General features: G+C 39.5%; 2 protein-coding genes across 2 annotated transcripts in view; both read right to left on the bottom strand.

Moving 5' to 3' along the window:
* The window catches only part of TKT (transketolase), a 22,129-nt gene extending 1,168 nt beyond the window's left edge, over positions 1–20,961 (bottom strand). Inside the window, exons 1-13 of the mRNA XM_057380396.1 lie at positions 20,724–20,961; positions 15,883–16,000; positions 14,433–14,546; positions 13,682–13,779; positions 11,787–11,978; positions 10,854–10,972; positions 9,795–9,988; positions 9,107–9,271; positions 8,349–8,505; positions 3,839–3,969; positions 2,701–2,784; positions 2,430–2,523; positions 734–856 (exon numbers count right to left, since the gene is read on the bottom strand). Of these exons, the coding sequence (XP_057236379.1) occupies positions 734–856; positions 2,430–2,523; positions 2,701–2,784; positions 3,839–3,969; positions 8,349–8,505; positions 9,107–9,271; positions 9,795–9,988; positions 10,854–10,972; positions 11,787–11,978; positions 13,682–13,779; positions 14,433–14,546; positions 15,883–16,000; positions 20,724–20,830 (1,696 nt within the window). The 5' untranslated portion in view covers positions 20,831–20,961. The remainder of the gene's footprint in view (positions 1–733; positions 857–2,429; positions 2,524–2,700; positions 2,785–3,838; positions 3,970–8,348; positions 8,506–9,106; positions 9,272–9,794; positions 9,989–10,853; positions 10,973–11,786; positions 11,979–13,681; positions 13,780–14,432; positions 14,547–15,882; positions 16,001–20,723) is intronic.
* A 12,283-nt stretch (positions 20,962–33,244) lies between these two features.
* DCP1A (decapping mRNA 1A) lies at positions 33,245–60,152 on the bottom strand. The gene is made up of 10 exons (XM_057380400.1): positions 59,978–60,152; positions 58,950–58,990; positions 57,002–57,129; positions 49,749–49,815; positions 46,225–46,363; positions 42,692–42,811; positions 38,604–39,359; positions 37,865–37,930; positions 36,388–36,606; positions 33,245–34,929 (listed from the first exon to the last, which is right to left on the bottom strand). Exons 1-10 carry the CDS (start codon positions 60,110–60,112, stop codon positions 34,849–34,851), a joined length of 1,752 nt encoding a protein of 583 aa, XP_057236383.1. The 5' UTR covers positions 60,113–60,152; the 3' UTR covers positions 33,245–34,848.
* Positions 60,153–72,089: the final 11,937 nt, after the last annotated feature.

Below are 72,089 nucleotides of genomic sequence, written 5' to 3'. Positions count from 1 at the left end.
GTTAAGACTCTGCCATCTTGCAAGCCTGCAGTAAAATACTTGTCCAGAGTTGGATGCTAAGCTAGAAAATGAGGTTCAGTRGTCTATCACCATCCATAGTCTGGAGCAAAAGTATGGAGCATCTAGCACTTASGGTAGAAGTAGCTCACTTCAGGTACCTGGCAAGAGTGATGCTCACCTTAAATTAGGATAATATTCTCATAACTATATCTACTAATTTCTGTTAGAAGGTATCTATGATAGTGGAGAAGAAGAATTGAAGAATTTATCCCAGATCAACTGTGGAAACTGCCAAAGCTGTCTSATTTCAAACAATCTGGAGCCAAGCTTTTGGACACATGGAATACTTAAAAAACCTACACAGCAATGGTCTCTTGCAGTTTCACACCTGCAGAGCAGCGGCTGTACAGCCATTCAGGGAACAGTGTGCTGAACTCCTGCAGTGCAATAGGAATCTACAATTTCACTGAGCACAAATGAATCCAGACTTCACTTGAACCGAGCACATAAAGGGCACACAAGGCCAAATTAATTAGAAAGGCAGCCCTGATTAACCCATTACATTTTAGGAAACTTTCAATTGTCAGTGTCACCTTATAATCCTAACAGCAACAAAAAAGGCTGAAATCTGTCTTGCTTTAATAGAATGACATCATCATATCCCATATTCCTCTGTCAGGTCAGAAGTTGGGAGCTTCCAGCCCTGAGAGCTGTGACCTCAGACCCCACTCACCTTCATGGTAGTGGTCCTCAACAGTGATGATTCTCCCCTTGGTTGCTCTTGCACTTTCAAGTATTGTCTTCTTATCCAGGGGCTTAATGGTGAAGGGATCAATCACACGGATGTAGATTTTTTCTGCATAAATAAATGAAATTATTTGCAACAATGAATTGCAAYATGCAAGAGAACATGCATGCAATGTGCCAGTGGTACAGGCAATGGCTGTGATCTTCTGGACCTTTATGAAAACTGCCCACACGAACTCTCAGGTACCTGTACCTGCAGCTTATCTACCACAGAAACCAGCCAACCCTAATTTTTATATATATTCTTTCTCTGTGCATTTTGTGGAATAGTGGTTTTCATTCATTCACAGATATGATGGAAGGTGTGCGACTCAAGGTTACCAGGAGCACCCATCAGTAAAACACTCATCTAACTGGCTTTCCCCAGGTAAGAGCAGTCACAAAAAATCCTCCTAATTCAGACTGTCAATTGCAATTTTTTCTCCAGACCTTTATTTTACCTCTAACTTTATTGCCAAGTACTATTTCCACCTGATTCTTTGGTCTGTAGGCATTTTGAATTCTTTCTTCACTGCAAGCTGCCACCTCTCAGGTGTGCCTGTCTGAACTGCTCAGCACTACAGGGGCACCCTTAAGGTTGGCTGCCACCAAACCCAGAATGTGCCCAGCCTTCATAAGGCAGGCCCAGATGGCTCATCAAAGCTGCACACAAATGGCAATTGTTCATAAAGAATAGCAATTATGTGAGGTTGTCTCTGATCCTGGCTGGYTGAACACTGGGCAACTCCTACACAAGAAGAGGCCCTATTGTCAGTTTTGTGACTGAAGGCTCTTTAGTGGCCAATATATTTTGGGTATTAGACAATGCCTCTGCACTATGGGATTATCTCTCCAGAGGTGATTACTCACACTTCAAGATCAGCAGAGCATTGTAAAGCATGGTAAATGCAGGAAAATAATTATGGTTCTGAAAATACAACTTTCAAAATATTCTAAGCCTGGTGACTCAAGGTCATGACAAAGTATCAGTCCACCCAGATACTGCACACAAAGCTCCCCATAAGCCACAGGCAGCATTACTGTATTATCTCCTGCTGTTTGTAATCTCTTCCTGGGCACAGGCCCCTGACTCACAGATGGATTTTTGATGGTTTCTTTCTCTTATTTCATTGAAGGATTATTGCTGTGAGATGTCACTGGCTTGAGCACTCCCACAGAGCTGTGCTAGTTCAGAGCTGGTGCATACAAAGGAGCCCAGGTGAGCAGTGAGCCTGACCCAGGGCCAGGTGCCCACGGGCACACAGGTTGTGGTTTGGGACCTGGSCCCAGCCTGTTTGCAGCAATTGTGCTGTACCAGGCCCGCCCAGACCACTCCTGCTTCTCACACAGTGTCCCCAAGCCTCTGCCCACAGGGCACTATCACAGATTAGCAATTCTAAGGAGACCTTGATCTGATCCATTTGGCAATTTTTGTGGCTACTAATGCTGCTAAGCCAACTAAAAGCTCCTCCATTAGGCAAGGCTGGCAGCTACATGCTGTATTTTACTGTATCAGCTAACAGGTGACTGACTAACTGTCTGAACAGTATAATTAATGTTTACCAGTACAAAGGGTGAGCAGTTAGGCTGACTGATATTGATTTTTTTTCTATGTTAAATGACAAAAAGGAAAAAAGCCCCACCTTTTCTCAGCTGCTCTGCTGCAGCCAGAGCTTCATGCAGAGTGACTCCTGCTCCAATCACAGTCACTTGGTCATCCTTACTCTTCAAAATCACCTGCAAGAAAACATATCCATGTATTCCTAACACTAAACCTTACTTATTTTTTTACATTTCTAGAGATCTTAATGAAAAGATAAATCATTGGCATTGCAATGCTTTAGAGGGAGAAGGGCTTTCACAAAAGGAACACTGAGTATTTTTTCTGATTGTATTTATTTGTGCAGCATTTACCTTTGCCTGTCCAATATGGAAGTCCTCATTGTTGTTGTAAATGACAGGGTTCTCAGGACGACTGGTTCTGATGAAACAAATGCCCTGTTTCCGAAGTAAACAAGTTAAAAGTTAGGGAAATAGTAATGTGTTTACATTCTAGTTGATAAACTCTATGAAAAAAATACAGCAAAATTACTCTTTCTATTTGTCTGGTGACCACCCTTCTATGTTAYCTCTGGTTCTTATAAGTAAACTCTCTCTGCCTCACCAATTCCCTTTAGTCCTTTGTGGTAGCTGGTTTCTTCAAACAGAACAAAACACCTCACCTCCTCTTGAAGCACACTAATAACCTAAAATTCCCTTTCTGATAGCAGGATATTTATTTCTCTTTTGTTACCTTGTGGAAATGGAGACTCCTACTTGAGTTAATTAGACTCTTAGAACATKACCATATGTGTGCAAATTTTACTGCCATAAATTTTAAATTAAAGAAGAAATGCTGGAAAAGTGCTGAAAGCAAGGAAACGTGCTTTCCATCAGGTAATGTTCTGATGCCTTTCCAAATGAAGTAGCAAAACTTAAATCTCTTCTTCACACTGCCTTCCCCATCTCCCATCTTTTTTCCACAAACCACTCATCACACTTGTTACACACCAAATTTCCTCACTCCCTCACTGAAAACTGTAGCAGCAAGATTGAAAATTTTCAGGTAATTTGGTCCCTTCTCAAAAAAACCTTCTATGGCAGCCAACGGAAGTATTGATCAAGGAGACAATCAAAATCCTCAATATAAATGTATCTTTCCATGTCCAACTTCAATTTTGGCCCTAGAGATATTGTACTAGGAGAACACTTTTAGGTTTGCTAAAGACCTAAGGGAGTTACTTACTCTGGGTCAATATGRATTCAAACTGCACTTGCTGTGTAATCATTTACATCTCCCCAAATCTGGCCCACAGCATTCCAGGCTGTTCATTCTGCACTAGCCTGGGCAGAATGCCTGCAACCTTTCCTTGCAATGAAAACATCCCACTGCCACACTGGAGCCTTGGGAAGAATTTATGTGGGTAGACACATGTAAGAAACATGCCAGAAGCAAAAAGAGTAGTACAAAGGACACTATTATTCTTTGGTTTAGAAATATTGTGATGCAAACCTTGGTGTTGGCAGCTATTTCCACTGCTTTTTCAGTGGCTACAGCATCACTGGGRTAAAACACAGTGGAGTTGGGAATAGCCCGAAACATGCACAGATCCTCCAGTCCCATCTGAGATGGCCCATCCTCACCTGAAAGAATTAAAGCAGGGTTACAAAAGAGCAAGTGCACGTTTTTGACAATCACTCAATTGAGCAGCGAGGTCTACATAAACCAGGCAAAAAAGAGAAAAGTATAAAATCAGACACACACACGACATGCAAATCTACCTGCTTGAGAAAAGAATCATCTTCTCCTTAAACTTGGAACCATCTAAACAGTAAATAAGGATAGAAAGAGACTAAAAAGAAAGAGAACTGGGATTAAAAAGAAAAATAGGAAAAGTATAACAATAAAACAACACAAAAGGAATACAACCAAACAGGAAGGGTACAGATACAGAAAGGGACACAAGATATCTGAGCATCTTTAGATTTACATGTACTGAGGCAAAATTCATACTTGTCAGCAAGTGTTCGCCCAGATTTAAACTGCTGGAAATGTGAAAGGAGAATTACATGTGTCCCATCAGGAATGGAGACTGCATTGATTCACTACTCTCAAATTCTTCAGCTCATTTCAAGATTAAATGAAGGGTATGTATGTGTTTCTTTATACCAAAAAATATCTTTTAGGGAGCAATAGRGCATCTGTGTTGTTAATTTAACAACTCAAGTACCTCATGGCATAAACTGCAGATCTATGAAGAAGAATCGTTAGGCAGGACATGTGCTGGATGCCATGATTTTCCATGGTTAAAGAAACAACCACCACAACATCCCCCGCCCCCAGTGATTTTATGTAACGGAGCTTTGGGAATGGCACTGATCCAAACCAACCATGCACAGAGTTCTGAATCCACTCATGTCACAGCCTGCAGCAGCAGGGCAAAGAGCTTCCCACATGCACCCGCTACCTGTTATTCAAGAAGGACGAGTTCACGAGGGAGGAGGAGAATGTTTTCCTAAGAGCAGCACAAAATTCTGAAGAACTTTAAACATSGTAAAGAGATCAATCATTGAACTCTGCCACTGCACATTACTAATAAAGTAAGCACTGACCAGGAAGAGAGAATATCTTGGCTTTCAGTCATGATATGATAAAACCTCTCAACATCATGGTTTCTAAATATGTGCACTCTGAATGAGAGGGATCCCAGTGGGCATTTTCCTTTCCAAAAATGCACCCACACAATGAAGACACAGAAAAAAGTGAAAATATGAAGAGTAAAATTATCAGGTGATAATTTTAATAGCCTGAATCTGAATCTTATCCAAGATGGGGAGTTACTTATGCTTGTCCTGCTTTTGCTATGGTGGTGCCAATACCACCAGCCCTTCAAAGCCCTTCAATTCAATTCAATTCAATTCAAAGTAACTTACAGACTAGAACCAAGTTGATTTTGGCCCCTAGTCTTTATTAAAATCCCAATTTATATGATTTTGGAGTACCACAGATCAAATGAGAGTACAATTATCAATTATACCATATTTATAGCTTAATAAAAGAAGTGCTTAATATGAACAGTAGCAGATGTCCAGGATATAAAACAGACTAAACAATTGACACTTCTATTTTTGACACATGTACACTATGATTTCTTGTCCTATATGTTCCATTTGAAAAATATAGATTTTTCCATTATTCTCTTATGACCTTGAAACTTATTTAATGTTTCGGTCCGTCAGTAAYTATTGGTCTAGGACTGAACTTAGTACAAGTTCAGAAGGTCATTGTGATAGGTATTTCTCATAAATTTAATAGGTCCAAATTTCATTGCAGCAGAAGCCCAGGTCTACCTAGAACTGCATACATAAAACCAATCTTCACCACAGATTGAGATTGGATTCTGAATTCCATGTAGATTTGGAATTCCATGCAAGCCCAAAGTTCTGATAGGAATTATGCTTCATTCATACCCTTCAATTTAAAATTGAATTTTTAAACTGCTAAAGGATTTCTCTGAATAACTTYCTTTATAACTCTTTATATAAGTTGCAAAATTTTGGGTTGAAATTCTTTTTTGAAAATCAAGTTGAGACTTGGATGAGATTTGTACCTCAAACAACTTTATATATCCAAGTCTGCACTTCACAGTCACAGCTCCCAGCAGAACACTTCAGGTGCTGAAAATTGAAACTTGGAACTGTAGTTCTAGGAGACAATTTGAGTAACCCAGAGGAGTTTTATCTTCTTAAATAAGCAAAGACCAAACCKAGTTGGCTTTTGCACTAATATGCTGCTTGCTAAAAGTCTGAAGGTGGAAAGATTGATTTTAGTAAGAGAAGAGGCTTGTAATAGAATCCCTCCCTTAATTACAAAAGCCATAATCTGACACACTCTACTTACAAACTCTGCTCCAGAATACTCTGTGCTGCAGCAAGTTTGAGGTTTGGGATGTGACTTTGCATGTTTATGCAGCATCTTTAAATTTTTACCAATATTACAGATAAAATTAACATTAAAAAAAAAAAAATCTTCTCCAAGCCTTACTGCCAGCCAAAACTATTACATCATCTGAAAAACTGATGTATGCAGAAAGCCTTAATTTACTACCCCTGCCAGCTCTCGCTCTCTTTTGCTTTCCCTAGAAATACCTACTAGTTTTTCAAGCATGAATGTCTACTTGCATTTTCCTTCTTCATATGCAAGTCTGTTCCTGTTTTCATGGGTCATGTCTATGCATTTCAGATAGAAAATAAAATTCTCTTCCTCCTTCAAACCAAAGTCAACTTCAATATGATCTGACGTGTTCCAAACATTTCCAGTGGGAAGCCAAGAGCAGGGAAGGCTCTGCTGGTGAGGGCTCTCAGCCAGTTGCTTGAGATGTGCTGGCTCTGCTGYCTCARTCTCCACTGGCAAACCCTYTTCCCACACCTCTTGGGTGRATGAACTGCAGGACAGGGACTGGGGAGCAAAGTTCCTTCTGCTGTAAGATGTCCTGGGTTTGGTTGGGATAGCTCATTTACTTCTTAGCTGGTACAGTGGTGTGTTTTGGATTTAGGATGAGAATATTGTTGATAACAGACAATGTTTTGGTTGTTGCTGTGTGGTGTTATCCTAAGCCAAGGACTTCACAGTGTCCTCATGCTCTGGAAGTGATGAGACAGACAAAAATCTGGGAGGGACCATGGCCCAGACAGATGACCCAAGCTGGCCACAGGCATATTCCAGACCACAGAATGCCATGCTCAGCATATGAACTGCGGGGAGTTAGCTAGAAGGGCATGACCACAACTCAGGGACAGGCTGGACATTGGTCAGAGGGTGATGAGRATTTGTATTGTGCTTATTTGTCTTGGGGTTTGTTTTTATAATTACAATTAGTAGTAGTATGTTTTACTTAGTTTTATTTATTATACTGCTCTTAACTCACAATTTTTTTTTCTGATTCTCCTCCCAATTCCACTGCAGGGACAAGGGGTGTGAGCAGGTGGGTGGTACAGCAGGGATTAAACCACAACAGATCAGATTTGTGACCTCCTGAGAAACCTCAGCATACAAGAGTCTATGGGAGCTGATGAGATGCATCCCAGAGTCCTGAGGGAACTGGCTGATGTAGCTGCAGAGACATTTTCCATGAAAGGTCATGGCAGTACCAAGTCCCTGGTGACTGGAAAAAGGGAAACACTCCACCCAGTTTTAAAAAGGGGAAAAGAGAGTCTCCTGGGAGCTACCAGCTACCTGTGCCTGGAAAATCCTGGAACAGATCCTCCTAGRAGCTGTACTAAGGCACATGGAKGACAGGGAGGTAATCCAAGACAGCCAAGGGTAARTYCTGGACTTTGAGCCATCTGGTYTMGTGGGAGATACTGGAATAAGATGAACCTTAAGGTCCCTTCCAACCCAAACYTTTCTATAATTCAATTTTCTGAATTATAACAGCTTCACAGTTCCTGTTTCATCYGTTCTTAAGAGGTTTTGGATTTTTTAATCACCGTATCAACAATTTCAGTAGTAAAAAATATTGAGATAAGTTGAAGTAGTTATTTCAATTGTGTGGTCTCCAAAGTGGTTTTTAGATGGATGGACAGGAGCATCTGTGCAAGAACAGTATCATTAGTTGCTCACTTTAGAGACTGGGAAACAAAGGCACAGTAAGCATATGATTATTCTCTCCACAGAAGACATCAACTGCAAAATGAAACAGAACCTAAATTCCTCAGTTTCAGTCCAGTCCMTTTATATCAGTCTTTACTTGTGTAATGGAAAAGCTTGTAGGGAAAAGCCCTATTCTCATCAGGCCAAAGAGGAAAAAAATGCAGATGACAGCTTGGAATTTTTGTAWTTCTTTCTAAATACGATGTGTCTCACAAAAGTGGATTTGCAAATACGACTTCCTCCTGTCAATGCTGCCACTGTTACACCACCCCAGCTACAGTACAGCTTGCCTGCACAGTGCAGAATGTGTTTGACTGTGGGACACTCATCACTAAGGGGGTKCTGCTAAGGGAGCCGTGGGTGCCCTTACCGATGGAAACGCCGCAGTGAGAGCCGCAGAGGTTGATGTTGCTGTCGGAGATGGCAGCCATGCGGATCTGGTCGAACGCCCGCGTGAAGAAGGTAGCAAAGGTGCTGGCAAAAGCAACGGTTCTGTCACGAGTGGCACAACCAACTGCAACGCTCACCTGAAAGGGGGAGATTGGACAAGAAAGTGAATTCCTCATTTATTAGTTGTTCCCAGGATATCATCTGTGGGACTTCTCACCCCAAAAATTTAGCAAGATACTCTGAATGCAGATTAAAACTCTGTTCAGTCCTGCTTCTAATTGCTGGCATTTCCAAAAAGGAAAGAAGGCACTTCACTCCTCCCAGTGTCTATCTTGCCTCTTCTCTGCTCCTTGCTTCAACTGCCAGCAGTTACTCTTGGTTCTTACCAGCAACTTCTTTTCTTTATGTGCATCAAGCAGCCATTCACAGATTTTTAACTTATCCCCCTCTTTCTTCTCCTGGATCAAAGGCTAACGTTCTCAGTCCAATGGATATGGTCTTGCTATCTCCAGCAGATAAAAATCATTACTAAGAAGGAATGGATTTACCTGAACTATTTGGATTGGTATTTACTAAAGGGGTCCTTCTTTAGCAAGATGGAATTAGAACAAAGTTCCTAAATTGGTTATTGCTGCAATTACCTCATACATTTATTTGAAAAGCAGGTATTAGACCCCCCCACTCTAAGGGGACCGCACGGTTATACCAATCTTTCAATAAATCCACGAGAGCAGTTACCATGTTCTGCTCAGCAATGTAGCACTCAATGTAGCGACTGGGATGTTCCTTCTTGAAGAGCTCAGAGAAGGTGGAGTTCTTTGTGTCACCATCCAGAGCAATCACTCGATCRTTAGCATGGCCCAGTTTTGCAAGTGCAACCCCATAAGCTTTGCGGGTGGCCCACTGCAAAAAGGAGAACACAGCAGGGCTGCTGTAACTTACTGCTTCTAGAGGCTTTCTTTCTTATTATTTTATTGTTTTCAAATGATAGCAGTATCAAAAGTACATATGAAAACAGTGACACACAGAAGAGTAAACAAACCCACAATGAAGCATTCAATACATCTATGCTGAAATTGGCAACTCCCCACCAATCTAGCTAGGAAAATGTTTAAAACCTTGCTTTCCAATCATCAAAATTCACTGAACCTCAAGGAATTTCTTCCATTTCAAATGCACATAAAGTAGTTTAGAAAATTGATAATGATCATGAAATGAAGAAGAGTGATTTGARTTGTCATATTTTAATACACCCTTTCGACCCAGCGAGTTAATTGTCTGTGTCAAACCACAGAAATAGGTGTCTGTCTACCGAGAAGAGGTGGGTAGTTGAAATTGTGGCAAGGGATAACACAAAACCTCCTACCATTCAGTTAAACAATCTCACACTTAGAAATATCTGACAAACTGAAAAAGAAGAGAATACCTTTTCTCCCACTTTGTAAGTTGGTGGGGATGGCATCTTAATGTTTCTAATRTTTACTATAGGTGCATCTTCTTCTGGAAGGGCCGGAGAAAGCTTTTTCTTATTTTGGATTCTGTCATCTATTTCCTGAATGACTTGTTCAGCCATATTTTTTGGAAGGGGCTTTCCATGCCAGCTTTCCTTATCTTCAACACCTGTGTATTTAAAATCACATTACAAGTAAGGAAAGTCTAAGAACAATTTAGGTCTTTAGCTGCATATTTTACCCAGATAAAAACAGGGCGGAGTATGACAGTCTAGTATTGTCTTCCAACGAAGAAATCCTTAAACAATTACAATATTATTCAACTGTACKAAGAAGACATATTTAAACAAAAAAGAGGAATGATCAAATTACATATATTCCAAATTTATGACAAAATCCCTTCTACTGAAATTGTTTGTAAATTGGCAACTAACAGACATGGTCTCTGTGTATGGCAGGAAATAACCAGTAAATCAGTGTGAACATTTCCCATGAAATTTCAACAAGCTCAGTTAAGTTTGAAACAACAGTTAACCAAGGTGTCCAATTCAAACAAGACCTAACGTTTTACAGCTTTATTTTAATAGCTTCTGATGACTCTTATCTGTGCACCTGGCACTTACAGCCAAATCACCTCTCTGGCTGATACGCTGCTTTTCCCTMAGTCACTGCAAATAATGAACTTTGCTTGCTTACTCAGTGAAAAGGAATGAAGATATTCACTGCTGTTATTAATATTTATCTGRTCAGAAAGGCAAGCTGACAGAGTGCTGCTAAAAGCTGTAGCTAAAGGGAATCATGGCAACCCATGACACAGAGTGCATTTCCTCCATCCCGTGGATACAACACTCCACAGCTGGCACACATCTCACTTGACAGGACCAAACCAATTTTCTCAGCAATAATGTTGGTGACAGGTATAGAGGTTGAAAGATTTTCTGCATGCTGTTGCTCAGATGTGTTGGTACATTTATTGTAGCACTATGTACATACCATATACACATGTGTATGCAAARCAGTAATTGTTTTATTACCTGATATGCCTTTGCCTTTAAAGGTCTTTGCAATGATGGCTGTTGGCTGATGTTTGGCCTGGCCAAAGGCTTTGCAAAGCTCCTCCACACTGTGTCCATCCACRATGATGGCATGCCAGCTAAGAACACAAACAGATCAACTGTTTCTAAAGGGTTTTAGCATGTGACACTCTCTGGTAGTCAGCAATAACAATAACAAATACTAACTTCATTCCAGTGCARTGTCTTTTTAGGAGACCCAAAGTGTGCCAGAAACACGAACTAGCATTGATTTGAAACCATAAAAAATAGCACAGCTGCTTTTTTATAATGCAAAATGAGTCTCACAGGGATCAACAGCTATGAGCAAAATTCACAGTCCACAGAAAGCTGAGTTATCCTACATTTCTTCAGACATAAATGGCCATTTTTAATCACAAGAGCAAATCAAATATCTAGAAATAAGATGAAAACTGACAATAGAAGTTGATTAAAATAAAAAACCACTCTGGCATAATTTGGCTTCTATTGTATCTGACAATTTTTTAGCATGGATTTTGCATCTGCACAGAAATATGAAACTAAATGAAAGTCAATACACAAAGAATTCTCTTACAAGTAATGCTTTCCATGCTGTTTTTTTCTGATCTACTTGCTATGATAGGACATGTGGTCACAGTTRTAGAATCTGAATTTAATGTGATAAAAACAGTTTTAAGACCTGTAACAGATTTGAGTAAGCAGTCCTTATTTTTCCTCAAAAACAACAAATTCCACCACTTTCAAAATATTCCTGCTGCAGCCATAAAGTCATAATATCATGCATTATGAAAGACCATCTTCCTTGGTGATGAAACCCTTTAGAGCTGAAAGCTCATTTGAACAATTCTGAGAAGCAAATAAAACATAYATTTTCAAATGAGAGATTATCCTGAACTTCTCCCACTCACATACCCAAAGGCCTCACAGCGTTTCTGGTAGATTTCAACGTGATGCTGCAGAGGAGCAGGGTCACTTTGTCCAAGACGATTAATATCAAATATAGCAACAAGATTATCAAGCTTGTAAAAGCCAGCAAAGGCCATTGCCTCCCAAACAGAGCCTTCAGATAACTCTCCATCTCCAAGCAGACAGTACACTCGATAGCTAGAAGAAATTAAAAAAGAAAATAAATTAGGTTTGATGTGTAAGCACTATTAAATCAAAACTCCTCTAATAATTCATAGTAAGAATTCAYTTCATTTTTCTGTCCCCAACTTAATTCCCATTGTTCAATGCATTCACCTCAGATAAAGTTACGTAACCTTAGACAAATAAAATTTAAATAGTTCTGAGCCGTTACACATTAGAAAAATAAAATGAAAAATCCTGCCCTCCTTTCCAAACTTTTGTCTCAAAAAAATCAAGTCTTAAGCCTCCCATTGCAAGGCTTGACTGAACAGGCCCATTGAACACTGTCACTGTGACTCAGCAAGATCCTGAACAATGCAGGGATGGTTACCTCTGCTTCCTCCTTCCTCCCATATACRTTCTGGAAGGACAACCAACAGGTATTAATTTCAGGAAGCTCTAAATTGTGAATGAGCTAAAGCATGGACTAAAGCATGCTGCACAACAAATTCAGAGTTCAGGAAAAAGATAACCAACGTGATATGACTTTGTAGATTATTTCTCCAGCCATCYTTTATTTAGGTTAAACTCAGCAGAAGTACTGCCTCATCTCTACCAAATTCAGCCACAGCATTTGTCTTCTATTRCCACTTTCTTTTTCTGGATGACAAAACTTTGTAAATGTTATTACCCACTAAAATGAAAAAAAGAATAGTAAATTGGCCTTCAAATATATAATTTTAAAACAAAACACTCAAGAGGCTGTGATTTTGTTTTTACTAAACATTAAGCTATAACAGATTATGATCTGATTCCTACCTGCCTTTAGCTAAATCTGAACTCCTTGCACTGAAGCTGCTCCCCAGTGCTGCACGCAAGACCACCTTTTCCTTTTGTCATGTAAGCACTGGTTAGATTTTTCCACACGTAGCATCTGCTAAACTCAATTAAAATCAGCAAGTCATCTTTCACAGAAATGATTTCAAGCTAGTGAAGTGTAGGACACATTAACTGGGCAGCCTATGCTCAAATGTACTAGAACTGTCAAATAAAATATATCAGCTACATCAGGCTATTTTCCTCCTCATACAGATTTGCCTTTAGACATCTTCTTTTCTTGTGCACAAAACAAATGGCAGGAGCAGTCATTTTTGTCTCTGTGGAGTCAAGTGCCTTTCTGATAACATTTTGGAGCCCTACTTTATGATTCAATTATGTTATTAGTGACCAAAACAGTTCCTTATCCAACATTCTCCATTATTTGTCATCTGACTTTGAACAGACATCTCCAGCTTGCACCTTCCTTCTAAAGGGACTCATCCAGTCTCAAAATGGATATCAATTACTCTCTGGAAGTTAGAGGCTCCTCCAACAACTCACTGTCTTCTCTGTTCAGGAACATCAGCTTGCAATGCTGTCAGGTTACAAAAGAAACAYACATAAGCACTAATTCTTGCTAATCTTTAAACCCTTGGTAGTTTCACTGACAATAGCTTTGTAATTATCTATAATTTAAAACCAGAATTGAAAATTAGATTTGGGAATGGAGAACAGAATAAAGGAGAATGAATCATCTATCTATGTATCTATCTATCTATGTATCTATCTATGTATCTATGTATCTATCTATCTATCTATCTATCTATCTATCTATCTATCTATCTATCTATCTATCTATCTATCTAATGTATTTTAACAAAGCTTTCCCATTGAATCATGAAATATAAAGATGGAATTACCTGGCTCTGTCAAAGAATTTGCCAGTGTAAGCCATTCCACAAGCAGCACCAAGACCCTGCCCAAGGGATCCAGTAGCCACATCAGTGAATGCTTGTCTCTGAGAATAAAAAAAAAAGACAACAATTATTTTACAGTTAAGAAACAAAGAAGTGATTTCCAGTGCTAGAAGTTGGTTCAACATACATCAAAATGCAGCTTCTCAGCCATAACAATGTGCAAGTCCCTCTAAATCTTGCCTTGAAGCCCTGAYTTTCCTGCAATGCAGGTACCTTCATGATGATTGTCACAAGCTAACTGGGCTTTTTGAGAGGGAATCAAATTTTTCTGCCATGCTTCAGATGGCAACAGTTAAGAATTGATGATTTTGTATAAAAAAGAATCAATTGAAACAACTGGCTGAGAATGGAAAGACCAATGAGATGACCAAACTGAATGTAAATTCTTGAAAGACTTCACAGCTGCTTAAAGGACAAGTGAAGCCTGGATRGAACTTTACATAAACCTTTTTTTAAAATGGAAAACATTGGCGTGCATGACTGTAGGGGAACTTTACTACAACAATAAAGGTCATTTTTAAATGCTCATTCAAACAGTCCAAATTCAAGCTGTGAAGCCATAAATGCCATCATCCTTCGTAGAAGTCTTTGTCTTTCCTGTACTGTACAGCTGGCAACCAAAACTGCTGTGAAATACATGTGCTTGTTGTTCCACAGAAAACATAATTTTGTATCAAAGATTATGAGAACTCACTGGCACTGGGTGTCCTTCTAGGACAGAATCAATTTTCCTCAAGTTCAGTAATTCTGCTTCCTGTAGAAAGCCAGCCTCTGCCCAAACAGAATATAAAATTGGTGCTGCGTGACCCTAGAGAGAAACAGAAATTTTAAACAAAGCTCAAGTTTCACAGTTCCCAAGTATCAAGACAAAACTCTACAAAGCTGACAAACCCTGAAATCAGGTTCTTGTGCCCACTAGGAAGGCACAGACTTATAAAACAGTTTTACAATGCAYACATTCACACTGATGCTTGTTTCCCAGTTCCCCACATCCCTGCTTAGAGCACCCCAGTAGAATGAGCAAGTGTTATCCCATTAGAACTTCATTCATATGTACTCAGAGTAGGATGCAGTAAGTAACTGGGGGCAGTTTTAAGCTTTGTACACTCCGACTTTTGTGGAGYAGTCATCTTCCACTCCTGGACTCCTCAGGAGTCAAAAGAACATGCAGAGGTTTGAAGCCATTTAGCAACTCTGGACAGAAATCCTGATTAATTAGAGAACTAAAGCAAACATGAGGAAGTGACTGTCAGTGCATCACCACATTGGCATCAACTGCTTACTTCTCACTYAGTTCCTTCTTTCAGGATGGCCACCAGAAATGGTAACATCCAGCACAGGGACATACACCATGGGCTACACAGCACTATTGTGAGCCACTACTTGAGGAATTCTGACTCAAAGATGAAATCTGCTTCACTGGAGCACTTCATCTGCCATGTTTTACATTGTTATGTTTTCTGAAGGCCCCTCACCTGCCTTAATGTCATATGAACAAAATCTCCCTGTAATTTGCAAAGGCATCATGTGAAAGGGAATAGAAACACTTAATAGCCAGCACAGATGGGGGTTTAAGTATTTTCTGACCCCCAGTGGCTTCAGAAGTAGCACTGACTTTAATATCATACTGGCACCATAGGAATACAAACTACAAACTACTCACTAACCTGCCCTGTTTCATGTAATGCTCCCTGAGAAGCTGGCAGGAATTAGTGCCCACTGTGACGTAGCTGCAGGCAGAACAGCAGGGCTGCATTTAACAAGAGAGCACAAAAGCCAGCTGCGACTGCCTCGTTAGAAAACAAGGTTTGGTTATGCCAAAATAAAAGGACCTTATTGTATCCTGATACATTTTATAGACAATGTAATAATATTTCTTATTTAATATTAGAACAACATAGTGAAGTTAAGACTTAACAAGACACATTATACAGACTCTTTAAAACTATTTTTAAGTTATGCTACAAGTTAATATAGCCAGCCTGTGTCTTTCTGAAGCAGACAAATTCCAGGCTCTCAAATATTTCCATCAGACTTCTGTGCAGATGCAACTGTATGTGAGCACAAGTCAATTTAATCTACAGACAGGCAGCTCTTTGCTAGCAGACTGCAACAGGACAGCAAAACAGTTATTATTTATTTACCTTTGAAAGAACAAACCGGTCGTTGCTGGCATTTCTGGGGTCTTGCACTTTGTACCTCATGGTATGGAAAAACAGCACAGACATAATCTCTGCTGCACTGCAACATGATGTAGGGTGGCTACAAGTCAAGAAGACCCAAGATTACCATTTGTGTTATTGTTTGCCCAAAACTGTATCTTTAAAATATCACTTTACCAGACCCCAACTCCTCAGCATTAAAATACATGAATCTGAAATGTTTGATAATCCACCCCTCTGCCATTACCCCAATGCCAATCAGTTTGTACTCTGAGACAAAGGGAGCCTCTGATCTAGTTGAAGTAGATGTACAGTGCAGACCCTGCTGACAGCTCAAGGACTTATCTTTTAGAGCTCTCYCTTCTTCTCCATGCCAAGGACCACCACCCAAAGGGGTGACTGAAGTACAGCTGTGTCAGCCTGGGCCTGAAATCAGACTGATTTATCTGGTGGCAGAAATTCACACCAATGCAGAGGAAACAAGGGCAGCGTTCCACAGGACTGGAGCCACTCACTGAGTGGAGGAATTAAAAGCATGGCATCAGGACTTTAAAAGCATGTTCAGGCTCTGATGCACATGCAGGGATCAGTAATGCAAGATTGACTTTTTCAGAAAGTTCTGGAACATTTTTAATTGTGTAGCTTAGGAACCATTTCATTGTACCACATTAGAGCAGACAGAAAAATAAAATGCCTAAAGAGGRCATTAAATAATGCAATTCTTATTGTCATCTTCTACTGAAACTGGATATGGAAATTTACTGTCTCCAGTAAACACCCAGACACACATTATAAAATACTAAATTGCTTAATCTTTGGCCAARAGAGGAACCAACATTTTCTACATTTACATCTTTATGAGTTTAAAATATTGTATGAGTTGGTTTATCAGATATTTTTAAGTATCTGGATGGTCTTTCCCATTGAAATATCTGGGATAATATCTGGAACATTCTTCACAGCAGCATGAATTCGTACTTCAACTATAACTTTCCTYAGGAATACACAGGCCCATTTCAGAGACAATTGTGCCATAAGGTACCAACAAATGAATATAAAGTGATGTGAAGAGGGTAYTTGCAAGTAGCAAATATGGAGTTATTTCACGACAAGGTATGAAGTSCAAGAGAAGGGCACAGAATTATTTATCTACATTACTGTAATTTAAATAATGATCACTGTAGTTCTTATGCACCCGCAAGGGGTGGCTCTACTTGACCACTTGGGCGTACCAGCCTTGGCCTTTCACTTGTCATGAAGCTTAAAAGGGGTGAGGAGGCTCTTTAAAAACCTTTATTGAGTGTAGAAAATAACGTTTTTCGCATTTTACTGGTATAAACAGCATCATTCTTGACATTGCTAGCCATTGCTATTGAACTAAAGTCGATGATGAAGAGTAAGAAGGTTGAAAATGTGTTTTCATGTCACTTCCTCTTCTACCAGCATTTATTTTTCATCTTAAGCAGGATATTCTTAAAATATTTGATCCTACTTGTAWAACAGGACAAACTGACTATGAAAGTGTCACTTTTGTTTCCCACATGTACATTTACCATGCATGTTAGGATTAGACAACACTTTCACTAGAACTTCAACCAGAATATTTCCTTTTGATAGTAATAAACCTTCCCTCCCAACATCCCCAACGTAACTGTAATAAGAGAATAAAAACATGCAAAACACTTGCAAAATACAAATTATGGTTAGTGTCCATCCCTTAGTAAGWACTCACACACAGGGAACCAAGAGAATTAGCTTTAAACCATGGTTCAAACATATTAGTAAATATTTATATATTTGAGTTAATCAATAAGCCTTACATGCTTGTTTAAAGCTTTCATTCCTTTAATTTTATTAACTTTATACTTAACCATACTKCTATGAACTCCTGGTCTTGATTAAAAAAGTTTTAAACCACCTAAAATGGTAGCATGTGGAAATAAAAAAAGTAGAAAAATTTAATAAATTTCCTGAAAATCRGAAAAAAAATCTTGTTAAAACTACAGGTTAATTAAATGAATTTCTACTATAATAAATTACAAAAAAGCCTTAACTTTACAATACAGTTCTTCAGCAGGAAACTAAACCAAAGTATGCTAAAGCACCAAAATCCTGCATCCACAGAGTAGGGGTAAAATGATTACTCCAAGTAATCCAAGTAGTTTTGTGGGAGTTTTTAATTACTCTGCATCAATTTACACTAGTTCCATCTACATATGGCCACACATTTCGAGTAGAAAGGATAATGGCAGAAAGCTAAAATGGAACACTGAGTCAAAACCAAAAATATTGAATAAAAAATAAWCTGCAACAAGTGACCACACCACCTGTTACGAAATTTAACTGCATCTGAAGAAACTCTTGCAACTTCCACTTTTAACAATGTATCCATCCCACTCTAGGAAGCCAAAGCACTGTTTCAAAACTGCATAAATTTATTAGCTACAGAAGAAACTCAACCCATGTCAATGTAAATGCCTGCACTGCTTATCTGAAAGAAAAAAACTCTTCCATGCCCCAAAGCAAGTATGTTCAATCTTCAAAATTAACTTCATCAAAATTTTTGCCCACGTAAGTCATTTTGAACATGAAATTTTTTTTCAGTTCATTGAATTTTTCCACTCCAGCTGGTGAAGTACTCAAAGTGATGTGTTTGAGCAACTTCAGGATCAAACTGACTTAACTCTTGTCCAGGCAAAGGCTGTACTTTAACAAAAGGTGGAACAAGTAAAGACAGCAAGAACTGGTGTGTCATATCCACCACAGCACCATTTGTGTTGCAATATATGGCACAGTTCACAGAAATTACTTCCTTGAAAGTAATTGTGCCCACTAGGGCAGGTCCTGTTTTCTCTGAAGTGYTTTTACTGCATGGATTTTCTTTAATTTTTACTCCTTTTGCAAACATATATTTCCTTAAAGTCAAAGCGAGCATGACAATTCACTTTTTWAATTAACTGTAAGCTTCTATTTCAACTTAACTTGCATTCAAACACCTTTTCCCATCCTCAGTGCACACCCACAATTTAAACAAAGTACACTGTCTCAGGTTTTGGAAAACTAGAAATGTACGTGCTTTGCCTAATTCCACAACAAACTGAATGTCTTTTGGGCACATTACCACACCATCATCTTGGCAACTAAATCTTATTATGAAAATATATTACTTGTCAACAGAATCTTCCCTCAAGTGCCCATCTTTCATAATCTGCTCGTTATCAGGTTGTGTAATAATTTCAGACTACACAACTCTAGTGGCAGAATAAACCAGAGGGATTAATGAAATGCCTTTGTGCAAGAASGACTCGGTATTGTAGCACACATGAACCAGGGAATAAAAATATTGAGTAAACTTTACTGTCTCTTCATTAGTATGGTGACTGAATGAGTTTTCCTGTTGAATTTCATGGACCACAGAAAATAAACAGAGGCTGTAGTATKCTCCTTATTCATTCTTTAACAGCACATCAGACAAAACAGAAAAATTATTTTATCTGTCAATAAGACAATTGATACCATACCTCCCTGTGGCCTGCTTAAAATACATACTGGAAGCTTAACACAGAAGCCCAAGCTCTACAAAGCACACTTTCAATTTACACTTTCACACAGACTTGTGTAGTACTGTACGTTGTAACTCTGAAACAAATCCTGAACTAAAAGAGCAATTGTTGGGTACTCCACACTCTCCCCAGCCTGGACCCGACAAGACAGGGATTTGTAAAAAAACCACTACTCTGACTTGCTGAAAGGTTTCCCGCATCCAACACCCCATTTCACAGGAAGAACCACAGCARCACTTTCATTTGCTGTCTGCAAACGGAACGAGTAAAGTTCAGCCTCGAGAGCCATGTGAGGCAGCTCATGCCAGGCACAGGGTGGGGACTGTAAGGCAATTCAAAGAAGCTTTATAARATATTACACACCACCCTTTTTCACACAAACCTCAACATCCAAGGGATTCCTTCTGATTTTTTTTTTTCTTTTTTTTTTCAAAGACGTCCAAAGGGGGAAATTGCAACAAGATGGGATATATGTTTAAAAAGGACCAGCACTTTATATGGAAGCATTCATATGTTATCCATGCAGAAAAAATGGCTTTAATTTTACACGACTAAAAGCGGATTGTTTGCAGAGATTTTTTTTTTTTTTTCCATAGGTAAAGCACGATCAAAGAAAGGATAACYCTGGAATCTGCACACATCAGAGCCCACACTAAATCCTGTCCAGAGGCCTGAATAAACTGCCCATTGGAGACCGCGGGCATTGCACAGATAATCCCATTTGGGCTCACTTGAAATTCTGTGCAGAATTAGTTCCAACTGACGGGCACGCAATGAAAAAGAAGCCGCTTGCGCCTCGGGCACAAATTCTTTGGTTTCCAGTCCTGCACCAACTTAGCATTCCCGGCCTCTTTCCCRGTCACAACACCCGGCGGCACCGGCTACCGACGTGGCCCGGCTCGGGCGGGCTCTGCCCTGGAGCCCCCGGCCGCCATTTCCACATGTGCCTCCTCCGCATCCATCAGCCCTGGGGGTGCCGGGGCTTCGCTCGGATCCTTCCTGGCCGCTCCCCATCCCYGCTCACGGTGTCCCAGCTCTCCCGCGGGCGGCACGGCCGGGTCCGCAGCATCCCCGCATCGCGGGCGGGAAGCGGACCGAGGGACCGGGGGSTCCGTCCCCGCGGCACCGGAGCGTCTCCGGGCAGAGGGAGCCCGGCACGGCCCCTCCCAGCACCATCCCAAAGCCGGATGCGGCCCCGGGATGCGGGAGCGCGGCTCCGGCGTGCGGCCGGGGCGCTGCCCGCCCCCCTCGCTCACTCACCCGGAGCCGGCCGCGGTCGTGGCCTTGATAGAGCTGATGCGGAGCCGGTTGGCCGTGTCCTTCAGCGCCTGCAGCGTCTGCTGGTCGGGCTTGTGGTAATCCTCCATGTGGGCGATGCGGGAGGGCCGCGGCGGCTGCGGGGCTCSGGCGGCGGCGGCTGGACCTGGTCTGAAGCTGGCTTTCGCGACGGCTGCGGCGGCGCGGCTCACCCGGGGCGGAGGGAGGACCACGGGGGCGGGCAGAAGAGCGAGGGGGCGGAGAGAGGCGCGGTCGCCCCCATCGTGCCGGCCGGGGACGGGGCGGGCCGGCCGGGGCGCTGTGTGCGCTCTGTGCGCTGTGAGGGCCCCGCGGCCGCCCGGCTCCTCCCACGGGCGCCATTTCCGTGGAGCGCGGGAAGGCGGCGCTGAGGGCTCTGCCCCCCGCTCCCCTCACGCCGCCGTTCAGCGGAGCACACGAGTGCCAGGGCTGGAACGGAGCTCTGCACATCACCCAGACAGGGCCACCCCGAGCAGGTGACACCGCAACGGGGCCGGGTGGGCTTGGAATGTCTGCAGAGAGGRACACTCCGCGCCTTCCCTGGGTGGMTGTTCCAGGGCTCTGCCCCTCTCAGGAAGTTCTCTCTCATGTTGAGGTGGAATTTCGTGTGTTTTAGTTTCTGCCATTGCTCCTGGTCCTCTTGCTGGGCACCACTGAAAAGCGTTTAGTACCATCCTCTTGGTAGTTGCCTTTGAGATGTTTATGTACATTAATGMGATCCCCTCAGTCTTCTCCAGAACAAACRGGCCCAGCTCCGACAGTCTCTCCTCATAAGAGSTGCTCCASACYCCCCATCTGTGTTCTCCACTGGACCTCTCCAGTGGCTCTCCTCGTTTTTCTTGTTCCGAGAAACCCAGACCTGGRTTCAAAACTCCAGATGTGCCTCCCTAGGGCTGAGYAGAGGGGCAGGATCGSCTCCCTCGACATGTTTGACTCAACACCTGCTCGCTACAGCTCTTGCTGGGGGTCTCTCCGCAGCCTGTTACTGTCTCTATACAAATGTAACAGTAACTCATAGCCTAACAGGAGCCTGGTTCTTCCACACAGTCAAAAGAAACAGTAACAGACTTGCCCCAGGTGGCTTCCTGTCAGGAATAACATATATTTCCATGATACATGTTTAAAAATGTGATGAATACAGAGGTTTTTGCCTCTGTATTCATCAATACACCATCAATCCGCCAATACATTTTCTCTAGCAATTCTGAACACTGACATTAAAGCTATAGACCTAACAAGGCAAGAAAGTTCTAGAAAGTTCAAGCAGTGCTAGAAGTCACAATCTAGAAACAACAACAAAAAGGTTAATCAGGCAATAATGACAAAAAACCCTAGTAGTACAAGTTGAAGGTTGGAATTAATRATCTTAAAGGTATCTTCCAACTTTGATGATTCTGTGATTCTAACATATTTCAGTTCTTGCTAATGAAACCTGGTATTCCTACATTGCACTCCTGTATTTCAGTGTTCTGCCCATTAGTAGCTTGTCCTAGAAACTGTACTGTATTGATCTAAAAATATCATAGTAACATGTAATGAACTGATGCTATCATCAGTTACTTCCAAAAGACACCGAACTATTCACATAAAAAACCCTACATCTTCAACMCCCCGCAGGCTTTGGGTTTCAGAAACAAAGGAAACCACTTCCATGCACAGAGCACTCAACCAAGCTTACTTGGCAAACTACCAGTAGGAGGTAACATGTGAAAYTCTTAGCAAGGTAAGATAAAACTTCTTTTTCCATAGTTTAACCAATTTATTAGAAGAAATAAAAGCGGATGCCACTCCCTTAGCTTAACTGCTTTCTTAGACAGTTTCATCAATAGTCTTCTTGAAAATCCTTATAATAAAAATCTTCAGAAGAAAAACTAGACTGGAAATAAGCCAAGAAGGAAAAAACCAGCCAAACAACCAGACTTAGTAGCAAAGTGCAGAGGTTGTTCTGGARAGCACTATTCAAAGGTTAACTACTGCAACTGCCATTTGCTCTGCTCCAATCTATATTTGACCTTCAAATAATTGTGAAGGCCAACTACTTCTTCCCCCCACCCTGCCTCCCCCCCCCAAACCAGTAATACATTTTAAAGTGATATGGACAATAAAACTGGGATATGGAAGAGCTTGATGAGAATCACGTAAGCCTTGGTTTAAATTTAGGAACTCTGAAGACATGGGCTATAATGSCAAGAGCTTTTAATGGCAGAGCAGAGGGACAAGATATGAGGGTATTAATGCACTTTCAGGGTCATTGTCTCCTCTTAAGGTACAGAAAGCCACATTATATACCTTGTAACCCTCCATGCCTAAATAGCAGCTTGGAAATTAAGTAACATGTGATAGCTAGAAATTAACTACTTGTGCAGGAAGTCATATCATAGAGATCCTTGCTGAGGAAACAGAAACAGGACTGCCAGACATGGTGGAGACAACCAGCAGCCWTTCTTAACAGCAGTTTCCCCACAATATTCCTGTTAAAATCTTCTTTGGTTCAACAATGTATGGACTTCTTTTGTCCTCCTGGAGTTCTGATGKCCAAAGCAATATTTATTGTCAGTAGGGGAGTCTGAAAGATCTCAAGAGTTGGAAGTAGCATTTACAAGAGAACCACTGATTTTGTCTGTTCCTTTACAGATTTTAAACTACAAAAGCTACCCTAACTGTTGGTGAGGTTAGGGTAGATACCTCACCGGTTGGTAACAGTAAATTAAAACCTAAGTTCCCCATAAAACATCCTTAACTGAACCTTACATATGCTACACACCAGCAAATATCTTGCTCAGGATCTGGTTGTGCCATAGCCTTAAATAGGCCTCAAATCAGATGAATCTTGTAGAGTGAGGGTTACCAACTTCTCTGAGCACATTGCACAACTTTTCTTTTTCTCTTTTGTCCATCCTTGCATCCTTTCCACAACCTGTCAGCCCTTCTCAAGGCAACAGCACACATGATTCTGTCTGCAGCCGTATGGTCAGAAGGTGAGTCTAATGCAGCTTGAGCCATGAATATTATTCTGGATCAAGTTTCCTGATTRTTCCTTGGTCACTGTGCTCTGGCTTTCTCTGCTGAGCAGTCCCAGAGCTCATCAACTAGATTCCTTTCAAATAAAAATGAAACAGAAGATTCAGTCTGAGAAAGCAGCTAATGCATCCTGGCTGCTAATGAGTATTCAGTCCAACAGGATGGACAAGAGCTAGTCTGGTGCAGAATTTAAACTCCCTTATAGTGCAGATGGGGAGTCCTCAGCACCTTCTCATGTGCTGCATAGACTTGCTCTACTGGAATCTCTTACCTGCCAATATAGTCAAAGCCACAGAACCATTTTAGCAGGACAGCAGCATTTATGAGCTTGAGCTCTGTACCATGTTCACTGATTTGAGAGCAGATGTTAAAATACTGGCTGTGCTAGGGAAGGAAATGACAATTTTTCTATCCCCCATGCTGTTTATACACTGTTCTGCAGACACACGATGACATTTGGTTCACCCATCATCTCACTGACACAGAGTTATCCATGTCAGTTGAGTGAAGTTAGGCRGGATAATTTGGTCTTCCCTAATCTGTGCTTTAGAAGAGGTGCATAAAGTAAATTCTTCAAATGAGGCCAAGCATAAGTGGTGCCAAACTCCACTTTGTAGAGCATTTTGTATTGASCAAAAATACATTAAGAAAACATGGCTCTGCACCTGATTTCAGCTGCAAAAAATAATTTAAAAAGAAACTTTCTAAAGACTTTGTAGAGTCTTTAGACTCTAAATGTCTTCCTGACATTTGCGTCAGGAAACAAAAAGCTTATTTTAAACTATGGCTACTTCGTATTTTTGAATGGCTGGTAGTATTTACAAACATGAGAAAAATACCAAAATGGAAGCAGGTATGAAAACAATGAAGTAATTTCTACACTAAGTTTTTTGCTTCTACTCGATTAATTTACTCCCTGTTTCGTGTCTATAGAGTGTGATTAAGAGGTCAGCATTGCCAGGCTGTTAACARTTCTAAGGTCTGTGGCCAAGTCTCTGTGATTACAGTGAAGATGAGCTCTTGAATCTTCCTTGTAAGGATGGTCCCCTCACAAACCGTCTCCCTGGCATRCTGGCAACAGCAATCTTAGCACATGCCTTCTCAGGCTGGATGTAATGGTTCTTTCTTATTTCACTCCTGTAAGAAAATAAAGGGGATGATCTGAATCAGTCCAGTATTACTATGGGTCAAAACTTCTTTTGCTCCCTCCATTGTTACCTGAATGGTAAAAAGCCTTTAAGATAGCCTTAGCTTAGATAATGTCACCCCCACAACTCCCCCTCTGTTCCCTGAATCCTTGTGCTGCATCACCGAGTGCTTATTGTGGTATTGTGTTGTTAAAACAGCAGCTCAAGCATTCACAGGATGAAATTCCACCTTGTGTCAGTGCCTCCACTTTGATCTACTGAAGAGGCATGTTACTTCTGCAACTCTGACCAAGTGTGATGGACTGTAAAGCAACAGCTGAAGCCATGGTATACATTGCATATAACAGTCAACATTTCTTCCACATTCCTGGGACTTGACTCTGAAACCGTTTACAATGTGATTAAAACGAGGATGTAAATGTATGGACAAACAGTCTTGCTTCAGAACATACAATCACATCTCGTTAGCTTCAGTATTAACTACTAGACTAGACAGCTTATTAAATACATACACAGGATAACTGGATTTTTCCATCCCTTCCTCCACGATTCAGTGTCAGGGCATTATGTGCAGCAGAAGCATGAAAGCTCAGCTATGACTGACATTTGCTGAGATACTGCAAAAATGCATTGCTGACATAAGTACATGCAACCCTGTTTACCACAGCAGGAGCTGCATGCACTCAGCGCTGCTGGAATTCAGGCCAGTTAGCTACCGTGGGGCTACATGCCCAATTTTGCCTTAAAAACTGTTCTCAAAAGATTSCCCAAGCCAAGTCTAGCAAGAGCTCACCACTACAAAATCCAAACAGTAGTGAGTAAAGAAAATGCGTGGAGGTGTGGGAGGAAACCAACAGGCTGTGCATTTGCAGTTTGAGCACTGTATGGATTCCAAATGGAACTGGAATTACCAGTCACTGCTGCCCCAGATTGTAACTTTGCCAGTCCTGAACATCTCCATGCAGGGCACAGGGTTTCATTTAATTTGCAGAGTATCTTAAAAAAGAGAAGTGGAATTCCACTCACTGCAGAATTGTGGTGGAATTCCAGTCATTGGAGCCCGGTGGACGAGAACGCAGTACATTGTCAGACGGAATCTGTTGCTTCAAATTTTMCAGAGATTCAGTCCTTACTGTCACACCTTACCCAAATTCTGTTCCTTCATCAGTGATAGCAAGTGGTTTTAGGTCAGCACAAGTGCACACTCAAGTAAACACCCTGTGAAAAGAATATTCAGCAGGCTGTGAAATAATGATCTGATCTGCAGTTCCCATTGGAGCATGAAAAACACTCTCAACATCCTTTAGTTGCCATAGAACAGCAATCTGTGCTACACAGACTACAGACAGCTAAACCCAGCAACCTGGAAAGTGCCAGGTTCTTGTGCAGCACCTGATCCAGAAACATCCAGAAGAAAAATCCATCCACCTTTGAAATTCTGTACGAGCAAGATGCAAGAAAAAGATAATAGAAACAGAATAGATTCATCGTTCAACTCTAAACCTAAAACCTTCTCCTCAGCTGACAAAGTAGTCTGCAAAAGGGAAAATGTGTATGGAAAGCTTCATAACAGACAGATGATTTTTGAGTTATAGGTAGGCCAATGTTGGATAAAAATAATTGTGAACCATAGTAATTTTTAAATTGCCTCTAAATAAAAATGTCATTTACTAAAAAAAAAACCCAGATCCAACCCAAAAGTTTCAAAATTTCCAAAATATGATGACAATTTTATGATACTTGAAAAACGTTCAGATTAAACCAAATAACTTGAGACAAGTCTTACACAATGAGAATTTTTTATGTCTAACATGTAGCCTGCCAGAGAAAAACCAAAACATGGTATGTCTCATGCAGCCAAAAGGAACTCACAGTGGTTTTGGACTGTTTGATGATATTTAGGGAGGTATTTCTGCTAGCAGTASAAGAAAATTACAGCATTTAAATAAAAGTTTGTAATGCGAATATGGTAGTATTTGGGGGCTTTTGGATGGGTTTAGTAGAACCAATTAATAACAATATTTACAAAACTATTTAAATTAATAGTATCAAGTGTTGCAATTTTTTCRTATTATGTCAAAATAAATATGAAATACTTAGGCAATAGGAGTTTGAATCATTTGCCTGCATCTGTGCTTGAAAGGCCTACAGAATACATAGATATTCCAGTTACTTCACCATGTTTGCTTTCTCTATTTGATTCTTAACTGAAGCTCCATAACACTTACTCTTCAAACAAGCTCACAAGTGATTAGTCTCTTTAGTCTTTGTTTAAATGAATATCTGTATTCACTTGACTGAATTTGGTAAAATTAAAACAATAAAGTTATTGATGATAACTTGTGCAAAGAGAAATCTCCCGAACAGTAATGCTTTCCTGGGTGTGCACATTTAGAAAGAAGAGATTTAAGAGAGCTATAACGACCAAATAAAGTAGAATTTATTTGTAATGCATAGGAAAGTGAAAAAAATTTCTTCAGCCTGACCTCGGCAACACAATTRACAAGGCTTTGACAATTCTTGTCCTTTGAAAGAAGAGCTGCATTAGAAGCCCTTCAAGAAGGAAATMATTCAAGAATGGATGAAATGGATTGATGCCAGGGCATTCTCTCATTATGCAGATCATTGTGCACTACCAGCACATCCTTCCACATGCAAAAACACAGTGACTTCAGTTAGACATGAAACAGATTGTTCAGCTCATCTTCAGTAACAACATTATTTAGCTGCTAATGATTTTAAGGAAGAAAAGAAAAAAAATCTCCAATGTCTGTGCAGCACATCATCAGTAATTGTAAGAAATTATATGTTCTGCATGACAACAGGTACAGGACCAGTAATAAGATCAGACTTTTTTATCTAAAATGAAGTTACAGGTTAAGCTACATCACAGGCCCAGGCTCAGGCACTACACAAAATGAATCTACATTACTTTCACATCTGTTATCTCAGCTGTTTCCCTCTTTCTTCATATCTGAAGAATATGAATTTATTTTCAAACCCTTGTTAAAAGTACTGCACATGTTTCTAACCAAACCTTTGGGTTTTCTATAAAAGCTTCTGTTGTGGCAGGAATTTCCTATTTAACCATTGAAAAGTAGAGATCTTTCTTTATAATGGGTACCCTGTGCCTTCCATCCTGAAGATCACATCAGGAGCAGAGCTTGCTGTAAACCACAACAGACTCTGTACACATCCAGATCCTGCRGGATTTAACTGCACCCTTGTACCTCAATTCTTGTGGTAAGTTTACGAKGACAGAAACTTCCTTTACAGCAGTTTTATTATATGGGAGAACTGTATTCCCAAAGGACAGAAGCTAATTTGTTTGATGTTTAAAACATAAACCAGAGAAGGCACTTATCATCCATGAATCTCAAACCTACAYGAGAAAGCTGGATAACCTGCTAAGCCTCTCCCATCCCTCTACTGAACCACAAGAACTAAAAGCAGGATGTGCAAGTCATATGTTTTCTAAATTAAGACCAACATAGGGTTTTGTAAACAGGAGACAGGCTGGGTGATCTTTGATCTGTAGATACACTTAAAAGCTTCTTAACTTATTTATGAGGAGAAAAGAAGTAAAACCTGTGCATTTACATCACAACCCTGTGTGTTTCCAAGAAAGGCCTAAGGGCAAGTACTTTCATTTCAGCCAGCACATAAAGCTTATTCTTTTGTGGTTTTATTTCCCAAGATTGATTTTGTAAAATGAACCTTTTTGAATTTTAAAGGATGGATTATGGTAGAAATATTTTTAAAGGTCTATTTAAAAGGAAAGACAAAAAGCAACTAGGTATAAACAACCTTGTTATRTGTAGCAATTTTACCTGTAATGGGAGACCACTAAGCAAAGACAAAAATTGGATATTGCTGTGAACCAGCCAACTCCACTGTGCTGCTTCATTACCAGAGGTTAAAAACCCCACAGCAGACCTGAAGAATTAGAGCAAGGAAATCATGTCTACCCTGTCATTTTCAGAACACACCCCAAAATACTTTGAATTCTTACAGGCAATCTGCATTTGAGCTTTGARAATACCTGAAGACATGCAGCAGTACAGAAACAAAACTGTAACTTAAATTCTTCTGTGCTTCAGGAAATACCTTCACAGGTCACATTTGTCTCTCTACAGTATCCCCTTTCATATTTACTTAAACTCTTTTGCTATTCCTTCCCTAGTATTCTTCTCAGGAATCTATTTAGTGGTCCTYTGCCTCTTTTTTATTGCAAATGCTCTTTCAAAAATGCAGCAACTGATAAAAATCTCTCTYCACTGCCCTCTTTTCTCAATGCTTTTTGAGCCTGATTAGGAGTGTCATATGAAAAGGAAGTGAAAAATTRTTGCATAACTGACAAGGATGAGCTTTCTTTTCAAGGCTGTATTTTAACTTAAAAGTCTATCACAGAAGTTTAATTCTCCTAAATTAGTACGTCAGGTCAAACTAAATCCCCCAATCAAAATCTAGAAGAGAAAAAAAAGGTGATTCACACCTGAAGTTGTGTGAAGATCGGTGAAAAAATTCCACTGCTGGGCACTGGAAATATCTTTTGATAACAAACATTATAATTTCTAATATTTTGATTAGAAAACCAAACTGAAGAAAAGTTTACCTCAGCTATAATAAAGACTATTTAGTGACTTGAAGGCATCATATTATCAAATGAAGAGAAGCTGTATGAATCTCCACATTAATGTTAATCCACCCCAGTATCTTCTATAGTGAGAAGGAAGTGTCACTGAACCCTTACCAAATACATGAGTCCACTGACTTCAATTAGTTTGGCACATGGACATGAGCTACAACTTGTTGTTATTTCATTCTGTAAACCTGGAAATAAAATTTGAGTTTTAGAGGATGAGCTTTAGTAAGCCCAATGCTTATTCCCTGATTCTATCCGGTACATATCACCATCACACAGGAATTAACTATGCTCTCACGGACTTTCAAAAAACATGACTATAGAGCACACAGGATCAGGAGAGAAAAGGCCAAGAAGATTTTGGCCTGCATAAACTTTTTGTATGGTGCCTGGTTTAGCTCGAGCTACACATTCAGAAGTATTATCTTATTCCCAAACCAGAGGCRAACACTTCATGTGAATAACAATGAAGAGGAATAACTGGATCCAGAGAAGACAGAACAGATTAACAGCATCAAGAATGAAAAAAAAATTCTCGACATCGACCAGATAGGCAACGCACTTAACACACAGAATTGAAATCTACATTCCAGAATTTAAAGTTTGATTCTAAGCAGTTTCCATTTTTCTTTCAATTATTTTACAATATATCCGTGACTTCTGTACCTGTTTTGYATGGTAGTCTTCCATTAGAAGAATCTGCTTCTGGACATAGTACAGGAATCAGYCCAATATGAATCATTAGAGCAACAAATGCCATTCTCCAGTGGCCTCCCCTGACATTTGATCTGCCCTGCAATCACCAACTCCTGTGGGTAGTTAGAACAGGAATAAGCATCTAGCCAAGTTTAAGGAATTTAGGCATAAGGTTTTGTTTAATTTCAAGATCAATTTCTATGCTTTTCTTCCTCATCAGCTTCCCTATTTTATTTTGTGAAATTTGGATCAATAAGTTGCATGGTATCAATCAGATATGATAAGAGGTCAAGTGCTATTTCCAATGTCTCGGATCAAAGCCCARCACTGGACTGAGAATCATATGGCATGTCTAGATCAATGAAAAGGGATACCATATAAAAGTGATATAGAAAGGCACTAAACTCAGGTAGAGCTGTACTTAGATGCCAGTAAAATTGCAGCTGCATTTCTTAATGTGAGAGCAAATTTATCTGTTTATCAAATTCAAAATACAAGGCTKCTGACAGCAACAGAGGACCTTGTAGAGGCTGCTCCAAGTGACAGAGGCTGTTCCCCACTGTCCTTCAAGCAGTCAGGCTGCATTTTCTTAGCACAAATGCAATTTGGTTCTATCCCCAAAATGGAGTAAGGAATTTGAGTTTCTTCTCTGGAAAATATTAACCCCAAATAAAAAAAACTTCCGGTAGGCCAACAGAACTCTAGAAAAAAAAAAGAAACATCACAAGATTTTAGGAGGTGCTGAAACATTTGTTTTGAAATTTTATTACAAAAATATATTTGCAAACATACAAAACTTTGGATGAAAAAATGCTCATTCTTAAACATTTATGCAATAACTTAATAACTGCAAACATACATAGGTGCTATAAAACCCACACCATACCAAAAACGTTAATGATGCAGTATCTACATTTACTGACTTACAATTAGTCCGGTTTCCAGAAATCTTTCCTGAAGCCCCCCTTCCCCATGGTCTTCATATTGAAAGAACATGCAAATGGCTACAACTGGTGCATACGCAGTAGTGATAAAACTCAGAAATYACTAGAAGCACATAATGTACATAAAAAACCTAACTAACCATATGCCCATACACTGAATAGATAAAAATAAATACACCACCAAATCAGAGATACTGCAATTTTTCCAACTTGAAGTGAAAGGAAGATATTGCATCTTAACATTTTTGCAACATTGCCAGACAAAAATGAGGTGATACATATTGCACACATTCCTCTTGTTAAGATATGCTGTACAAAGCAACCCAAATACCTGGCAAAAAGGTGGCTGATTTRTTTAGAATAGTTCTAAAAGCCAAAAAGTCCCAAATTAAAGTTTGCTTTCCAAAACATTTCAGAAATTCTATCAGTGACTGCACATGGCATAATGGGTTTCAGAAATAAACCAAAATAAAGCAATTAGAAACRCAAGCAAAAATTATACATCCAGCAGCGAGTGTTTAAATATAATATTGAGTATTTATACAGAATTACACATTTTATATTAAATCAGGATGAATCACTTGAACTTTTTTTAATCACTCTTTCTGCAAATCTTGTTTAATTTGGAAAGATATTCTGCTTCTAATGTTAATAGCTGTTAGGCACCTTTCATATAAACTTTGCATTGTTAAATAACAACAGATAAAATCTAACCACAAAACTAAGAATTTTGATTTTCCTGAACAATTCAGCAGCTGTATGTTTTAAAACTGTCTTTGATTAATGAAAAAGTAAAATTCCAAACTCAAATGTAAAGTAACCTAACGTGAGTCACAAAACACATGCTTAGGTAAGAATTRATTTGGGGAGTCTGAACTAACCATCTTTTGATTCCCAAAAAGAATAGATAAAATCCCCATTAAGCCAGTAGTTAAAAAAAAAAATCACTTGAAAATGGTCACAATCATTTCCTGTGATGCCCCATGGCAACTTGTTACACACTAGTCATCCCTACATGTGGATAACACAAATCAAGCACTTCAAGAAGCTGGTAATTTCAAACTTACACAAAAATTAAAAAAAAAAATAGGGAAAAGAAGTTTTTAAATACACATTCCACAATTAAAAAAAAAAATCAAATTTTACACTGTAATTAAGCTGGTGTTTTACAATGAACTTTTAGTTAAAGGAGTTTATCTGTTACAGCCACTCCTCTGGCACTTGTCACACCTCTGCAGTGGGGGATGACACCCAGGATGGCTCTCCTGTCTGTTGGCCACACACAGAAGCTGGAACAAGCACACACAAATGTTCAAGGTGGAAAGTTTGTCGTGGACGCTATGATTTCAACTCTGGTTCTCTGCCAATTCATTCTGAAAGCCTGGGCAGGGAAGTAAACCAACAACCTATTGCTTGCAGGACRCTACAAAACCAAAGTGAAGGATCTGCCAACTGCTTGTTTTCAGCTGTCCAGGAACTCTCACAAGTTAAGGATATTCAAAGTATTATTACTTTTGTATATGGCTGAAGAACTCAAAAGACAATTTCCTATCATTTCTATAGATCTTTGGATATGACTGTATTTAGCAAACAGTACCAATGTACACTATCAGCTTCCAATATTTCTATTCTTACAAACTTTCATAAAATCTTTCTTTGAAGAAACCAGAAGCTGTCCACGAGAAGTGAGAAGTTATGAATTCTGTTTTTGCTAAATCCAGATAAGGGCAACTCTCCATTTGGTTTAGACGGTCCATTTTTGTTTAGAGGAAATGCTCACTGGTTGTCCCTTTTAGTGAAACATTTCCTAAAAAGCCCAACAAAAAATTAGTTTAGACCTTCAATCTAAGTCTCACTGTTTATGTGCATACACAGTACTGTAACTCCAAAATTTATGGAAGAAGGTCCTATCTTCCTTAACAAGGCTGAGTTTATATTGCTGAATTCAAATGCTACCATTAAATCCAATATACTTCTTGATGAATGCACATTACATTAGCATCTTTCCCTGAATCTTGCACATTTTCTAACAACAGAGTACATGTTTTAACTGGAAACACTGAACTCAAAACGCTCAGAAGAGCTTTTCAGAAGGCAGGTAGTGCTAAACAAAATATATCTTCCACTRAAAAGCTAGGAAAAACCTAAAATAGATCAAATACATAAAAATGTAAATATTTGTTGTATCTAAAACATCCTGATTTGTGAACAAGTCACAATTAAAGCTCAATTACTAGTTTCCAATGAAATGGCCATGCACCTTGACTAYGTCAACATTAACTAATCCTTAGGATATCTATACATACATATATGTTGTAAGGAACCAAACAGTATTTTTCTTCATATTTCAATAGTGCTTGAGGAAAAAGAATGAAGCAGTGCATCGTAACTCGCTACAGATTATCTCTTTACTCAATAACCCAACACTTTTCTACTGAAAAAGCATCCTTGAAAACTACTATTGCTGGAGATGGTTGGGACCTGAAGTCAGATTAAGCTATTACCTTTGCATGCCTTTAAGAAATAAATACAATCCTTGGGTAAACCAACACAGCAGCATAAGTATAATTAAAAATCTTCAGATTTCAAATGGGAAAGTATCCAGGTAAATTCTTAGTGAATAGTGACGTTATAAATCACATATAGAAAGCAGTAACATTTTTGTTAGATAAAATTCAGATTATGAAGTGTGCACTAATTTGGGGAGAGGGCAACAGAAGAAAAGCATGCATTTGTTTCCCATCTGCATAGTTTTCAACACTGCAATTCCAAAACAACGGGGGAATGAAAGCCAACYATGATGTGGTCCTTAAGCTAAAAGGGAACAAAATATTTAAATTTTATCAAACACTGCTGAACAGGATAATGGTCTTTCAGTGGTGGTCTCCTAACTATAAATTTAAAATGAGAACTTCAACATGCAATAACTTTGTTGCTTAAAAAAAATACAATACTGAGAGGATTTTGCATATTTCAAATTTGCCTTTTTAGAGAAAATGGCCTTACTCACTTGGATAAGTGTTTTAGGTCAGTAAGGCAGAAACAAATAAAATTAATGAAATACTGAAAGAATGAATTTACATGCATTAGCTAGAGACTGTCAATACATAGAGCAAATCACATTTTTAGACCTTTTGTCAAAGATATAGCTCCAATGGCCTGGCTYCCAGACCCTTTCCTTCCTCATACCTGCCAGCTTAATCACAAGGCATTTTGCTCTCATTTTCCTTAGTCCTTCAAACTGGCACTAGGTTTCCACAACTGAATTTTGTTCTGGTGTGCTGTAGTGTACTATACTGTGCATTTGCTGGTTGAAATAGTTTTGAGTCTGTAATCCTTGAACAATGAATACAGCTAGGAATGAGAGCCAGAGCAAACATTTGCACATTCATTAATGCTAATGAGAGCTCAAATGCAACTTAAGTATCCTCCACAATAAAAAAAAGGTTTGCTGGTGATGATCACAGTGAAAACATTGATCAGTGATCACTTCTGAGAACATTACTTTCATAAGTATTTAAGGAATAATCTTTCCTAACAGGTTCAAATTCAAGACATTGAAAACTAAATATTCTTTACAAAAATATTAGTTTTATAGATGAGGCATTATGTTTCTAAAGTAGATTCAGCTTCAATTATAGCTTAATATTGTCTGTACTCTTGGTTAGGACTTGCAAGTAGACTTCATGGATAGTGCTGAGAAAACGGGAATCGTTCTGCAGGATAAAAAGAAACACATTAGTAAAAAGATGCAAAAAAAAGTTTTAATTTTATGCCACTTAAGTTGTGATAAGAATTCCTTCCAGTGCCAGCTGTTTAGGGAATGAGTTGTGTACCTGCACAAAAGATGCTTTTGAAACACACATGGGCGGTGAACCATGAAGCTGGTCAGGAGCGAAGGGGATCACCAGGTACTCTGGGTGCTCAAACAAATGGGTCACTACATCAGCCCRGCCACATTTTGCTTCCCTCCAGAATCCAAACCATAGTCTTAGGCACAAAGAACCCCATCCTGTGTACAGGCTCCCAAATCAAGGCTGCCTGAGTATCAGATGTGCAATTATTTGTCAGGCAGACCAGCCTGAATGAGACTGAAGTGTACTCTACAAGAATTCTCATGTCAAACCATGACTGGGAATTAATTGGCTCAATTTATGGACAATAATTAGAGATATTTCTTGAGTCAAATTCCTTCAAATGACAAGTTTACAAAACTGGCATCTAATCAGTTATCTTGAGGGTGTAATATTGTCTTTACCTACTGCCATGCTGCAGCATATGCCTATTTTGCTCTTCATTCAGCTCTCTCTGTAAAGACTGGAGACAAATATCCCTGTCAGCTCTCTAAAATCACCTCTCAGAATACTGGCAGGTGAGCTCAGTTCCAAGATTAGTTTAAGTCTTTAATTAGAAAACCCATACACACCAGTAGAAGAAAAGATTATGTAAAATGGAAGAGATAAATWAGGCAATCTAACAACAGGATCTGATAATGATCTCTTTGGTTTAACAACTTGGTCACTGGGAAGATATTGTTTGTTATTTCTAGACTTGCATTTTGGGTATATAAGCTCTAATAACACCTGCAAGGAATGAGCATGAGAATCCTGAGCTAAGAAAGAACKGTTTGTCATTCATGGCAACTTCACTGTGACATTAGAGGTCAAAATAATCTCAATGCACAGCTGCTCCCAGCACCACAGATTTGATTCAACTGAACTTTTTAGTCCCTAGAAATAGCAGAGCTAAAACTTTGCAATTTCCATTTCAAAGAAACATACTAAAAGTAAAGATGAAGAAAGGTTCTAGGGAACTAAAAACAGGAAAGCTTTCCTTTGGGGAAGTGGAACACTCACAAAGACAGCAAAATCAATGCCCCTCCATACCAATGTCTACTAGTGCAAGTTACTCCTCACTTGCCTACAAATTCATATGGATGTGAAAGGACACATCCCAGGCACTCTGCTCTTGTAAGCCCTCCACATCTCAACCAAAAGGAGCAAGCTGTGCCATACTCTGTGTACAGTGTAGAGTAATCTGCCCCTTGCAACAGAAAAGAACATCTTTTGTAATCTTTCAGGGCAAAAGGAGTTACAGGGGTACAGAATTTATCAGTGCTGCCTTCTGTGCTTGGAACCCCATCCCTCAGAAACTGAGCTCTGTATAGACAGTACCTTTATTAGATGTATCAGTGCTTCTTGAAGCTGAGACCTACTGAGAACAGTAGGAGGTGTAGTCTGAATTTCTGTTGTTCCAAGTGTTAAAGGCGAAGAAGAACTGACTTTATTCTCTACTTCAGTAGCTTTTGTAGTTGATTGCTGAAACACACTTGGAGACAAGAGCACTGAAGGCGTTACTGTCGTTGTGGCTGTAACAAACTGTGGAGGTGCAACCTGTAGAAGAACAGAAAATTAATAAGCACTGTGTTCAGTAAGAATGGATGATGCTGCAAAGGCTGGAGAGATGAGCATTAAGAAAATGAAATAAATTGTTCCAATTATTCAATCAGATATTACAGAACAGCTGCTCTTAATGAAGAAATATCTACCCATAAAGATTAGTATTAATAGTACTTCTCCCTCCGAAGCTTTCTAAAGTTAATGCGTGTATAATAACATCAACATCGGCAGAACCAGCAAATAGATTTTTTGTAGYCAAAACTGTGAAGACTCACAGCGTGGGATTTCAGCTGAAGACAATATTTAAACCAACAGTTTACTGTACAACAYGCATATGTTTCTTAAAATTCCCAAATCCTTGTAAAATGCTCTCAATTAGGTAATTATTTACTAACTGGGCCATGATCAGACTGTAGAGCTWATCTTATAGCAGCCCAGTAGCTAAACTAGCACTTTAAGTAGAGCCTTTTTTAATTGCCTTTATAATCAGATCTGGGCATGCTACTAAAATTGCTTTCATGGAGAGCAAGTTTGACAAGAATGAGGTAAGAAATCTGAAAAAGGAGTGGGTGTATAAGAGGAAAGTAGAAYTAAAATACAGATGGTGTACTAAAATGAATACATAACAAAAASGTAATTAAAACCAATTCTTAAACACTTGACTATTACCAGTTACTTTGTAACTGTAACCAGAAACTTAAAATTGACATTACTTTAAACTGTTACCCAAGGCAGTTCTAAGAATCTTATATATTTTTACATCACTAAACCGTGTTATTACAAGTTTTACAGTAACAAACGCTTATTACTCTTTGTTTCCTCCATCTTCAATTTTTTCTGCTTTGTATCTTTTCATAAAATACAAGGTATCTCAGGAAAACTGAGAGACAGTAAGGCGAAGATTTCATTGTAAGCCTCTGGGATGCTTAAGGTTGGGCAAAGGCTAATAGACCCTATGACAATATCATGGAATTAGTATGGCTTGCTTGCAACATAAAAAAACCTCAGCTCAAATGATGCAAACTCAGTGCAGGGCTGCAAATCCAAAAATGTGTTCTCATTTCTTCATCAGAGCCAACAATAAGAGGGACTGTTYAAGAACAGTCTTCCGGTACAGCTTTACTTCCTAACAGCTCCTTAATTGTGGTCAGTGGGCAGGGACTATTTGAGATATCACCTGTGTACCACAGCTGTTTTTTCCCCTTTTCTAAGAAAACCAAGGAACAACTAGCAGAGGTACTTATCCACTTACTTGACTTCCTTTAGACAAAGTTTTCGGCTGTGGAAATACTTCCGATTCCTTGTTTTGTTGTACAGTCTGAGTTAAAAAAAAAAAAGGCAAAATTCACAAGTTACCATCCACAGCTCTATTTCCAGTGGTGGTTCTMTGTTTTTAAAAAAGCTACAAAAATGTGAATCTTAACAGATTTTAGATGTAATTAATTCAATATTATAAAATGGATAYAATCAATGGGAAGCTGGAAAAAAGGGGGAAAATCTGAATTTATATTTTATGTTTTCAGTATTAYGCAAAATTATAAAGCCRTATCTCAGTGTAACCCACAGGTAYTCCCATCAGAAGGGGGTCAAAATTRAAGGAGTACAAAACACTCCAAGTAAAATAATCAGAAAAAGGAAATTGTTAGTTCTATAGTTTCAAATAAGAGACAGGCTAGACTTCCACCACAGCAACTCTCATCACATTGCTCAGCCTGTTAACCCCCACCCTGATCCCTTCTCAGATCATCAGCTCTGAGCGGTACYTTTCTGACACAGGTGAATTCTTTAGGTCTGTCACCGACAGCAGATGCTAATGATWTAAAACTAATGGAATTGGATTTCAAACTTAGTCATTCAATCAATAACGCACACAGTGGAAGCCCTTCATTATCTTCCAATGGCTAATATATAACAGCACGTTTTCCAAAGGAAAAATACATGAAGTTTAAACACAGTCTAAAGCTTCATGGATATCAAAGCCCACAGAATACCTGGAGGGGAGAGATAATCTTGCTGTTCACAGCTGACGGCTTACTGTGWGATTCTTTGAAGCTCTCTGGTGTTGCAAGTTGGCCAACTGAAGCAGAGATGTTTGGTGTTAAGGGAGTCTTAGGGAGAGACTGCTGTTGTGTTTGGTCATGCTGTGGGGTCAACCTGAGTTTCTGGAGAAGATCAACACTTGTATGAGATGTATTTGAGACAGTCCCCGTGTTTGCTGYTGTCAAGGGTGCTATGAGCTGGCTTTGGCCAGCCATTAGATTCTGTGGAGCGTGGTTCACTTCAGATGGCGGCTGATTCACCAGTGGGGATATGGGCTTGGCAGCTTGCTGCATAACTTGCATTATACTGTTGCTTTGTTTGAGGCCAGGAAGCATCTGAGCAGGGGCAGCTTCCATTGTAGAGGCTGAATTAAGAACAGGGCTTAAACGAACTGAATAGCTTGAAACATTTTTCATATCAGGCTGGGAAACTGAAGCTGGAGGTATTATTATAGGTGTTAAACAGTCCTGCTGATTGGCACTGGTTTTAACGCTCGGACTTTCAGATTTCCCCAGGGATTGTTGCATTACTGGTGACTGGTCAAAGGAAAAAGGCAAAAGCAAACTGTGCTGCTCTCTGGCAGATGTGTCTGTCTGCAGCTTCTCCATTCTCTCGGGATTGGGATATGGAGCTGCAGGCTGTTCCTTTTGTACAGAGGTGCCAAACAGTTCCTCCAAAGTCAGATGCTTCTGCCTTGACTGAAATGGCTAAAAAGAAGGGAGAAGGAAGTTTTCAGTTTAGAGCTATACACAGCACTGTGCAGGTCACACAGTCTATTACAAATTCAAGGAAACTATGAGAGACAACTWGGTCGAATGCATATAAAATACAGTTTGGTATCAAGTGTGCCCTATTTACAGGAATTTTGAAATTCATTTGATTTATGAGGAACATCCTGGCCATGTATGGTGTTTCTTTATAGCCTTCTCAGGACAGTCTGTGCACTTGTAATCGGGAAGGGGGAAGGCTATGGATTCTGTCAGAAACAAAACACTTGCCATCATCCACCAGCCCTAACTACACAAGGCACTTTGGGGAAGTGRAGGGGAAAATACACCTGTTTAACAGTATTTACGAAGTTGGAAATAATTAAATGGCCTTAGGATGGGAAAGGAACATAGAAAACAGAAGTTGCACAACTGAACTGGCAATACACACCTAGACAATTTTCCTCGCCTTTTTCATTAACAATGCAGTAGATGTTACAATAGGTAAGAGACTTTCTATAAACCTAAACACATATATATTCATCTCCTTGAAAAGTGTGCACATGTACACAGTTACATGTACCAGTCCTTTAATCTCTCCCAAACATACACATCTAGCCTACATTGTTAAAACATTGTAACGTTAAATGTTAAAAYATTTACATTGTTAAAACACRATTTTAAAGAGATCATCTTCTTAATATTTTTTTCCTGAAAATATTTTAAAATGTGTTTTACTAAAGAGAAAATAAACAGCTGTTAACACCAGCAATCTGAAAATTTTCCTTCTTCTTTTTTTTTTGAGGTTGCACAGGACCAGAAGTTACATAAAACAGCTGGACTGAAATACAACATTCTGTTCAGAAGACTGAATGGCCTGCAGCACAATTCCAGTGTATTCTGATGGTATGTCTAAACAAAGATGCTACTTCACAATGACAACTACTGTACCATGACATTGCTCTGCTGGCTCTGATTTCCCTAACACAGAGGACAGCAGCCAAGGCACAGCARTACAGGTGCCACACAAATAGCCCAACAAAAAACCCTTGAGCTTGAAGTCACACTGTCTTTGCCCAGGTTACTCATCTCCACTGTCACTGCTACTCAGTTTTATCTAGTTAAAGTCTGGTATCCTTTCCTTGTGGGGCTGGGATATTCTACAGTTTATAAACCTTGTTAATTATGCTAGGAATCTTTTCCTAGAAAGATGTTCTTACTTTTTTCCATTCACCTTTACTGTTCTGGAGACCTGTCCTTCAACCATAAAGATTCCATTAAGAAAAAAATCACTGTTCCAGATAATTTCAAACTCAGCTGCTCACTTCAGTATGATTAATTGACTAGCTTTCCTTTATTAATACATTACAACAGTCAAATAATAAACTGAAATCTCTACCATGCTCATTCCAAGTCAGACTGGATAGTCTCAAACATTGAGTTAGTTTCCAGCATRAAGTATAAAACACCTCTTTTGCCTTGTCTATCTCTGGTTGAGGTGTACTTTGAGGACATCATCAACCCAGTGTGTTTATGAAGACCTTTATCACAGGGGCTGCAAAAAGGCCACAAGATCACTGTATTTCATAGGAATAGAGTGCTGCTGCTGCTGCTCAAAGGATTTCTCAAGAAATTATTTCAGGTAATTTAAACTTTATAGTCCCAGCTCTGTTAATTCATGATTTAGTATCAGTGTTCTGGTTCACCTTTGCTGACTGCTGGCACAAAAGYATTTCATGATACAACTCATTTTAATTTTGAATTGTCAAGATACAGCACTTAACTACACCATATCATAGAGAAGACATTTATTTTTATTCCCAAATGTGTGGTATCTTTAGCATGAAATGAGGTTAATCAACATGCAAGTGTGACATTTTGGAGGGAATTAAGGGATCTCACACTTACCRTATGCACACTATTTTTTGATTTCACTGGTAATTTGTTTTAATTAGATCAAAAATRTATTTTTATAGTTAAAATGGAATGKTTTCCCAGTAGTCTCTCAGTTGCCCATGTTACTAAAAATGTTGCTCACAATCAACACATTTGAGATATATTTGAACCCAGTTAACCAGCTTTACAGAATTATCACTTCTATTACTCAATTGATTTTTTCCAATATCTCTGCAGATATTATTTTAAATAGGTTAACAAAATTAAAAATGTGACACTTTAGGTGTTCTATAAATCAACTTTCTGTTTAATTACTTCAGAGCAATTTGTTAGAACCTTATCTTTCCCATTTTTCCTTTACTTGTTATTTGATTCCTGTTCTGCAATTCCATGCACTGCCAGGTGGAACATTTCAGCTGATTTTATACAATCTACATGGAATGACCCAAAGAAAAYATGTGCTTTGAAAGCAAAGTCTTAGGCAACCGTGGTGCCAGGTCTCCAGACCAGGMATGCAGCAAGCAGAGCTGGCTGCCAGGGCTCACTCCATCGGTGACCCAAAAGCATAGGTGCTGCTGAGGGGCTGTGATAGCAAATAATCCCAGCAAACTCCCCACCCCTCATTTTAATTMATTAACTGTTACTACCCCACCCCTACACCAGATACCTGCTACCCAGTCCCAGCCCAAACTTCAACTACAAACTACTACTGCTCCTCCAAACTAAGTATTTTGTTTACAAGTACTGAGTCCAAGGTTGCCCACATTTTCCTAGGGGATTTTATTTCTCACAAGGTGATTTATTGTATCAGAAATACCTCAGTGAACCACGGCAGGGAGAGGAGTTTTCCGTGGGGCATTTCCGAGGAGCACCAGCACTGCCCACCCCGTGCCCACTGGGTGGCACTGCAAGCAGGCCCATGGCACTTAAGTGACACAGAGAATCCAGTTACTGCACAATTTACCTACTGCTTTTTCTAAACCTATCTCTAAATCTTGTAGGAAGCCACAGCTTCCTTGCACAGGAACACAGCYGTAGGTTTGAAGGCAGCACAGACAAACCTTCAGTAAATATCTGYGACACAAGATCAGGGTTTGAGCTCCTGAGTGAAAGACTGATCACWGGGGCATGGTCATCTTTCCTTGTTTCCTGTCCCTCCAAGTCATCCCACACATTACCACCAACTGACTTCTTCTAGAAGCCAGGTTGGCCCATTTAAGCATACTTGGATATTCACAGCAGAGTGGATATAGCCTCTTATTTTTAAAACGCTATGTCAAAAGATAGAATTTAGGAGCCTAAAAGTTTTCAAACTCTTAAGTTTATAGAAAGTGATAATATATTGAGCAGACAACACTGAAGGCATCCTAAGGAAAAGTACCAAAACAGAGTATTAAATAAAAAAACTCCTTCATTTAGGGTTGGATGAAACATACCTGCTCTTGCACTTGTAATGAAGGCTTTTGTTCTGAAGGCTCTGTGCTTTCTGGCTTTGGAGGATTTGAATTTTGTTGCATTCCAGAACTTGATATAATACTTAGGTCACTAATCTGATTCTGGGGGGGGGGAAAAATTAATATAAATACATGAGTTTTAGTTCTACATTTACCCACTATACAGTCCTGTTTACATGGCACTTGGACTGAAACATAGATCATGTACAAGCACTGATTTTTGTAAGACATTGTGGAATTCACAAATCTTAGGAAATAAAAACCATACCAAGACATCCAGAACCTGGTATGCAGTCATAAAGCTTTTACTCTTTCTTATTATCAGAAAACCAAAACATAACTGGCTTTATAATTTTTCACCATTAATTATATTACATTATAATACTAAATTATATTAAAGGAAAGATGGGCTTTTCATATTSTGTATCTGCATTGGCTGCTAACAGAGAGGTTTGTTACACTTCATTAAATCAGGAACCCAAACTAAAACTGCTTAGAAAAAAAAATCCTGACAGAAATCACACTAAGTGGTTGTAAAGAGACCTTGTCACTGATTTATTTCCACCARATTTAACCAAACATGTACATTTATTCTCAGGTGTTGGTTTGGTTTTYTGTGAACAAGAAAAAGCCAGGCAAGAGAGTTGCATTGTAACACAGTATGTTTACAGATGGACTTTCATCCTTAATATCTTWAATAAAAACAAACAAATGCAGATATTGTATTACGTTAAAATCACCAGTGAAAGAACTCAGACTAGAGAATAATTCAGCTTTCAATGTGTAACCTATATTTTTGCATATGATAAAGCTCAACCATTGGCACAACATATGATGATTGCCCTGGTGTCACCAAAGCAGTAAAATATGGGTTAAACTTTTTAGCAACAGATTAAAACCCAATCTGAGCTTTATTCKTTTGTTTTCAAATTCTAATTGAAAGCAATAAACACAAAATCAAGCCTATATATTGTGATTTCAAGACAGGGGAGAGAAGTAGACTCTCCYGTCTTTCTGACTTTTAGTCACTAACTTGAAGGTCAAAACTCTTTGTGCCTGAAATGCTGGAGGCCTTTTAGTTATAAAATCAGGAAAGGCAGTTTTCTTTTCACTAGAGGATAAGCTGCAGTATGTYTCCCTGCTCATACTGAAATACACACACAAAACCACACTATAAAAAGCATCCATTCACTTCATTTAAAAAAAAAACAACCTCAGAGTTCATTCATTTTCACATATGGGTTTGATGTAGTGTGTACTTGAAGGATTAARCTGATTTGGAATCCTAGATTAAATCACTCAGACCTTCATAAATCTCTTTTTCACTCCCTCTGCCCCCTTCTCATGCTGACACTCTGCCAATCTCATGTGGGCTGCACACAAGGATTACTGTATGATCCATCTGGAATGTACCAGGCAGATAAGTACTTTCTGCTCCTAAATACAAATTGATGTATCAYTACAAAGTGTCATAAAATTATTCAAAAAAAATTAAGACAGGCAAGATCTCTCAGGAAGCCATCTTCCAAACAAGTTGGTTACTTCATCACATTAGCATTGGCCTTGGCTACAAGGAGTTCCAAAATTAATGTGCCAGGGGTTTGTTGCTAAAGCTGAGGTGGTCAAATGAACATTGTCCAAAGGACTTTTCTTGAAACGCGACCAACATGGGTCAATTCTGCTTTTCTGACAACTGTATACAATTACAATCACAGCAGGCTCTRATGGGATCACCACCAACAGGTTCATTTACAGTCCATGTACACACAAAAAGGAAATGAAATAATTATTCCAGTTTTACTGGTGTTCTCACAGTATCAAGAAACAAACAAACAAACATACACAAACAAGAAATTAAGATACAAACCCCCCAATTTTAAAGTAGTTCTGCTGCAGCCCRTGCCCTGCCTATTTCCCTGCTGTATTACTGGCATTACAGATATTGACTGTCCACTAAAATATTTGCATACCAGTTCCTGTTAATTATAATTTTACTTGCCTACAGARCTTCATTGTTTAGGAAGAGCTTTTTGCCTACAGAGCTTCCATGATGTTTAGGAACTTTGTTTCTAGCAAAAGCTTTTCAGTACTCTCACATGGAAAAGAYCTGAAAATTAGAAGAGAAACTGGAATATCCCAAGTAATTTGATGAGCCCTCTGTTGGAAATGTGTATTATCCAATACTGCAAGGAYGGAGGGAAGAAAGGCTTTATCACACCCAGAAGGGCACTATCGAAACAATCCATTCTTGTGGTGAGGGATTTTTCTCTTCATTCAAAAAAGACTTCAATTTCTTCAAAACTGTCTAAATTGATGTACCACTGAAAGACAAATCACGCAGGTTTTGATGTTTCCATTTGTGATCTCATAAAAGCTGCTACTTCCACAATGCTGGCCTTCATACAGACAGACACCTTCTCCCCAAATAGCACTGATACACAAACAGAACTTTTTCTTAATCTGTATTTTGAAGCATTGAAAGAACATACAACTGATTTCCAGAAATTAGTACCTAGCCTGAGTAAAAGATACTGTATTGTTTGTCACGTTGACCTGACCTCACTGTACATCASAAAGTGACAGTTAAATTGGCTCATRTGAGGTTTAATCCACATGCTTACTCTTTTCTCCTCACATTGTACTGTAACCATCTAGAATCCCACAAATACTCAAATCCCAAGTACTCAAAGAAACTCTATGGCACAAGCAAATCCTGGAAGGCATCAAGCACTGTACCAATGTGCTCACTCTTCTCCCACCAGCACAGCCACAGAAGCCACACCACGACTCTGCAATGCAATACTCACACATTGCTTTACTATGGCACATTCCTGTATTATTAAATTGGGGAAGAGGCGTGTTCAGAATCTTTGTTTCCGTTTTTGGATCTCCCACACATTACCTTTATATTCATCCTGCACGTATGAATTTGGTCCTCATGACTATATAAAGTAATTCTTTCCTAAGAGAACTAACATTCCTCATTATGTAATCTTGTGAATTTGGCACTGGCAAAGGATAACAGACTTTTCCTTCTGTGATGAATTAATTTATTACAAGGAGAAACAGTAGACAGGACAGAAGTAACAAACTGGGGAACAGAATTGTTACATTTAGTCTACAGCTATTGAGAAATATACTTCATAGAGTCTACAAATGTACTGAATGACTCAGTCTCTAATACCACAAGACATCTTTTGAGACTAAGAAGAGACAGATGCTGTTGGGCACAATTTTTATTTGCWACTCCCAGAGACAGAATTTTCTCACAGCAGGAGAAAATCATTGTAAAATGGGTCTACCCTGCCACACTTCAAGCTGGACCACATGATCAGGATTCAATCCATCTTGCCTGAAATCAGAGAATGTTTTCTAGCACAGTGCTCCAGAGGGAGGGAACAATACATCAGTCTGAAAACAAGGCTGCTGGAACTATTGCRGAGACTGCCCACCCTTTAGAAAAAGAACAGCTGCTGTGCTAAAAACTCAGCTCMAGAAAAGAGACATTTACTTACTCGTTCATATTCATCCTTTGCTTTACTAAGCATTTCCAGGATGTCAATGGGCCTGTTTTCATTGCAGCCATTGGTCCTGCTGGGACTCTTTCTGTCCTGGGAAACTTGCTGAGACCTCTGAGCTTCTTGTTCAACCACTCTGTAACAGGAAAGGAGAAACAGAATTTAAAACTTAACTAGAGTTAATATCTTGCAAAAAACAGTAAAGAAAAATGTACTCYCAGCACATTAACCCATTCTTCTGCCTGAATAAAAGCCTAACACATAGCTGACAAAGTTACACAAGTTTTCATTTGCTACAAGGTTTATACAAGTCAAATTGTCAAATGGTCTGTACAATTTATCTCCCATTCACAGAGCACTGGTCTGTCTCTCATGAAGTTTGCCTACAGTAAACATTACTTCTGTAAAACTCATGTTTAGACATTTTTACAATTAAATATATGGACACCCAAGCATGTAATACACAAAAAGCACACCTATTATACCATAGACTAAAATACATTTTTTACTCTTAACTTCTTAACATGCACTTTTCCATATTTAGCCAAGTCAAGCCACGTCATTCAACAAAATTTATTATCAAACAGTTGTAGTTTAGGATGAGGCCTCCCTTTATGCAGCAGAGACAGTGGGAAAGAAGAGAGCTGGCTCACACCAAATGTCTCTGGAGTCATCCACAAGAGGACTCAGAAAGTTACCCCTCATACCCTCACCTAAGGCTCCAGCAAAAAGAGCAAACTATTTCCTTCTCAAGCTGCCCTGTAGTCATTCCAATTACCTGCATTTCTTCTGGCCTCTGGTGGTTCATTCACCACTTCTACTCTATCCCTGCATGCCTCAGTACCCAAAACCTTTCATTTGAAGGACAGGTAAGAGATGCAAGAAGATGATGTGTACCTGGTACATTTCATTAATAAAAGTAAAAGCAGCATATACTCCTAATCCATATGCAGTTCACAAGATATACATGGCTGTGCAATGCGCTAAAGCTTATCCTCTTGAAATAAACACACATCAGCCTGTAATCCCTTCCTTTTTAAGCCACCATTAATCAAATATGTTAAGAAAAAACAAGCACTGTAAACAGGGCAAAGCTAGGGAGCTGGCATGTCACTTGAGAACTCTCATGCTGTGGAACTGATGGCTGAGGGCGGGGCCAAGAGGTGCCATCACAACAATCACAGAAAGTGTCAATCATTCCAGCCTCCAGTTTCTTTGGGTCAGTTAGGATTCAGAACAAACATGAGATTTTGTAGACYGTAATTATTTATATGCACCTCTATACTGACATTTCTGAGGAAAARACTAGTTCAAGTTTTGGAAGTTTCTTCCCAGTTTTCTAATAACCAAGCTTCTTCACCTCACTAGAGTTTTAGTTGTGTTTAGTTGGAAAGGGGTTAGATTTGGCTTTTAACAGTTCAATGTTGCTTTCAGAATTTTCAGTCATGTAAGTGGTAATTTAACCAGTGGTAATTTATTTCCAGCCTTCTCTGTAAGCAGCAGTCACCTGCAAAGGTAACTCACAATAGGGAAGCCAATGTAACCCTGACAATTTCCAAGAACTGCAGCAGGTGCTCGTTTGGATGAAGCAGCTCAATACTCCACAAGTTTCTATGGTGACACCCTGAGAGAACATTTTGTTCTAGCACCTTGAATGGTCACCCAGTTCTGGCTTAGGAGTTATCTAAACCCAGCTCCAAAACTAATGATGAGAAAGAGCAAGGTAAGAGAATCAAAATACTTTGCTGAGATTTTAAGTGCCAGCATAATTGTATAAGAAAAAAACACTTCAGTTAAAGGAAAGATTCTGGGCAACTGAAGTCATGCATGTGCTGCCTGGCAGGCAAAGCAAAGGCTTCACTCTTGAGACCCTGCTTCTGCTGGGTCTCAATAATTAATTAGCTGGCCCAGAAAGTTTCAATAAAACATCCTCCAATGAAAATAGTACTCATTGATCTCCATAGCAAAACACGTGCAAGAAGTGCATCCCTTTCACAGAAATGTTTCACAAGAATTTCTGAAAAAGTCAGTATTTTTCTCTTGTTCATTATGAAGTGTTTGTTACCTTTTTAAAGTTTACTTTCTTTTTGAAGAATAACAAATTATCATCTCATCTAGGTTATTGTCTAACAGCTCAAACTCCATGTTCTTTGTTGTGCAGGTTACATTTAGATGGTGCAGATAGAATAAAATGTGAAACTGTATCCCCAGAACTCTGAGATACWKSRMSMAKKCTAGMMYKSWYSMWGTATCTCAAAGCCACTTTGGGTCTGACTSTTGAAACAGGGTAAAACAAAGCTTATAAACTAAGCTAAAAATAACGCYCCCTACTAATTCATAGGTCATAATGCAACAGTTTTCACAAATACTTGCAGCCCTCCAGTTTCTGTCCTAATTCTTTTAGAAAGGTCATCCGTCAATCAATCATCTTAACATGACACAAATTAACTGTTGCTGAAATCAGGAGTTTGATGACTCCCATGAAACGTTTTCATTTCAGAAAATGCTAAAAACAATGAGAGAAAAAAAGGAAAAAAAGTAGATTTCTGTAAATCAAATACCTAAATACCTTTCCTGGGGAAAAAAAGTCAACTAATGCAAATCTGTACACTGAGCATGCTCTGTGTGCAATCCAGGATTAAATCTTTCTTAAGCAAGGCCTGCTGTTTCTTTCCATTATATCAGATAGTGGAAGAGGCACACATTCCTTCAGGGATGCAATAGCTGCTGTGACAGTTTGCTGAAGGACATCTGCAATTATAACATAGAAAATATACCTGGCACGACCCCACAGAGGGGCAGGGGAAGGGASAGAATGTGAGAAGTGAAGTTTGTGATTACAAAGCCTAATTTACTTTTCTTTTCAAAGATAAGCCACCAAAATACAAATGGATGGCCTGCAATCTTGTTAACTCAGTCTGGCACAATAAGGTCAAGCCAAATGCAGGGAAGAGAATGCAAATCTCCTTGAAACCTTTTATGGTTATGTTTTTAAAGCACTGAGGTACTATAAAGACAGCACTCTTTCCTCTCACTGATTAAGAAAAACCCCACCTAAACCAAAGGGTGCAAATCCAAATTTCCACCCCCAAGACAAAAAAACTGTGAAACAAACTTAATACTCTTGGAAGAAAATGTAAATATTGCAAACCAGCCAAAAGGGAAAATGTACTTTAAGGACTGCTGTACCATGGCTACATTGGTGTGTTACCTGATCACTATTTTTAAGATTCCTGAAGTATCTGTAGCCCACCATTTGTGCTGCAGTGACAAGACCACTTTCTTTGGAGAATGCCAACTAATGCTTCAACTCATTTTTWAAATCATTTAACTGAAAATTTTACTGCTGCAGTTTTTTTTTTAAACAAAAATATCATTTTCATTACTAAAAAAACAGGYACAAACAAGAATGTTGTATTCCATCATTTTAGGAGAGTGAGAAAAAAACCAGACACATTTAATAAGTTCAATTTTTWTCTGTTTTGCATAAAAGGCTCACAGAATAAGGCCCCAGTACTTACTTAGCCATGAGTTTTGCTATTCGATGACAATCATTCTTGTCATAAAACCAAATACTGTAAATTGACACTAGAAAACAAGAAAAAAAGCAAGTTTAAGACAAAAAGAAAACAGAAATTAAATCAATAACAAAAGCTCAGTAGTCCATTAGATCTGCAATATATGAATTTCCATCAATTTCCACTGAAATATGGTGTCAYCACCCACTATTTATAAAGTAATCAGAAATAGAACATGTGCAAATATAAATACAATGTCAGATTAAATCCAAGAACTACAAAATCTAGATACTGTTTGCAAATAAAAGTGGCAGAAAAATGAAGTTTTAACCAGCAGGTGCCTTCTCACTACAGTTGAAATCTCCTTTTTTGCATTACTGACTTTACCACTTAAACTAAAAATCAGATTTTAGAATTTGTCAAATTTGAAGATAAACAGTGAATTACAGTACGACAGTTCAGTCAGAGCCTCTGGAAGGTTCCTTCTCCAGAAGGAAGCAGTAGCAAAGCTCCCATCACACTGACATATTCATGGAACAGCTTAAAACTGGACTCCTAGTGACCCCTGCTCTTTGAAGGTATCAAGGACAAAGCAATGTGAGCAAAAGGGCTCCAGCTCAGCAAGACACTCAGCCTCCTTTTGGCTTTCAGAATAAGTAAAATTCCATTGAAAGTTTGCTGAGTTGGAGCTCAACCACTGAGCCAAAGAGCCTCCATCAGAGGGAGAAACTTTGTCAGTAGTGCCATGAGCTGCTCCTTCCCCAGCAAACCTTCCAAGGAGCCTTTACCCATACACAAGCTCAGCTCCTCACTGCCCCCACAGCTGGACCAACACTACAAAGCTCACAACTCTACTCAGAATTGTACTGAATCCAACCCTCAAAGAAGATTATTTTAAATCTTAGTTCACCTATGAAATTTGTAAATGCATAAAGTGCAAGAATGTCAAAAGCAATTGGACACTACATGAGTTACCACTGAAATATTTTAATTCGTGAAAAAATGCTTTCAGCCTTTTAAAAYTCATCTTTATACTGCAGTTCATGTCAAAGCTTCTATGTAGCTAAAATCACTGATTATAAATATATGACTCAAAGTGAAGGAAAGGAATGTTTAAAAAAAATTACACAACTTTCTTCAGTTAGAAGTCATGTAAACACCTCACTTCTGTAAGAATATCCTATGACAAACTGAAATTGTTGGCTTCTTGTCTTCCATTAAATAATAACTGTATTAATTTGGGTGTTTGTTTCTTTAGAAGCTCCATCTTAAGTAACAGACAACAAAGCATTTCAAGCCATAAACAAAGAAATCAATGCATAAAAGACAYAAGCCAATAAAAAAGCATTTCACACATGCAGCCAATGCCTATGAAATGCTTTTATTAAAATTTACAGTTTAATACAATTGGATTTTCTGCTACAAATGTTTCCAGTTTGTTACATAACTRAAGAAGTAGCTCATATTTTAGCACTGAAGAAAAAAGCTCTTTCGCTTCCCTGACTTCACTATCAGACAAACTGCCAAGAGGAGAAAGCTGCTTCAAAAGCATACTTGCTGAAGAAATGAAGATAAGGAACTTAAAATAATATCTTAATGGGACAAATGATAAAAGTCACACTCAGTTCTGCCAGAAACAGGCCTAGACAAGAACAGAAGTAGATCTAAATCTCAGTTTGGTGCAGAGTATCAGGCTTTTGTCCACTYTGTACTACTGGCAAGCAGTCACAGGGAGTCACTGCAACACATTAACAATATTACAAAGACACAAAGCAGATTGCAACCGAACTCCAGCATTAATGAAGGTACAGTCTAATAGGCTGGAATGTTTACCTTCCTCTTGGAAAGGGGACTCAGGTACTGCCAGTTCAGCTCCCCTGCCCCAAAAATGTGTGGGTCCCAACAGCACTACTACTACTATTTGATACATATTTTCTTATATATAGACACACTGTACCTTCTTACATGCATGTAGCTTCAATTATTAACACCCTTAATAGCAAAACCAGAGCTGGTTCTTACCACCTCTTTTTGAATATGTGATTTTTTTTGCTATAGCCAGCATAAACACTTGCTGAACATTTCTATGTGTGATGGCACCTTTCTACTGCAGTTCTTTCAAGAGTTTCATCCAACAGAAGCTACTGAATTAAGTGACTCACYTTTCCATCCAGCTTTTCTACACTGAATGCTGGGCAGCACCTTCACTAATCAYGTAACAGCCATTTGTAATCATCAGAAGCAAATCTTCCAGTTTTGACCACATTTTGACATCCCAGAAGTAATGAGTTAATCCATACCCCAGACAAATCAGGTTTCATAAAACTCAAAAAAGTTATCCATTATCTTCATCTATGTTTTTCTCTGACAGATGTCATTTTTGTTAGAAACAATGACCCATAAATATTTATCTAAACACATAACACTCAACTTCTCTCTGAACCTGTCTGGATCAATCATTAAAACCTGATTAAAGTTGAAATGGAAAACCAAAGGGATTTTGAGAGAACAGAAGGATTATGGAAGACTTCCTGCTCAAGGCTAACAGCTGAATAATACCAAAAGGAAGGCCTTGGATTCTTCTATAATCTGGATTAAGAGTGGGAATAGCCAAGTGCCACTCWGAGACAGAAGCCTCATCTTTGGCAYTGTAAAATGAAGCTGCATTCCCAAGCTGYAGTTTCACTTCAGCTCTCATTTTAAGCAAGCAGCAAGAGTCAGTGTCCCCACCCTCACATTCCCACAACGTTGTTAACCCACTGTACCCCAAGTGGCCCCTCTCCCTTATGTCAGCTTGGGCACATTTTAGTCCACACCTGYTCCTTGATCCTGTTTCTGCATCAGCTTCACAAAAGGCCATCTGAGCATAAGAGWGAGCACAAACAAGAACAGGGACACACAGGAAGGCAAAACTGTTCAAATGGAACTGTGTGCCAGAGGAAGTGCACATGGACTCATCAGCACTGCTAGTTTCAGATTCCAGACACTGTCACTCCCTTCCCCAGGGCAGTTTAGCCATTTGTACAAATGTAWCTTCAACTCATTCAAAGAGACAATTTGCTTAAAAGTTCCCTTAACTATCTGGAAGAGTTGGCAGAAGGGAGAGAAAATTTTATTTTACAGGTACAATTCAGATGTTGCCATAAAACGAAGACCAACTGGAAGTGGAGTCTTTCAAACTCTTGAAAGAAAAGGACTCGTATTTTGAACCCCCTCCTATAATGAAATCATGGAAATTAACCCGATCTCACTCCCATAAAGAAAAGCACATATATGCATAATTTTACACTTCAAATAGAGTTTAAGGCAAAATGACATAAAGCTCTCTTAAAGCTCGTATTTCTTCAAGTTGCAATGTCAGATGAAATGCCACCTCTCTTCAGTCAGCTCCCGTATCATCTTTGCTGACATTCCTCATATTTATTTCCTCAACATAGATATTATCCCGTCCCATAGATTTATAAACCATTAGAATGAACRAAAAAAGTTCCTCCCTTTCCTATTTTTTGAATACTTAACACCATTTCACAAACACAGCTTACAGCACAATCCCACAAGCCAGAGCATGGAGTAATTCAGCAGGTGGCAAACAGCATCCCAGCTCAGGAACCCTTCAACAAACTGCCTTCTGACAGTATAACATGGAAGGAGAGGGACTGCTGCTTTTCAACACCAAACCACAAAAGAAAACCTCTTGCAGTTAAAAKTGCCATCTTTCAGGTCAAATAATGTATTTTTAGAACTTCTTCACTGTTTTCAATCRTTCCTCCCCTCCCCCAGCTTGCACTGCTTCTTCTGCTATGAAGATATGAAGAACAGGCTCCTTTCTTATCTCTGACTAAACTGCTGGGTTAATGTGCTTGCTGGAGAGCCAGGGAGCCTCAGCAATCACAGAGATATGTTACACTTAATGGAACATGAGTGATAACAAGAGACTTTCCTTACCAGTTTTGAAACCAGTCAGGAGCTCTCTGAAACAGTTCTAATGCAACTCATTTCACTTTTGCTGTTCTGGATACAAGTTGTTTTCATCAATAATACAAAAAGCCCAGAAGACAGCACTTTGTAACTGAGTTTTCCACTTAAATGTACAAACCTCTCCAAAATCCATTATTTTTGTATTGCTATCCTGTCCTGTATACTGGACAGGAATAAGAAGCAAGAAAAAAAAAACACACCACCACAAATGAAAACCCCACACCAAACAAGGACCATTTATTTCAATATCCAACTTTTATGCTAAACATCTGTCTTCAGCACCATGGAAATCAGCCTGCCTGACCTTCCAAGTGAATTGGATTGGATTAAAAACCCTTTTAATGAAGACCAATACAACCAATACAAAGGAAAAGTTATAAACGAGAAAGGCTCAGAGGAATCTTTCCTGCAGACTTTAAAAGGTAAGTTTGCCATTGCTTAAAAACTTGACTAATTTTCCTCAATTATTGAGCAAACTATTAACTAAGAGCTCCAGATTCTCACAGATTGAAAGTACTGAACTTCAGATTGGGCTATTACTGTTACTGGCAGAACTGTATGCATTTTTTAAAACAGAGTTTAACATGCTTTTCACAAAACACAGACAAGAGAAGACAAGCTTAGGTTGATTTAAAAAAAATAGGTCAATGGGATTCAGTGTTTCATGCATAAATACTCTGAATACTCTAAAGAATGTGCATGTGTCCAGACAGAGTTCAACAAGGATCAAATATACCTGGCAATACATATTCCAGACTAAGAAATAATAAACAGCACATTAAGTATGAAGTATAATCTCAAAATTTTTCTCTTTCAAGAGTAATTATAAATTCAAAATATGTTACAGTAAGTCAAATGACCTCTTTTCAATTTGGCGATTTTTTGATCTGTTCGTGCTTGGAGATAGTTACTTTCTTTGATTCTTATAACAATGAAAACAAGAATACCCTTTTTTTTAACACTGCATRTTAAACATATGCCTCACAAACAAATGGTGTAAGTATTGGGGCAGAGTTACATCCAACTTTTCATGTTCAGTAATCTTTTGGGGCTGGAACCATATTATGTAGTYGAATAATTTTGAGAACAAAAATTCTGGAGGGAGGAAAGATTTCCCCATTAAAAGCAGAAATATGAAAAAGGTATGGGGGGCAGAGGGAAACCTCACAGAATAATGAATAACAAATTGACCCAAGAGTCTTCCACTTTGCTCAGAGAACAGCTAAAGGTAGATATAAGAAAGGTATCACTTGGTCTGTTCTCCTTCCAGAATGCCCATGGACGTTTCCTWCATGCCCCACCCTGCAAAAATGGGSGACTTGCTCCAAGAGCTGTGAAAATCAGCAATTTCCCATAAGAATAAAATGACAGTTACCTAGTCTTGGTCTAAGAGTATGAAAATGTCTCTGTGTAAATGGATAAAGCATCTCATGTCAACAGCTTAAAAAACTAAGTTCTGATAGGCAGCAAACCAACAATTCAATTGTATAGTATGAGTATTTGGAGAAATCAAACTACAAAAGAATGGTAAAACCCCACCAAAATATTATGATCTAGTGTGACAGGCAAATCATTCTTACAGCCTCCAGTCAAGCAAAAATAATGTTTGTAGACTGCTTACGAAGTTCCTCACATAATTCATTAGCGGCTCTGCACAGACTGGAGTAGGTTCTTCTCTGAACAGCTCTTGCGCTGCTGAAGACAGAAATGCCAGGGGTATGATCTGCTGCATGGAACAGACTTGGCCTTATTATCTTCTGAAGCCAAGACAGAATCCCAGAACAAAGTGAAAACATGAAGTTTGTATAACAGYAGTATCACATTCAGTTACAAATACCATTGACATGGAACCTTCCCCAAATMCGTGGTGACATAATTTTGCTTTGATCATCTTCTACTGTTTCTACCATGCCCTGGTGAAGCACAAATCTCTATTTGTAACTGAACCGGTTAGAACATAACTACAGAGGCACAAAGTATGTTTGTCCCTGCCAAACAGAACTATTAACAAACATTATTTTAGGCTTTTACCAGATAGTCTGAGCTTTCTTTTACCTTACAGATCATATKTAAGCTAAGAACAGAATCAGCAGTTCAATCACTCAACAACCTTAACAGGGCAACTTATAAAAGAGTTCCTAATGATGACAGTAGATTTCTTCAAGGACACAGTAAAATACACTGTACAAGACTCAGGGTTGTGTAAGAGGCAGCTTTTCCTTACACAAACTAGCAGTCCAGCTTCTTACCATTATTAAGGTTTCTCAGAAGAACTTCACCTTAAGMCATTGGAGACACACAAYATTAAACCCTTGGAGAMACACATTACATTAACCACTGGCTTRAAGCTCTCATTTGAATTAGTTCCAAAAATGCAAAGGTTTTTCATGCCAGCAGGCAACTGAGCRGAAGTGGAGATCCTTCCGCATGAAGAGAACTTGGACAAGAAACCCCTGATCTACCCATACAAATAAAACACACACATGTTGAAATTTATCCACAAATCCAAATTTGCCTGCAAATTCACAAACACTATGCAAATAGCGGCAAACTGCCTTAACACAATTCAACCATATAATTTGTTTTCTAACTCTTTCAGAGGACAGAAAAATTGGAAAACCTCATGTAAAGTAAACAAAACAATGCAAAATGTAAGGGAGTTAGTGGTGTGGAAATTATGAGGAATAAAAAGCTTATATGCCATCTGCAATACTTTTAACAAAGTGAACACTAACAGAGSGCACAGAAACTCATCTGCAGTTTACTTGTGGCACCTGAGAAAATAACTAGTGACATGCTAACTGCACTGGACATWTTTCATCTTAAGCTGTTCTTTGTCACCATGATGGAATCTATCCTACTTCTTACAGATCCCAGAGGCCTTCCAAGAGGAAAAGAGGAAGGGATTAACATTTGACTGGTCTATTAGGTACACTGAAGCACAGCCAAAGCAGTGTTACCATCTGTAACCGAAGGGGAAATTCTGATAGGAAGGAGACATGTTTAGATTAARCCTATCAGATCATTAAGTAAAAAGAACAGAGCACTATTGCACCTCGGTATTATATTACCTTTTTATTGAAAGCAGGCAGTCATCAAAACATAATAGCACAGCTATTTAAGTAAATTTAGCATTGTAAACAGAAAACATCATCAGATATTTCACTGGAACCTGCCCCATTCCATTATACTTGAAACAGACATTATAGGAACCAGAAGTGATCTACGTTATAAAACTGAGCCTGAAGTTTATTTGGATTAGTGAAAGTTATACTCACAGCTAGCATTTCTGTAGAGAAGAAAAGGTTCATGGAGCTGAAACTCCAAATCTTTATTYACTGGTTCAACCAGGTTGTGCATATTCAGTCGATTCACTATTGTAAAACCATGGTAAGGAGAAGCTGACCTATTGTTTGAATTAAAACAAAACCAAGAATTAATACCTTCATCAACATATATAATTTTCTRAAACCAAGTTATGAATTCATCTTCAAATTCTCATTGCTTTATTATGTGAAGCTTTAGCAGTGCTGAAGCTCTCACAGTTGTTCTATGCCATTCCTTGGCATGCCATCTAATTTCAATTTCAAACTACACCTACCTCAAAGCAGGATTAGGATTAACATTACACTTCTACACTGCTAAAATGCTGAATCAAAGACATGCCTCTGAAAAATCTATTCAAAAAAACTAGGGCAGGTCCACCATTAAAATGCAAATGTATTCAATACTTGACATAAGATAGTTTTGAGGCATTTTAGAATTTTTTATTAGAGGATAAAAACCAAACCACTTACACAGTACCATTACCTTACTGTAAATAGACATGACAATAAAAGAAGAGTTACTGTCTTAAATAGCATGAAATACACTTACAGGGGAAATCATAAACAATAATTTCTTCCTAAAGAGAGACTCTGAAGGACTTAACCCAGTGTCCTGAAAGTACGTATTAAATTATTCAGAATGGTATTGCTTAGTGAAGTAATTTTTATTATCTAGATTTTTGCTGGACACCAGGTGGAAAAAGAAAATACTGAGCAAGCATTGAAAGTTCAAGATAGTTTTAGATCTGTTTTCTCTTGCTGCATAAATGTCCTGTCAGCACTCAGCTGTGCCTGTAAGCAGGTGTATAACCAACAACAGCAGCAGGGTGAAGGCCGGCTAMAAATCAGACACAATTAGCTGGTAACCATTAAGATTTCTGCAACAATGTAGACATGATTGACAACAAGAATCTGTCAAGAGTTTCTAAGGACGGTAAACAACCTTTACCATCACAAGTTAGTCTCTTAATGTACCTAACAGAACTTACTTGAAATCATCAACTAGTTACACTGAAAGCTTTAGCTTTGGTTTTTATTTTTTTTTTTTTTTAAAGTTTGGTTCACTTTCTCACAGTAAGTATTTCCAAGCTGGGAGCTAAAGCAACAGCACCTGGTTACTCAAATCCATACACGGTATCAGGATAAAATACTGTAATGACCAAACTATGACAGATTGCTTCAGGATGGCTTAAGCCTGCATTATGTCTATTTCTCACCTTCAAGAAAGTGTTGAAGGACTTATTTAAGTGTTGAAGTAGATTTTTTACTTGCCTGTAATTAAAAACTTGAACTCAGGATTGATTTTATGTGCTGGCTCTCTTTCTCACCCCTTCCACCCATCCCAGAGAATTGGAAATTCTTTCATGGTTTTGATGAGGAAATCAAATAGCCCCCAAAGCCAGACACTACGAGATCTCCAGCTTTTGGGAAACTTCATGCATTTACAAAAACATATACCATTTTTCAGGAGTAAATAAGAACAGATTATTTAATTTCTCATCTCTACTGTTTTCATAATCAACTTCATGGATTTTAGGAAACAAAGGGCGACTTGGCATTTAACAAACTCAATGCACCTCCAACAAACAAATGCTATTGAATTAATAAAACAAGCTCCATAAACTAGTTTTTGATGTGGATATATATGTAGCATTCATGTTTTATGCTTTCTCAGCAGTACTTTTAGGGGGTTTTGACAGARTTATTCCATGTGCAGAGTTTATTCTTTTTGAGTGAGCACACAGCAGTTAACAGCTGGACAAGTAATAATGATGAGTACAAAAGCTCTGCATGAAGCCATCTGGAGTTTAGTTTTCTTGATGAAGGAAAACAAACATCACCACCACTATAGTCCCCCCTTCCTCAAAAAAACAACCCAAAACAACAAACCAACCCTTACCTTCTATACACAAATAAGGTCCCTTCTATGTCGGTTTTCTCCTACAAAAGACAACAAATACTTCAGGGATGTGCTGGTTCACAGTTATACAGATTTTGCACAGTATTTTAATCACAGAGACTTACAACATCCTTATCTTCCCCTATGGCTTGACATCACAAGTCTAAAATTATGATCTCCTATTTTCAAAAACTATCTATTTTTTAAAAATTGGAAAGATTAGGATGTCAAACCCACTTTCAAAATATTTTCCTCATGATTCTTTCAATGATGTGATATACAGTGYTCCACAACCTTCCCATGCCTGACAGGGCAGTCTCCAAATATCAGATAGGATGTTTTCCASGGTGTTACTCCAAGCACAGCAACAGCAGCACAGCCAAGATGAATAAGACGATATAACCATGGACCATGACTGTTTCATATTCCAGCTTCCAGAGCAACCCTCACCACGGGCTTGTGACCCACCAGCCCCGAAAGTTCGTGCAGCTCCAGGCCTGCACACGACAATGTGAAGTTCCCCGTGTTGCCACTTTTATAGCTCTGTGATGAACTCAGTGGGTGAAACAAAACTGTGTTTTAATGCAAAGACGAACACCAATGTCTCTTAAATGCCCCTCCTCCTGAATTAGGGCTCTGTGCAACAGGCACGAGCAACAACAACAAAGTATAATTAAAAAAGAGAAAAAGTCAATGGCCACCAGGAGCCACAACACCCTCCAGCCCCAGCGCTCCCCCGGTCGGAGGGAGAATGGCACCGCCTCTCCGAAAACACACACGGCCTTTCCCTCTCCTTTCTTCCTCCTCTCCCGCTTCGTCTTCCTGCTCTCCTCTCCCTACCCTTTCTCCCCCACCACCTCCCCTTCCTCTCCCTCTCTCTCCCSTCTCTCGGCCTAAGCGGGGGAAACGCGTCAAACCTCAAACTTCTCYCTGGGCGAGCGCAGCCCCGCACGGGCCCCCTGCGGCCGCGCCGGGCCAGGCGGCTGCCGGGGCACAAAGCACGRCCGGGCCCGCCCCGCCGGACTCACCCACTCGTTGTCCTTGGGGCTGAAGCTGTAGAGCGCGACCTGGCCGGTCACGTCGGCGATGCCGGTGATAAAGGGGTCGTGCCGCCGCAAGGCCGCCAGGCTCATCTCCTGCCCCGCTCTGCCCGCCGCCTCCATCTTGGCTCCGGGCAGCCCCGCCCGCCGAACGGCGACAGCCGCGCTGGTGCAGCGGCGAACCCGGCCCCGCCACCGCCCGGATCGCCCGGCCCGCGCCTGCCGTTCCGCCCGCCGCCAGGGCCCCACCCCGGCCCTTCCCGATCCCCTCTCCTCAGCTCGGCACCCGCGGCCCCGTCCCGGGTCTCTCTCCTCAGCTGGCACCCACGGCCCCTTCCCAGGTCCCCTCTCCTCAGCTCGGCACCCACGGCCCCGTCCCGAGTCCCCGCTGCCCCTCACAGCTCCTTGGCAGGGCCCCGGGCCCGTGGGCTGTGGGCAGGAGCCGCGCCCCCGCCGACACCCGTGGGCAGGGCTGAGGGCAGGCCTGCGCATCTTGGTATTATTTATTTACGCTATTGGTAATGCAAAGGCTCTGGAGTTTACTGCAGGCTGGCTTGTGAAGCGCGATGAGCTGGGTCATGGGCTCAGGAGTTATCTTGCGGGTGATGCTGTTTGCTCCCATGTCTGTCGGTTTCTGGTGTATGAGTATTTCACAGTCTGCAGTGGAGTATGGAATTGTCAATATTTTAGAAGAATTTGGGGATTAAATATTACTCCCAGCTGTAATAAACATACACAGGTACGTTTCTCAGTAAAGGTACATAGGATGGTAGACTGTCCTACGTAAAGTGCGATGTTGTACCTATCTGCATTTGCTGGAACAAAAACAGTGTAACTTGCACTGCATGGAGCTTTTTCCTGCAGTTTTTCAAAGTATTGGTGGTTTTTAGGAAYTGGAAAGTATAGAATATTCTTCAGAACCAAGGCGTGAATAACTTCCAAAATAAGATCACTTGGGTTCAAGCATCTTTGTAGTGTTTTGTGCCATCTGACAGGAAAAAAAAAACAACAGGATTGTCAATTTCTAAACAAAAACATATTTGTGTCAAGCTCCTGACCCTCCTGAGCATTCAAAGAATGTCTGCTATGCTCTCTATTACCACAGGTCATGTTATTCTCTGTTGCAGGTGGATAAAGTTCTGATTTTTACACAGTCCTTTGCAGTATAATCCTCTCCCACAATGGCTGACATTTAATGCACAAACTGTAAACAAGGATCCAGCAGTTATGCAGTTCCATAAAAAGTCTTTCTGACAAGAAGTGGAAATACCAAGTTCCAGTATAATATTTTTTAAACTGTAAAACTTTTGGGGCAGAACATTGTTTTACCTGTTTTGGTGTCAAACAGTTCTAGTATAAAGTAAAAAGGCTTTTTTGAGAAAAAAAGTCATCTAGACACAAAACTTCATTTTGGTAACTCACCCTTAAATTCCAGGACCTTAGCATCAGTGAGAAACCCCAATAAAATTCATATGGAATGTCTTAGAGCTCCATAAATTGTCTAAGTCCTAATGGTTTAGTCACAGGAGAGCCTAATCTAATYCACAAAATTTGGGTTTTTTGCTGATTCTGTTAGTAGTGTTTATTCTTAAAGGGTAAACAGTAATACTTTTGATATAAAAAAATACTTTGATGTAAAATGTCTGATTATTCACTGACGGCCTATTAGAAAAATTTGATAAGAGGAAATTGAAGTTTGAAAACTATGTTATAGATCAACAATGTTCTAGGAACTCAACTGAAACAGGAAGAAAATGAAAAAGACTTTTTAAGAGAGCRGGTTTTAAATGGCATTTTAAACATCTGTGCCCAACTGCTCCTTTCTGCAAGATTACTGTAAAGCAAAGGTATCTTTCAAATTTAAAAACTTATTGGCAAAGACATCTTTCTGCTGTGTGAGATTTGCACGGTTGTGAAAACTCCTTGGCTTCATCTTGAATTAAAAGTGAAACACAAATAGCAGCAAAAAAAGGATGGGAAGTGGCAGTTTCTGGTTATGGATTGGTTTCCTCCTTCTTTTGCTAATTCTAATTCTGCATTTCAGTGAATTTATTCTCCCTGCCCRTCTTCACAGTTGTTGCACTGGAATACAATACTTTGTTTGAGGAATGATGCATGGGCTGTCCGCTGCCTCCTCATCCTTGAAGCGCAGCAAAGTGCACCAACAGGCAGAGTCAGGCCATGACCTGGGGTACACTGCAAAGCTGGAGTTACTCAGGTGTGTGCTGTGAGTTTTGTGTGGTGCTGATCTCCCTGGCCCTCCTCAGAGCTGTGCTGGGGAAATGTTCATCCCACTCCCTGCTCCTGATTCTTGCACAGACCCAGGSACAAGTGGGATGATGCCCTGTCCATGTTTTCTCTGTGAGTGGGACAGAATCTGTGTTTCAACAAATGAAGAGAACGTCATGTTTTATAGTTCAGTTATTTTGCTGAGGTTTTATAGGACAGGACAAAATTTACTASCCTAAGCACCATTGTCTCCTTAACAAATGTTAATATTAAGGTAGATGAAATAATAAAGATTCTCTTTTACTCTTCCATTTGTTTGTGAGACCACGGCTGGGTCTCTCTGTTGCAGTTCTGCAGCTCTCTGCTGTTGGCAGTTCTGAAAAGTTATAAAAACTCTGGTTATAAAAACTCTTTTTCATGCCCTGGTAGATTACTTATGTATTTCCAAGCTTATTTGGGCTGCAGTCGCTCCTTTGAACTTCCTACAGAAAAAGTCTTCATTCTTCAGTCCCTTCATTTTACCCTTGTTGGCTGAAAACTCTCAGCAAATGATCTACAGCTACAGTTCAGATGAGGGGGAAGTGCAGCCAGTGCTCCCAGTCAGTGCATTTTCTGTTTTTACTCCAGGCTAAATTAGGGTCCAGTGAGTCCTGCAAATCTGAGTGACTCATAGACTTTRTATTTTATCTTTGCAGTTTTCCACTTGAAACAATTGCCAGAAAKTCCTGGTTTTATGAGCTGTTTTGCAAATGACACCCTTCTCTTGGTTTGTCTGCAGGTGTTTTCCTTAAATTGTAATAGCAGGCAATTTCTGGGCTATTGATTAGTAATTGCATTGGTAGCTATACCCTAATTTTCAGTGGTAATGGCTGTAATTCTACAGACTGTTTATTTGGGCATAGCTCTCGAAAGGGTGAATTGTCCTGGTGATAACTTCCTCAATTACTTAATGAACTTCTATTTTGCCTTTTAATTCTCCAAGTGTTTAAAAAAACAAGAGGTAGGGATGCTAGAATTTTTTGGTGCTGCCATTTTGTTTGACGAATCCTTTTATTTCACAGGTGGCATTACTTGAGCATTTTCCTCATTTATATAAATATGGTATAAAGTGCTCAAGTAGTGTAGGTACCTTCCCTGGCAGTTCTTTTTTATTTTTTTTTTTTCCCTTTTGGAGTGCCAGGTGGATCAGAAACCTTTCCTAGGAGCTCTGACTTGTAGTGTGCTCTTTCTGCTCCAGTGCTACAGCCACAGGTACCTTATTGCATATTCATGGTGACAGATGCTTATTTTTAGCTGTGCAGAATCTTTTTCTGCCTTCAGAGGAAAGTTTTCTAAGTTACTACATGTTAAYAGTGTTATAGGGCAGCAGTGTAAATTTAAACAATTAAAATTGATGGGATAGGATGGTGTGWAAAGGGACTCCAGGTTTAGCAGGATAATCCTATGGAAGTGACAAGGTTTAGGAAGTTTGTTCTGGGACTATTGACTTCCCCAGCTGTAGGAATGGGATGTTTTTTCTGTTTCTATGCTCTGTATAAAACAGATATAACACAGAACTACTTTGCATAATATCTATGCTTCTCAGCTGTTGCAATTCTGAAATGTGAATTCAACTAGAAATTCCTTTGTTATGAAATAATTGCAGTAACGATTCTGTAAAGGAATGGATGGCTTTAATTTTTTTTTTTTTCAATCTTGTTATACAATTGGCAAAATATTCTAGAAAATCTGAAGCACAAAACATTAAAAACACCCGCACTTTCTGAAATAATGTAATTTAATAAAGTACAAGGGAAATGAGAGGGAGAAGAAGTTAGCTACCTATGTGTCCACTGGCATCTTGGATGTGGGTGTTACCAACAGTTATGGTCCTTTCAAGAGATGCCAAAATAATATTGAAAGAAACAGAGACAAAACATTAAATTACAGTTGCAATTCAATAAAAACAAGAGAATGAAAATACTCAGTTCGATTTATACAGTAAAGCTGATGCTACAACAACAGTGTAAGAGGGTGAAATAGGTCACAGGCAGCCCTCCTTACATTGCTCAATAACATTAGCAGGATTAATCATTTATGGATTATCTCCTAGAAACAATGATCTGGTGCAGACAGGTAATCCAATCTCCTCTATCTTTCTAACCTGGCTTGCCATTTCACAGGAGATTGTGGAAGGGTGGCAAGTTTTTCTAGGAAGACATTGTCTGCCAGCTTGAAACATGTAAATTGCTGGAATTTGCATCAAAATATGACAGCTCTTCTCTGATGAAGGTAGGTAGTGAAATTAGACAGGTAAAATGATTTTTTTTAAGCTAGGGCACAAAGGTTCAGCTCAAAAATTATATCATGTTCACCTTTAGTTATAATCTGTCACTGACAGAGTGAAGAGAGAAGTTTATCATTGACATAAATAAGAAATAGAGAGAAAACGTTATTCCTGGGACTCTGCATTTTGCATAATATCCAGTAATGTGTTTTTCCTGAGTAAATTTGTAGAAAAATTTAGATACAACTTATTTTGGAATACGAGCCTTTCAGTGATAGCAGCCTCTGTAAGTGCATGAGATGCAGGTGTGCAGCCTAACTTTTATTGATTGATGTGCTTAATGTGATACATTGAGCTTTGAATATGCATCTTTAGTCACTTCTGGGGTATTTTATCTGGCTGTAGCCTCAAGGCCTGATGTTGAATGTATTAGACTGTGCTAATTTCATTGCTGAAAATGATCTCCATTGCAAATACTCATTGGACAAAATATTGCAGTAGCAAAAGTGCACYATCAGGGATTTTCAAATGCTTCTTTCATTTTGCATGTAGTTGCTGTTTTATTGCTATAATAACATTAGGAAAAAATATTCAATTACTGTCACAAACAGAGTAGCCTGTTCCCCTAGGTCTCCTTGTACAGTTAAAATAAAAGGAAATAATGAGATTAGCAAGGTCCTGCTCTGTGCAGAATTGAGAAATACATCAGGAATAATTGTGTATCACAGTAGTAACCCTGAGCCTTGAGAAAGCTACTTTAGTAGAACCATGTTAGTTTTTAGCTCAGCCAATTTTTAATTACTGAGTTATCTACCTTAAATATAATGTGTCAGCTTTATGGCATTATTGTGTACTTATATTTTTGTCTTCTTAAAGCATCCTTTTGTTCCTGAGCCACTTTTGATGCCTCCATATATCTGGCCCTTTAAATAATGAGACTGTCACATAAATTTTAAACTGTAGGTTTCTATGCTGCTTTGTCTCTGAAGTCTTGCTGTAAAATGGCAAATCAGAATTCCTTTAAAAGATTTTTAGTATCTTTCTTATTATTTTTATTTCTCAGTATTTTATTTTTAATTTAATATTTTATTTAAAATATTTTAACTTCTTGCAAGATGTGCACATATTGGAGCAATCATCTCAAAAATAGGTTAGATTAATTTTTAACGAGCAAATGTGTATTTTTCAATAGGCTTTTCTTGATGTGGTGTAGTACTAATAAGGAAGATGCAACAAGATTCTGAGAGTAAATAGCTTCTAGAGCTTTTCAGACATGACTGGAAACAAATAGAATGTAAAGCAGCTCAGTGGTTTGGGCTGCTTTTGATGCTTCTTGGGTTTTCCAGTGTCAGAAGAATGGGAATCAGTAAACCTGYATTCATTTCAAAGGTTATTAAACCACTACAGCTCTCTCTACCTTCATTTTTCCAGCCACAAAATGAGTACAATGTATTCATCATTGCAAGTTTAAATGAAATACTTTTTTGAGGAGCAATATAAGCAGTAGGCATTCTGGTGATATTTCACTCATCCAGGGAAGGGCAGGTGGGATGCTGAAGGATCACAGGAYGCTGTTGGAAGGTGAGGGCAGCAGCTGCATTGGGTGGTGTCAGCAGGGCAAGGGAGCAGGTTTGGACCTCTGCTCTGGCTGKGTGGGTGTCCTGGAGCCCTCAGTGTCAGCCAACACCTTCTGTGGTCTCATCTTCCTGCTGGAGCAGGGCTGCAAACAGGAACAAGCACAGGTGTAGTGAGGGCCTGGGCACAGCATCCCTTGGTTCCTGCTGTGAGCACACAGATCCCTTGCTCTTTGCTTTGGCAGCTTTCTCCAGGAGGTGTGTGTCCAGGAGTATTCAGTGACATAAACCACGTGGATTGAACGTGTGCTCAATTCTGCCTCTGTCAGTTGCAGTCAAAAATCTGTAATATGTTTCTGCTTTAAAATCCAGTTCAGATTGGATGGCCTTTCTGAAAGGGGTGAGGAAGGCAGGCTAGGAGAGGCAGGAAGGAGTCACCATACTTGGTGAAAAAAGGAAGCTCAATTGCATCATTGAGCTGAGGAAATAAACTGGATGAGATCCTAACCTCTTATTTGGCCTCTTTCATCCTGTTCGGTTCTGGCTGATGAAGAATTCCTTTGCTGCAGTCACTCAGGAAAGAGCCATAAAGTTGTCTGATGAAGATCCTCAGGGGAACCCTGTGGATGAGATGTGTGAGGAATGGCACAGGAAGGGCGTTTCAAGGGGAAGGAATTCACACACAGTGTTGAGGATATTTGCAGCCAAACTGGAACTGAGCTCAGCTATGACACGACTGGAGCTCAGGCTGAAGGGCTRTGGTGGAAGTGCAGTTGCAGCCTTTTAATTTTCGTACCCTGTGTCCCTTGACCTTGGTGTTAGAAAAGAAGTGATCTGATAGTAATGAGTTATTAAAGAACAAAAGCAGCAGCATCGTATTTAATTAGTTTTGAATGGGTTGTGTGCAGTGACGTGTGTAAAGGAAAATGGCAGTCAGCTTTTTGTACGGAATTTTTTACAAAATTCTGTGCACAGATTTACTGAATTTTCATCTTGAAAACAAAAATGCAACTTCAGAAATTAATCTACAAATTAGGTTGCTTGCTTTGGTGTGTTTCCAAAGGAAGAACAAGCTAATATGTTGTATTGGAATAATCCATTACATTCATACAATAATTTTTTTCCCAGAGCTGTATCATGATAGTATCACTTTTTATGTGGAATTAGTGCAGGGAAATGCTAAATATCAAGAGCTTGTCGGGCCGGCTCTTGATATATATTGTCAGGTAAGGTGATATATTTTGTCAGGTAAGGATTGGCAAGCTGATGAACATCTCCACAATAGATTGTAATGATCTCAAATAATTATTTCAACACCTCTTGAGTTCCAGTTTTTATGACTGGCTCTAATAGGTTCTTTCAAGACYCTTATGGTCAGTACTTGTATTTCTCATTTTAAGAATTACTATCTCATCTAAAGTCTGTACAAACCATGTGATTTTCAGAGCAATTAAATGTAACAGCCTCTGAGAGCTGCAGTGTAAACAAAGCACATATGCACAAACAGCTGAAGAACCACATCTCCTCTTGCTTTTTCCTTCTGCTGTGACGCCTTCCAGAGCTGGCAGGTTGAGCTGGGCTCTGCAGTCCCGGAGTGACACAGTGCCTGCCTGCCTGGCCAGCTCCTCCTCTGCCCCTGAGTGCAATCTGTGGCTGCTGACAGCTGGCACAGAAATCAGGGATGGGGTGGTGAAGCTTGCCATGCTGGCCTTGCCCTGTCCCTGTGTGCACCTGACACTGCTCAGACAGAGATGGGGTGTTTTTAGGAAGCTTGACACTTCCATGGCAGGAAAGATCTGTCAACCAGGAGAATTGAGTTCCAAAAGTGATGAGCTRTCCTACAGGGCAGGAGTGGCCAGAAAAATACTCAAAACCAGCTACCAAAAGATAGAACAAAAATCTGCCTCTGCAAAATGTTTTTACTCTGAGATGAAACTGGCATCTTTTACCGGGTTAAGAAAAATTCTGATCAGCTCCATTTTCATGATGGATTTGTTATGTGAATAATCAGGGGATGGTTATCTCTAGGRGGTAAGCTGGGTACAGAGGGGGAGCTGGTGGTGCACCTGCAGTTCATGGAAAGGGAGCAAGGGACCARCTGAGGGAAAGCCTCTTCCTCCTGCCCTTGGTAGCAATTGTCCATAAAGGAGTAGCAGGGGAGCTCAGGCTGAGAGAATGTCTTAGGAGACAAAACCAGTCGTGTCTTTGTGGTGTATTTGTGTGGGAAGGGGACTGTTTGTCTGATAATAACATGGGCATGTGTTTTGGTGAGATTCTCCCATTATATTCTGTTTTGGTGTTTGGTTTTTTTTTGGACTTTGTCTTAAATTCCAGTTGTAGTGAGGAGCTGGCCAAGTAGGCTGTGTAAAGCTTTAAGTACTTGAGGGCCACTGTGTGATTCCTGAGCTTCTATGACACAAGAGCCATGCAAYGCTCTTGGCTTATAAACAGCTGTGGGGAATGCTTAAGTTAAAAGGGTTAATCTTGTTCCTTTAGAAAATCCCCCTAATATTGTGTAATATCAGGATTTTTACATTTATCCAGCTTCAGATATTCCTTTTATAGGCTCTAGCCTGTTGCATTGTGCTTCTTTAGTGATCACAATTTTGCAGAGTGCTGTTTGTGGCTTGGTGGCACCAAGCCAACTGCTGGGAGGTTTGAAGGATGGTAACTATTTGAGTTCAAACAAAGACTTAGTGAAATCCATTGCAAGTGAAAGTTGGTAACTGAAACGCTGGCTTTACCAGGAAAGCAGGTCTGCCAAAATAAGGGTACTTTGTCAAACACTTTGAGAAAGAAGAAATAGATCTATAGCAGTGAAGGTAATTGTACAAGTRTATTTTATTTCCATCACGTCAGCAGAACAGAGAGACTTGTTAAACTTCAATCCCCATTAGTTCTTTATAGCCTTGAAAAAAATCGGAGAGGAAGATAAAGAAATTGTCTATATTGCTTCCCTTTACGTTGATTTTTCATTTGCATCTCCAGTAAGAATTGAACTATTAAAGTTTGCAAAAATGTATTCTGGTATATGGGCTATTTGCAAACTGTTCTCTGAGATTATTATTTAAGGTTTCTCTTAATTGTAGTTTTAAGCAACATTGYAGTGGTTCTTGAAATGCTCCCAAAACCATCAAGTGTTCTCCAGAGGATGTGCTAATGAGGCATATAAAGGGACATTAAGATGAATTTATTATTTTAATTTATACATTGGAAGGTTATTTTTTAATCCTTTTGTTACCCATTTCTCATTAAGAATAAGCTAACACTAGAAAATGTTTACYTTGTAAAATTATCAGAGGGGAATTTCTTGTTTATCTGTATGGAGGCAAAGGAACACAGTAGCAGCACAGCCTGTATATAGACTTGTGTTATAATCAGCAGAAAGGTAATAGAGGAAAAAGGCAACTGAAATGTTGTTCTGTAACAAGATCTTCTGTTAGTTCAGGGATTTTGGAGGCTTCTGTAGTCTCTTTGGGGCTCATTTTTTTTTTCCTCATATTTCATCTGGAACTGCCTTTGTTTGCATTTCCACTGAGCTTATGCCAGAAAGGAACTTTGCAAATCTGCATAGCTTAATTTTTCCATTGGGAAACTTTGCAGCTGAGTGTGCGGCTGCCATGGGCTTCAGTTATCTCTGTAATCCAGGGGAGCTGTTCCCAGCTTTAGTCTGGATCTGACTGACTCAGACTGACCTCAGTGGTGGCTGGTAAGGATGGTGGCTGGGCTGACCCTTTTAGCAAGTCCCCAGCCATGGTGACTCTGGTCAGCCTGGGAGTGCTCCCAGWGTTAACACCTGTGCTTTTTAAGGGACAATTTAAATTTGTTCTGACTACTCAGTAGTTGAGGTCTGTGGCTATTTGAAAATGCTCATTTTGTGAACTTGGCTTGCATTCAGGACCTATTTCAGTCCTAGCCTTTGGCTTGTGTCTTGGTTTCTGGTGTGGGCTTTTAAGCTTTGGTATTTAGCCTGATTGCTGGCCTTTGGGTGCCAAAGCACCTCTTGTCCTAGGCTTGGATTCCAGTTTTGGATATTAGCTCTAACTGCTTCTTGCAGCTTAGTGCTTAAATCATGTATGTGCTTTCGAAATTTTCCCCTTAGGGCACCAATTGTACTCCTTACATTTCTTATTCAGCCTTTATGTAAAACCCTTGTAATCAGAACAGTTTGATTCTAAAAACATCCCTTCCCTCSTGGGTCATTAAACTGAGGATGCAGAGCTGTTTGGACACTCTTCCAGGAACCCCTGATTGTGGCTCACCGTGGGGAGTCTCTTGGTTGCCTTTGTGCCCACGCTTGTGTGATGTGCGGGTAGGAGGGTGCCACCAGCACAGCTCCAGGTGGCCATGGCAGGTCTGCCTTATGGCTGGACATCCAAAAAGCCAAAATGAGTGCAAGCCTGATAAATCCCAGCATCCTGTTTGCTACAAATCTGTTGCTGAGACACCAATCTGAAAATTTGACCAAATGTGTAGGAATTAAAAACTCTCCATAAATTAATATTAAATCAGCTAATTTSCTCCTAAAACATAATATATGGAATGACAGCAAAATCATGTCCAAGGAGAATAAACACAACCCCAATGTCCCTATGGTKTTTTGAGTAAAGGCATCACAAGATTCTGCTGTTTTAGGAGGTCAGATGGCAAGCTCCATGTTCACAGTCGTGACTACATGCTCATGTGAGTTTGTTTCCCTGGCTTTGCAGGGACTGTTCGCGTGAATAACCACTCCCGCAGAGTGAATAAAGGCATTTGCAATCTGGTCCCAGCTGGAAACTTATTTTTGAAGCCAGTTCACTCCTTTACATAAAGCACAGATTCTTTATTTTGTCTTGTCTTGTGTTTAGTTCACATAATTTGAAATCTTTAGGTTGATTGCTATGCMATTCCAAATCGCTTCCTACTGCAAGAGATGTATATTTTATTGCTCTTARGTCTTTCCCAACACATATTTGGAATAGAGATATTCTTCTTGTCTGGGAGGAGAAGGGTAATTGCTGCCTGCATGGATATCAGTTAATTAGCAGTTTCCTCACCAGTGGATGCCTGGCTAAATTCACTCTTTTGCTCAGTAATTTATTAAATAACTACAAGACTATTCAGACAGCCTCAACAGTATTTTATCACAAAGCACTAATTACTTGKTGTATTTAATGGCAAAAGAGATGTAAGGAAATACAGGGCATATATTCTTAACTGCTTACCAACCTTTCTCTCACACCTTTCTCTTGCATCACAGAGCTCAGTGAATTAGATCTGGTCGTTCCTCAAGTAAGAATGTGGCATAATTTCAGAGGAGTTATTGACTATCCTTTCCTTCCTCAGTTGATGCAGTCTTGGCCTGGTTTGGAATGCAGAGCAACGTTTCAAACAGGCATCACTGTCACAGCCTTAGCAGGGCTKCTTAGATAGGGAGAATCAGCTCCACTAAGTGCTGACACTTGTGCAGTGGCTCGGGAAGCGTACAGAGGAAATGCAAGATAAACCTTGTGCTCGGCTGCCCTGTCACATCTTGTGCRCTGCTGCTGTCCATTAACGTGCCACTGGCTCGGGGACAGCGCTGGCACTGCCCAGATCACTCGGCAGCTGTCAAGTGGATAAGACAAGCTTGCTGGGGAATGTAYGAAGATAATCACAGGAAGGTGAAGCTGAATCTCATACATGTGCWGCACTGAGTGCCCTGAGCGAAGGAGGCTTTATCCTGCAGCACGGAGACCAGATGGACTCTGTGGCTGTTCTTTCAGTTTCTGGGGGAGAATTCAATACATATGGTCTGGAATCAGCACCTCATCTGTCAGTTCGAGTCACACCATTCCACTCTCCTGCCCCCCCTAATTTTTGCTGTTGTTTTGCAAACAAGATCTCCTGGTAGCAGGTATGTGTTAAGGCAGTGTTTTGAAATTTGTCAGCTCTTTATCCCTTTTGCTGAACCCCTGCTGGATCCAAAAGCCCAATTTCTTTTCTTCTCTTTCCTGCAGGGTACAAGCAGCTGTTATTTTGAAAAGAGAGGCTTTGTACCATAGCCGTT

This window comes from Malurus melanocephalus, unplaced genomic scaffold, assembly GCF_030028575.1.
Source record: "Malurus melanocephalus ecotype Western Australia unplaced genomic scaffold, MMel_1.1 scaffold_452, whole genome shotgun sequence".
NCBI classification, from domain to species: Eukaryota; Metazoa; Chordata; class Aves; order Passeriformes; family Maluridae; genus Malurus; species Malurus melanocephalus.
This window is presented reverse-complemented; position numbering and strand designations above follow the sequence as displayed.